The 72,089-nt window shown below is 44.2% G+C and overlaps 2 long non-coding RNA genes across 2 annotated transcripts; one reads left to right on the forward strand and one right to left on the reverse strand.

The window, feature by feature from the left end:
* Positions 1 to 1,360: 1,360 nt before the first annotated feature.
* LOC145863008 (uncharacterized) lies at positions 1,361 to 29,067 on the reverse strand. Its single transcript, XR_014382328.1, has 2 exons — positions 28,805 to 29,067; positions 1,361 to 2,852 (listed from the first exon to the last, which is right to left on the reverse strand). It is a non-coding gene; the product is annotated as an uncharacterized LOC145863008 (long non-coding RNA).
* A 1,974-nt stretch (positions 29,068 to 31,041) lies between these two features.
* Positions 31,042 to 46,673, forward strand: LOC145863074 (uncharacterized). Its single transcript, XR_014382404.1, has 3 exons — positions 31,042 to 31,487; positions 32,842 to 33,017; positions 46,107 to 46,673. It is a non-coding gene; the product is annotated as an uncharacterized LOC145863074 (long non-coding RNA).
* The last annotated feature ends 25,416 nt before the right edge of the window (positions 46,674 to 72,089 follow it).

Raw genomic sequence — 72,089 nt, forward strand, 5'->3', positions numbered from 1 at the left:
AGACGTAGTCTACAACCCACACAAGTGGCTCAGGTAGTGCAGCTCATCCAGGATGGCACATCAATGCGAGCTGTGGCAAGAAGGTTTGCTGTGTCTGTCAGCGTAGTGTCCAGAGCATTTGAGGCGCTACCAGGAGACAGGCCAGTACATCAGGAGACGTGGCGGAGGCCGTAGGAGGGCAACAACCCAGCAGCAGGACCGCTACCTCCGCCTTTGTGCAAGGAGGAGCAGGAGAAGCACTGCCAGAGCCCTGCAAAATGACCTCCAGCAGGCTCAAACGGTCAGAAACAGACTCCATGAGGGTGGTATGAGGGCCCGACATCCACATGTGGGGGTTGTGCTTACAGCCCAACACCGTGCAGGACGTTTGGCATTTGCCAGAGAACACCAAGATTGGCAAATTCGCCACTGGCGCCCTGTGCTCTTCACAGATGAAAGCAGGTTCACACTGAGCACGTGACAGACGTGACAGACTCTGGAGATGCCGTGGAGAATGTTCTGCTGCCTGCAACATCCTCCAGCATGACCAGTTTGGCGGTGGGTCAGTCATGGTGTGGGGGGGCATTTCTTTGGGGGGCCGCACAGCCCTCCATGTGCTCGCCAGAGGTAGCCTGACTGCCATTAGGTAGCGAGATGAGATCCTCAGACCCCTTGTGAGACCATATGCTGGTGCAGTTGGCCCTGGGTTCCTCCTAATGCAAGACAATGCTAGACCTCACGTGGCTGGAGTGTGTCAGCAGTTCCTGCAAGAGGAAGGCATTGATGCTATGGACTGGCCCGCCCGTTCCCCAGACCTTAATCCAATTGAGCACATCTGGGACATCATGTCTCGCTCCATCCACCAACGCCACGTTGCACCACAGACTGTCCAGGAGTTGGCGGATGCTTTAGTCCAGGTCTGGGAGGAGATCCCTCCAGGAGACCACCTCATCAGGAGCATGCCCAGGCGTTGTAGGGAGGTCATACAGGCACGTGGAGGCCACACACACTACTGAGCCTCATTTTGACTTGTTTTAAGGACATTACATCAAAGTTGGATCAGCCTGTAGTGTGGTTTTCCACTTTAATTTTGAGTGTGACTCCAAATCCAGACCTCCATGGGTTGATAAATTGGATTTCCATTGATTCTTTTTGTGTGATTTTGTTGTCAGCACATTCAACTATGTAAAGAAAAAAGTATTTAATAAGATTATTTCTTTCATTCAGATCTAGGATGTGTTGTTTAAGTGTTCCCTTTATTTTTTTGAGCAGTATATATATATACACTACCGTTCAAAAGTTTGGGGTCACTTAGAAATGTCCTTGTTTTCCATGAAAACATGAGTTGCAAAATAAATAGGAAATATAGTCAAAACGTTGAAAAGGTTATAAATAATGATTTTTAATTTAAATAATAATTGTGTCCTTCAAACTTTGCTTTCGTCAAATAATCCTTCATTTACAGCAATTACAGCCTTGCAGACCTTTGGCATTCTAGTTGTCAATTTGTTGAGGTAATCTGAAGAGATTTCACCCCATGCTTCCGGATGCACCTCCCACAAGTTGGATTGGCTTGATGGGCGCTTTTTATTTTTATCTCCCACAACAGCCAAATAGGCTTGAGATCCAGTGACTGTGCTGGCCACTCCATTATAGACAGAATTTCCAGGTGACTGCTTCTTCCCTAAATAGTTCTTGCATAGTTTGGAGCTGTGCTTTGGGTCATTGTGCTGTTGTAGGAGGAAATTAGCTCCAATTAAGCGCCGTCCACAGGGTATGGCATGGCGTTGCAAAATGGAGTGATAGCGTTCCTTCTTCAAGATCTCTTTTACGCTGTACAGATCTCCCACTTTACCACCACCAAAGCACCACCAGACCATCACATTGCCTCCACCATGCTTGACAGATGGCATCAAGCACTCCTCCAGCATCTTTTCATTTTTTCTGCGTCTCACGAATATTCTTCTTTGTGATCCGAACACCTCAAACTTAGATTCGTCTGTTCATAGCACTTTTTTCCAATCTTACTCTGTCCAGTGTCTGTGTTCTTTTGCCCATCTTAATCTTTTCTTTTTATTGGCCAAACTGAGATATGGCTTTTTCTTTGCAACTCTGCCTAGAAGGCCAGCATCCCAGAGTTGCCTCTTCACTGTTGCTTGTTGAGACTGGTGTTTTGCAGGTACTATTTAATGAAGATGCCACTTGAGGACTTGTGAGGCGTCTGTTTCTCCAACTAGACACTCTAATGTACTTGTCCTCTTGCTCAGTTGTGCACCGGGGCCTCCCACTCAATCAATCAATCAATCAATCAATCAAATTTATTTATGAAGCTCTTTTTACATCAGCCAATGTCACAAAGTGCTATACAGAAGCCCAGCCTAAATCCCCAAACAGCAAGCAATGCAGATGTAGAAGCATGGTGGCTTGGAAAAATACCCTAGAAATGCAGGAACCTAGGAAGAAACCTAGAGAGGAACCAGGCTCTGAGGGGTGGCCAGTCCTCTTCTGGCTGTGCTGGGTGGAGATTATAACAGTACATGGCCAAGATGTTCAAACGTTCATAGATGACCAGCAGGGTCAAATAATAATAATCACAGTGGTTGTAGAGGGTGCAACAGGTCAGCACCTCAGGAGTAAATGTCAGTTGGCTTTTCATAGCCGATCATTCAGAGTTAGAGACAGCAGGTGCGGTAGAGATAGAGAGTCGAAAACAGCAGGTCCGGGGCAAGGTAGCACGTCCGGTGAACAGGTCAGGTTTCCATAGCCGCAGGCAGAACAGTTGAAACTGGAGCAGCAGCACGACCAGGTGGACTGGGGACAGCAAGGAGTCATCAGACCAGGTAGTCCTGAGGCATGGTCCCAGGGCTCAGGTTCTCCAAGAGAAGAGAGAAAGAGAGAGAGAGAGAGAGAGAGAGAGAGAGAGAGAGAGAGTATAAGACAGGAGAAATACTCCCAATATAACAGACTGACCCTAGCCCCCCGACACAAAGTATTGCAGCATAATTACTGGAGGCTGAGACAGGAGGGGTCGGGAGACACTGTGGCCCAGTCCGACGATACCCCCGGACAGGGCCAACCAGGCAGGATATAACAACACCCACTTTGCCAAAGCACAGCACCCCACACTACTAGAGGGATATCTTCAAACCACCAACTTACTACGACAAGGCCAAGTATAGCCCACGAAGATCTCCCCTATGGATCTCCCCTTCAGTTTCTTGGCAATTTCTCACATGGAATAGCCTTCATTTCTCAGAACAAGGATAGACTGCCGAGTTTCAGAAGAAAGTTCTTTGTGTCTGGCCATTTTGAGCCTGTAATCGAACCCACAAATGCTAATGCTCCAGATACTCAACTAGTCTAAAGAATGACAGTTTTATTGCTTCTTTAATCAGAAAAACCGTTTTCAGCTGTGCTAACATAATTGCAAAAGGGTTTTCTAATGATCAATTAGCCTTTTAAAATGATAAAGTTGGATTAGCTAACACATCGTGCCATTGGAACACAGGAGTGATGGTTGCTGATAATGGGCCTCTGTACGCCTATGTAGATATTCCATAAAAAATATGATGTTTCCAGCTACAATAGTCATTTACAACATTAATAATGTCTACACTGTATTCTGATCAATTTTATGTTATTTTATGGGACAAAAAAATAGCTTTTCTTTAAAAAACAAGGACATTTCTAAGTGACCCCAAACTTTTGAACGGTAGTATATATATATTTACATATATATATGTGAGTTACCTCAACTGCCTCATACTCCTGCACATTGACTACCAGTCCTCCTTGTATATAGCCTAATTGTTATTTTGTTGTGTTTCTATTCCCTTTTTTTATTTGCAAATTGTTCTTACTTTTTAACTCAGCATTGTTGGGGAAGGGCTCGTAAATGAGCATTTCACGTTAAAGTCAACACCTGTTGTATTCGGTGCATGTGACAAATACATTTGATGAGCTGTTTTACTGTGTAAACACACTCAATCAACCCTGATTGAGTTGTAAGTATAAAAGCAAATCTTGCTTTAATATAATAAAACATTTTGAAAGGGTAGTGGAATGGGGTAATGTCTTAGTGTGGGGTGGGAAGAATGCAATACATTATCTTGTATGCAGTACAAATCCCAATGCTGTGGGAGCACCTACTCTAAGAGTATGAATTAGGCTGTGATAAGGTTGGAATCCAAAGAAACTTGCTTACACATCGTTGGAAGTACAATAGACCAACATAGCGACTGTATTAGGTCAAAGCTGTGTGCTGGAAAACCTTGGTAGTGCATTGGTGAAGTACACATTGTGGTGCTCATGAATTTCCTTTTAGTCTTAAGACCAATACTTACTTGGCACTTAAAACTTCGCTTTTGTTTTTAATATAGAGGAGGTTTGTGTCATCTCACCATTTAACTCTTATCCTGGGTGACGGGACAACTGATCCACTATACTACAAGGTTCTCCTGCCATCAATACTTTTAGGATAACAGAGACATCGTTCTGATTCACAGCCGTTGTCTGTTTCAGCCCGTTGGCGGTGTACCATATGAAAGTAAATATGAGTGGACTTGTCTATCTCTATCTTCAGAGGATTGATGGCTAACTCCTTCTGTCAGCAGAGCACACCACACTGATGGCAACATCAGAGAGACCGGTCGGCCTGTGCTTGTATATTTTGGTCTCCATCTGTGTCACAGGGTTGGAGCTGGCTGGAGTACATGCCTTTGAATATGTAGGGCTTTGGACATGAACGTCATGTGGTTTTGTAGAAGTGAAAGGGTGGTTGGGTTTTAATCCAACACTCCTCCACCTCCTCCTCCTCCTCTTCCTCCTCCTCCTCCTCCTCCCAGTTTTCCGCTCTTGTTTATGCTGGTTCTAGTCTCCCCCAGCCCAACCTCACCAACCGGTCCCCTTCTAGCCACAATCCGGAACCCTAATGCCTGATGGATGCACAGAGGTCGCACTGATGATCTAGCAGAGCCTATTGGTCCATCACTGGGCCTTTGATCTCAGGGTTTAACCCCCCCCCCCCCCCCCCCCCCTCCACAGCTCTCTCTTTCTCTGCCACAGTAGACACTGCTCTGCCAAGCTCCACTGTGATCCTACCAGCCCCACCTGGTTGCTACAGAGGGGAGGGGGGGTGGGGGTCAATGAAACATAACGAAACAGATAATTTGAATGAAACTCAAGTGCACAGATATCATGAACTGAGCAGTAGCCTATATTATACAGTATGTGAACCCTTGCCCAATCAAGAGTCATTCAATAGGGGAGTGAGCCACTCCATGTTTCTGTGTATTGCTCTGGCAGGTTAAGACCATCTGGGCCACCCAGTGATGGGTGAATTCACCATCAACTATTTCACATCCCCCACAATAATTATTTCCTTAAATCTTGTACCACAAAACATCAAGTAATCATGTGCCTCGGTCTCTATTTGAAGTTAAATTAACTGGTGGTGCTCTGACAGCTTAACAATAGACTCTGTTCGATCAAAGAGGTACACCAAAGGTTGAGTCAGGGAAAGCCTGCAAATTAGTCAAGTTTGACTGGAATCTCAAATGACTTATTTGTTTAGTCTATTAAGTTCTGTGGGTGAGAGATTGTAACACATCAATACAATTGTGTTGTAAATGTAAATCAAGGAGAAACAAGTGGCTGCATCATTATGGGGTGTTAATGGACTCCTTTGTTATGAGTCCTCACGACACAACACAGCAAGTCAAATGAATGCTTCAAGCTATTTGTGAAAATAAAAATCATAAACTCTCTGAGTTGACAGACTAATTGACTTTCAAGTTCATACTGGTAGTTGCGTCGTCTTTCAATGTGTGTGGTCAGTTGCCGGAATTATGGTTGATCAATTAGCGTCTTGAGGCTGAAAGCAAGGAAAACTTAATGTGTTTCTAATTTTAACGTCTTCTGGTTTCTACATGTATGTATCATCTTTCCAAAAAAACTTCTGCCCTTACGTTTCTCTGTTTTATTGAGCTGAATTGCAATAAATCCACAAATACATAAATGCATTAGACCTCATTGGGAAGTGCCATTAGGTCTCTGGAGCAGCAGTAAAATCCATTTTTAACTCCCAGACAGTTCATTCACTGCTCCCTGCCTGGCTGGTCTGCTCTGCGACCCACAGCTACACCTCTCATCACACCGGCCATAATAGCCTGCTTCCTGGGCCATGTAGATGACCATTTTAACAGGGTGATGGGGCTCAAGGGCAGGCCTAGTCAGACACCACCAGCCAGGAAGCCCAGGCCCTCTGTCCCCTGGTCAGCCTCTGTCTGGCTGGCTCTAGCCAGGCTTTTCCAATGAGTCCAGGTTGGTTTGAGAGTGGAGCTGTCAGACAGTGGTTGTAGGCAGGGAGTGGTGCCTGACCAGTGGGCCGACCGGTCGACCATACAACGCGTGCTAGCTGAGACGTGACCTGGGAAGCATCTGTCTACTGGGCAGTGGGTGAGCCAGCGGTGAGGTTCTCATCTCCAGATGAATGACAGCATGGATAGAACTCCTCAGCCTGGACGGACGGAGGTCTGTCTGTGGCCATGTTTCCTAGTGTGCTGCCTTCAACAGAGGAGGCTAAGGGAGTGAGGACTCTGTGTCTCCTCTTGTGACCATAGTTTGAACCATAGTCTGGTGTATAAATGCAACTACAGTATTGAGTGTGTGCTGTAGATATACAGTCTTCCTGTCAACAAACTGACACGTCTTTGTTCTGTGACAGATTGAAATGTCAATATATTTTAGCATCCCTCGGTTTAAACCTCTCATTTTTAAATCATCTTTCTACTCGTAACTTTACTGTGAATGATAAATGTAAGACTTCCCTTTTGACTTCCTCCAAGAAACGTGCCCTGATCTGGCCAGAGGACAAAAACACTGGCCCGAAATGGAGATGGTTAGAGACGGTTAGAGTAGAGTGTGAGTGATGACTGTCACTATGGCAACCTCCTTGTGTTTCCAGTTTGATGCTGACATCCCAATAGCTGCTGTTGTCCTGATATGTGGGGAAGTTAAATGTTCTATATATATATATATATATATATATATATATATATATATATATATATATATATATATATATATATATATATTAGGGTGAAGTATTAGGAAGCATTTTAATTACAGAGGTAGAACAGGATATAAATCTCTCCGATTATAGGCTGGATGCTGAAGTAAAACAAACCGTGATCCCAGACACTTCTTACACTTAGACCAAGCGATGGCGGAGGGATCTAGCCTCAATATCATGTTTGGAATGGAGAACTTAACCCGTCAATTCACAACTGAACACAGATTTAGCAAGACTGCAAACCCCATCTGCAGGGTATTCATGTTCACAGCTATGAAAAAAAAAACTCTTCATGTCTTGAATTGAAGCTTAGAAAGTAAACTTAAAGTTAAGAGATGTGTATGGACAAATAAGGTCAACGGACAACGAAAGGGGTTAAATCCAATGACAAACGAGTCAGCACAACTGCATACCATCCATTGCACTTGTCAACAATAACACATACAAGACAGCCGTGTATGGGGGGATGGGTTGTAATGAAAGAGAAAGAGAGAGAGCAAGCGTGGGGCTGGGGTAATGAGAGAGAGAGCGCAGGCGTGGGGCTGGGGTAATGAAAGAGAGAGAGAGAGAGAGAGAGAGAGAGAGAGAGAGAGAGAGAGAGAGAGCGCAGGCGTGGGGCTGGGGTAATGAAAGAGAGAGAGAGAGAGAGAGCGCGAGAGAGCGCAGGCGTGGGGCTGGGGTAATGAGAGAGAGAGAGAGAGAGAGAGAGAGAGAGAGAGAGAGAGAGAGAGAGAGAGAGAGAGAGCAGGCGTGCTGCTTTGGTAATGAGAGAGAGAGGGTTAGGAAGAGGCTGAAAGCCTGTGCCTTGGAGAGGAGATAGAGAGACAGACAGGTCTAAGAGCTGCAGCATTCACATACAATGGGCCCTGAGAGGCTCCTTTCTCCCAGTTGCAGGCTCTTTCATAGGTCCCCCCTCGCCCCTGACTGGCCCCTGAAAGGGAGCGAATGCCACACCGGGAAGGGCAGCGTCCCAGTGACAAGTCAGCCTATTTTCCTTTCCCATCCTTCTCTCCCCAGTCCACCAGCTGTTACATGGCTGTGGCGTCTTATCTTTATTTGGTTACTTTTACAGTATAGGGCTAACGAAGGGACATAGTCATTATATCGTTGTTCAAATGTAAGGAATGCCACTACAGTCAATCTTTTCAGAAACATTACATGAACATCCCAGCAATGTTTTCAGGACAATGAACTAAGCCATGAGGATGTCATTTCACATCTGTAACAAAATTATTGGCAAAAAAAAAACACCATGATAGAGTCAATCTGTGGTCAGACACAATTCGACACCATCACTTTGGCTGGTTTTTAAGTGCAAGTATGAGCTCAGTGACTAATTATGTTCAATCTAGGACAGCAATGTGATAGGCTACATGAACCCACTGACACCCTCAATCTCTACGAAGAAGACATGCCATCATCGGCCACAGTGTTTTGGTCTAAACAGGTGCACCACCACCACCCTGATGGATTGGAAACAGTCTTATGTCTCTAACGAACTCCATATCACTCAGGATTCACATAAAGACCTGGTCTATTGTGCAGAAGGATAGTGGTAATTAAATTGCTATGAAAACAAATATAGCATACTGTTAGTTGGCCTGTGCCAGAAGATAAATGCTATAGGATTCCCATGTGTGGTGGTGGTGAGCTGGGGAACACTCAGAATGTTGGCAGAGAGGTCCCACATCCTGACTGCACATGTGCAGAAATCAGGGGGATTCTATTCCCACTCGTTTGATTTTACTTCACACAAACGTCATTGTCTATCTGGTATACATCTCAAAAGATATGGCCATGGCTTTGCATTTCCGCACATATAGTTTGCGCCTGGTTTACACCAAGTTCTACATCATCATCAAATAGTACAGACAAGATTTCCCTTTGTCACCATTACTATTCACACATAGAAACTGTATGTCTCATTCCTACTTTACAGGTGCATTGAGATAATAATCTGTGGCCTACAAATGAATCTGATGAAGTGTTCCCTGCCAGGGTATTTAACTGAAGGTTATCCAGTCCAACCAGTGACACTTGGACACTCAGCTTAATGCATGTGGAATGATTTCAGTCTGTGAGTGGTCAAGGCAATTAGACAGTTAAAAAACACTTGTAATTGTGTACGGGGGTGAATTACCTGATCAAAGCAGCCTTTTCTAAGACCGTTGTCACATTTGGCCTAAGTCAGTTGTTGATGATTTTGTTGCTAGCTCTGCTTTGTTTGTGAGATTTGAGAGACTCCACGTCATGAGAGTACAACTCCTGTATGTCTGATGTGATGCTCTGTGTGCATGTTTCTGTCTGACTCTGGGTTGTCCATCATTGCCACAAGAAATTAGACATGACATTGGGGACAAAAAGGGATCGAACACTGATTGTGACATGAAAAGTGTGGATGAGGGATATTTAGATATTTAGATCTCACATCACAGTTACTGAGTTGGCACCAAACTCATGTTTATATTCCTAAAGAGTGATCATGCATTGACTGGTGTGGAGTCAAAAGAGGACAACATACCAGAGGAGGGTAGGTAAGGTAAGTAGTTGCTATTTGAGGAATTTGGGCACCAGCTGATGCAACCATATAATCTTCTCAAATAAATATGTGTTCTAACCTGAATTGAGTTATAAACTGGAGCAATTTTGTATCGAAACAACAACTCCATACTACAGATATTTTTTATATTCTCGTCCTTTTGGTAACTTTTTGATACTCAATAAGAGAAAAGTTGTCTAGGTAAACCCTCACATTGCTATTCTTCCTTGGTTCCACCATGGCTAAACAATGAGAGGTCATTTCTAATGGTCAGGCAGCTCTGAATGGGATTCCCTGACCACCCGCCCATTCCCATAAGTAGCTGTGCCAGTCATAAGGCCCAGGCAGGTCAAGACGTCCGATCTCCTGCACTACGGTCACCATGGTCCAGTTGCTAATCATTGAGTATGTGCCTTGTGCCGACACTAAGCAGTGAGTCAGGTCAGTGGCCATTCAATGGAATTCCATCCTGGGCATTCCAATGGGCATTCCAATAGTAACATTCAGTCAGGTTAAGTCCAGAAGGGAGGGTAAGTGAGGAATGGGGACAACGGTTGAAAAATGTGATCTGCGGCGGTCCTCCTGTGTGGGGTGGAGGTGGTTCAAGGCTCTCTCCTAACTGCCTGCGATTTGAGTTAAACGTGAAATTTTAAGCTGTCAATGTGTGGTCATGGTCCTTTTTTAACCGGCTGTGATTTGAATCATGAAGCCGTGCTTGCCGTGGCTCTCTCCCTCCCTCCCTACTTCAGCAAGTCCGTCCCCTGGTCCCTACCCATCAACTGTGATTAGAAGTAACCCGCTCTGACACACTGATGGCCGTGAGAGGCATCCCTTGCTGGGCCAACAAAGCCACATGTCACCCACTGACGGGCGGCCATCTTGTTTTCTCCCACCAGGCCTGTGGAATGTAGTTCATCCCTTCACCCTCCTCAATAATCCATTCTAGAAAATTCAGAGTGAGAGGCCATTGTTTCTCCTTCTCTTTAGGGGATGCAAAATACCCCTTGCCATGTGAAACTATGTAGAACGAATGCATTTCAGCGCCTGCATTATCTGGTGTTGAATAGACTGTCTTCTCACTTAAACCAGAGTGATCCGAGACCACATCTTAGTAAACGTCTTGTCAGAAACAAAACAGTGAAACAGACAACTGCATAGGCTGATAAACTTCCCAAAGGAGAAGTATTCATTGTGCTCCCTTTTACATGAACATCAATGTCAGAGTTTTGAAATTGTTTAAACATTGCCAACATTACTCAAGTGTGTTTGAATAAAATGAGTCTTGGGAACCAAACTCAAGCACAAGAGTCACAACCTCTTTCGTTTCTTGTATTAAGGAAGTGAAAAATGTTTTTTTTTTACTCCCAATATGCTTGGATAAATCTATGCCACGTTGGAAAAACATTTGTACCACTGCTCTGGTTTGTAGCGGACTATGGTACCCGAAGTGATTCCGTTACAGCTGTCCCCCAAAACCTCCTGCAAGCACTCACTTACTCACACACACATACACACACTAGAAAAAAAACGGGTTATTTTAGAAATTACTCAATATTATGCCAAGTTGCACATCTGCAGAGCAGGACTGCCAGGCCCTGTCATGTGAAACAGGATCTAATGCCGGCATGCTTGGTTTCCAATGAATGACTTCCTCACGCTTCTATCTGTTGAATAATCCATTTCACTTAAGCCCTTAGATAGTTGGGGATCTCTAGCTGGGAAACAAATCTTGAAAGTATTATTGTATTGACTTATTTGGCTGGACTCAGAATTGATATGGGAGGTAGTTGTGGCTTTTGTGGCCTTATGTTTAAATTTTATGCTTGTATTCTTTTTTAATTAATGCTGTGTTGACAACCACTGTCACAGACACCACCAAACAATGATTGAGTCTCACGCAATGTGCAGCCGATTTCCCTCCCTGTCTCAAGGCCGCGGCGTGGCGCAGAGCGTTTCCTCCCGCCCGTGTCTCTCTCTCTCTGTCTCTGAGCTCACCTCGCAGCGGAAGACAGATGCAATAGAAAAACACACACACCAAACCAAACTGTCAGTCTGCGTCCGCCTCATCTTCAAACGCACTATGGACTCGTTCTCCGTTTTTTCAGCATGCTGCACTTCAGAGTCGAGGAAGTTCGACAACATGTTTTTGTACATTATAAATAATTTAGAAGGCTTATCCAACTGCCTGGGGGGAAAGCACACGCAGGGTCCACCCAAGAGGTTACAGTCAGGTCTCAATGACCCCTATTACATACACACTGGTTTTCAGGACAACCAGCACAACCAGTCTGTTTCTCTACAATTATTGTGTTCAGATGATGTGTTCACTGACGGATGATGTGCATGATGGGAAGTGATGATATGTGACGGTTGTCCAAATAGTTATTGAACTCTGAATGAACATGGTTGTCCAATATGGAATCCGATCCCACTGGGCACGGACATCAATTCAACCTCTATTCCATGTTGGTTCAACGTAATTTCATTGAAATTACGTGGAAACAACATTGATTCAACCAGTGAGTGCCCAGTGGGATGCTACACTGCAGCAGCATCAACAGCGATCAACAGCCAAGTTCAAACATTTTCTATACACTTTTCAATGCTAAACTGGCGTGATTGATTGCTATGGTTCTAGGCAATTTCTATCACATCCCCAGACTTTTTAACATAAATATGACTCTTGATTACTTTCAATGTGGTGTACTAGTGGCAATGTTTTCTCTGTTGAATGTTCTGGAATAAGATCTTCTCTCCTTCTTACACAATAAAGAAGTTAAAGACCCTTGTGGCTTTTCCAGTCAAGCATGGTGGACTGACTCTTTGCTGGAGATGTTGACTCACACTAAATACATACCCCCTATTTTAGTAGTCGAAGGGCTTTGCATGTCAAGCCTTCATACTACCCTATAGAGTAAAACAGAACACTGCTAGGGTTGGGTTCTATCTGGGGTCAGAGTCTCCCCAATGGAGAGCGAGGGTTTTCTCTCCACCCGCTTACTGTACCACAGAGGCCACCCCAGCATGTATAATCTGTGATGCACAGCTAACCTTTACTGCATACTACATACCCGGGCCCAGCAGTTTTAGGGATGCTTGACTTGAAATGAGAAGGTAGTAATTTTATCAAATGGCAATTATCTGACATAAGTCTACTTACTGTTAAATAATCCTATGTCACTACATTTGATTAAATCAAAGACCTAATGAATTCTTTAACCTATAGGAAATCTATGGACCGATGTTTGTAGTCCTGAGGCTAAGAGGCTCTCGCCCTGCACCCTGTACCCTCTGTCCTGAAAAGGTTATTTGGCTGTCACCAGGGTTCTAAATGAAACCCAAAAGGGTTCTACCTGGAAGCAAAATGGGTTATCCTATGGGGTCAGCAGAAGAACCCTTTTGAAACCCTTTTTTCTAAGAGTGTACCCTACAACCTCTGTCCTGCACCCGGCCCTGATGACATTTGGGAAAGGGAGCAGCCTGGCAGGGGAAGGGGGGAAACCAGCATGGCCCAGGCTGGTGGCTGGGCAGAGAGAGAGAGAGGCTGCCTTGCCTCAGTCCCAGGCCCCATCCCATGCCCAGCAGGGGCTCGCTGACTGAGCTTCCTCCGCAGTACCAACTGCAGTCCAGCACCCGCTGTTCCATCTCCGTCTCCCTCTGTGGTGTGGCCAGCACCCAGCCAGCTACAGGAAGTGTCTCCCACCGCTCCCTCACTCTTTTCCTCCTCTTCTGCTCTGCTCTCCTTTCCTCTCCCTCCTGGCATGGAAACTATTAGCAGGGCAGGGTTCCATGGTGCTGTGTGGGGAAGTTATCCAGCCTCCTACTGACCCCTCTCTCTCTCTCTCTCTCTCTCTCTCTCTCTCTCTCTCTCTCTCTCTCTCTCTCTCTCTCTATCTCTCTCCTCTCTCTCTCTCTTTCTCTCTCCCTCTCAGTGACCAGTAAAGTAAACCCCACCACACAGCCCAATATAGAGGGGAGACTCACTTCACTTTGGCTTTGCCCTCTTTTTTTAACCTCCACGCGACAGGGTAACGATTTTTCCTGATATGCACGTGGTAAAAATGAGTAAGACCTGAGCTTTTTATTTGGTCCCTTGTGTGTCACAGGCAGGGGTGACATGGGAGGAAGGAAAATGTTATTGGCAGCAAACTGCAAAACAGTTTTTTAAAGTGTTAACAGGTGTCAAAAGAAGACAGATTCTCTGAATGTAATTAGAAAGTAACAAGTGAATTCACTTACACAACACCTTGAGAGCTGACTATCAGTTGGCATGTAATGTACATTCTCTTGGGGCACTGAGTCCAGTCCAGTATGTTTCGCTCTTCTCTTACACCCAAATCTTCCTCCATTTATCCTCCTCCTCCTCCTGTTCCCCAGGCTGCTGAAAATATGTAATTGATGAAACCGCTGTGAGGGGTTGAGACTGAGGCACCCAGGGTCCAGCAGGCCAGAGGCTTGTGTTGCATTGGGTCGCCTCACTGAAAGACCTCCATTTAAACACCTGCTAACAAACAGCAACAATGGCCTGCATGGCTGCCAGTTCAGTGAGCTTCTTACGCTGACCCCTCTCCCACCCCTTGTCCCCCTGCCGGATATTAAAGGGCCTCCATTTACCCAGACTGGCACACAGCTCAGCTCGCAACACAGCAATGCAGCACAGTGAAGGCTCTAGCCCCACAGATATTTGCCAGCGGTGTCCTCAATCGACCATTGTCCAGAGACTGGGAGGCGTATGTTCAGAACGCTGATGTAAAACTGAGATTTTGTAGTTGTTTCTGAATCATAAGCTCAGCTTGTGATATTGAGGAACTCTCCTCCCTCTCTTTCCTATTGATAATAGAGACACATATTTTTCTCACCCTGCATCAAACATAATATCTGAGTTTAGTACGTTATAGGCTGTATAATGTGAAATGAAATGATTGCTTGTATTAAAGATACACTCTCAAACGTTTGTATAATTTTAGCCATTCGTTTTTGAAAGTGATGCTCATGAGCCAAAACAGGTCCCCGTTTTCTGTGTACTACTTCATTCAATTCATGTTACATGTTACTATTTATTGTGCTTGTCACGCCCTGACCATATAGAGCCCTTGTTTCTCTATGGTGTAGTAGGTCAGGGCATGACTGGGGGGTATTCTAGTTCATTATTTCTATGTGGGGTTCTAGTTTATTATTTCTATGTTGGTGATTTGTATGATTCCCAATTAGAGGCAGCTGGGAATCGTTGTCTCTAATTGGGGATCATATTTAGGTAGCATTTTCCCCACCTGTGTTTGTGGGATATTATTTTGTATTTTGTGTTTTGTGCATGTGCACCACTTTGTCATGTTTCGTTTATTCTTTATTGTTTTGTGCATTTCACTTAAATAAAATATGTGGAACCTAGATCACGCTGCACGTTGGTCCGAGTATGCTTCCAGTTCGTACGACGAGCGTGACAGTGCTTAAGATTCCAGAGTGCATCCTCCTTGGTGGAGGTACAGGAAGAAAGCCATGCATCAAGCTGCTAGTTGGTTATACTGTTGGCTAGCATTCTTCAGATGGGGCCATTCTCCAGCACAGCTCAGCCCTGGCCACTCCTTTTGTGTGCTCTGAGGGGGGTGACCCATTCAGACCTATCTGAGGGATAATAGCTCACTGGCCCACTCGCTCAGCAGCCCCATTTTTCCATCAAATTCCCCTCTTTAATTGCATTCCATGGAAGCCAGGAGGAGAAGAAGAGGAAAAATAAGAAAACTCTATAGTGGGGAGGCTTTATTCATTCAAGCCTACACATTGTTTTGAAACAACAAACTGTGAACCCAGTTTTCTATGAAGAAAGACACAACAGTCAAAAGCATGTGGAGGACTGGCCCACCGGTTTCCAATTCAGCCGGTTCTGGCTTCTTTAATGACTGATCGGGTTGAGAATTAATCCCCCCTGGCTGGTAATAGAAGTCTCTTTAGAGGCTCAATTGCCATTGGTGGGAGACAGGGGGACTGTTGTGTCCTGGGGATTAGAGCCGGCGGAGGAATCAAAAGGCCCTGTACAATACAGTAATCAGCATGTTTTCTGTCTGAAAAGCCCTCCCGGTCCCCCATTTAGAAAACACAGAGCATTACCCCCTTTCTGCTCTCCACAAAATCCATTCCTGTTGTATTATATGGATTACTCCTATGTGTTTTGTGGACCCCACTGCTTGGCAGGCCGGTGCGGAGGTGAAGAAGTGTACCACTCCAGATGGGTGAGTGAGTGAACACGAGTGAAGGGGACACCCACTGCCATGTTCCCCAGGCTGAGCCAGGCCTCTCCTCTTCTCTCATCCATGGCCACTGAGGAATTCTCATCTCCAGCTGCCCTCCCGGAGTTAACCCTTCACTGTCTAGAATCAGTTCAACCAGACCTTCTCACTGCATGGATCCACAACATGCAAGTGGTGGACATTGGTCATCAGATGCTAGGTATCCAGTCCAAGCCCTGAAAATGTTCACTGAGTGTTATAATTTAAAGGTATTTTCTTCCGGTCAACTTTACTATCATTAGTGAAAGGAATAGGGAAACTTCCCAAAGCCATACAAGACAATTCAGCTTTGGTTAGATTTTTTTATCTTGTTAATAATAAGATAACAACAATACTCATTGGAAAATTAATAGCACAATACAGAGCTGCATATTTTAAAGAACAAGTACTTGAGAACAAAAAGTTATTTTATGGGTAGAAATGTTTACTGATGAACAAACTGCATGCGACTGAAAACAAGAACCACCTGGGAAGAGAGGAGGAATGGAAGAAAAGAGGAATGGAAGAGAGATGGAATGGAAGAGAATAGGAATGGAAGAGAAGAGGAATAGCAGAGAAGAGGAATGGAAGAGAAGAGGAATGGAAGAGGAATGGAAGATGAATGGAAGAGAAGAGGAATGGATGCCATTTATCTTATTAATGATATCAAAGCTGTAATTATGTTGTCAATCTTTTCATAAGGCTCAGAAGACATCCTGGTCTGGTATCATGAAAACTGAGTCCCTTGTATTGGGGATGAGGAGAGGAAGTATTTGATTTCTCTGTTCTTCAACTTTTTGATGAAAACCACGATGGTTCATCTGCCTTCATTTACAGTGCATTATCAACCACAGTCTCATTGATCTCTGTAACAAAACAAGCACTGTGTATGTCTGACTGAGACTTAGCTTTAGGCTAAACACAAACTCCTTCCTTTGACTTTCTGACACTCCTTTACCAATCAGAGACCAAAAAAACAACATGTCAAACATCAGGAAAATTGTATTTCGTAACCGAATGACCGTCAACAGACCTGACATCTGTAACAGTAAGTGTAACATTGACCTGTTGTTAGCTCAACCCTTTGCTCTATGAGCTGTCGCTTGTGGACTAACAAACCATTAACAGACCAGAGCCAACCAACGCAGAGGGAAAGTAGAATGTTTGCTTACCCTACAGCCAGCCTATTAGGTGGTGTTGTGAACAATACGGCTCAGATGAGTCATGGGGTTTAAAGACATTGCTAGAGAGGAGGAGGAAGAGGAGGAGGTGGGCAGTGATGCAAAGACCAGGCAGAGACCAGGTTCAAAGAAGGGCAGAGATGCTGGGAAAACCGACCACTGAAACGAAAAATTGCTCAATGGTCAGAGGTCAGAGATCCTCAGTCTAGACTCCAGACTTCTTCTGTGGGATCTCACTCTATAGGTCAGACCAGAGCCTTTAATAGAGAATATCATAATATACTGTAGGCTAAGGCTATGGATCAGACAGGTGGACAGAGGCAGCAGGCAAAGTCTGTTTAAAAGTTAATTGACTAGAACAGGGCACTCCAACCCTGTTTCTGGAGAGCTAACCCCCTGTAGGTTTTCACTCCAACTCCAGTTGTAACTAACACGATTCATCTTATCAACCAGCTAATTATTCGAATCAGGTTCTAATAATAATATAGATTAGGGTTGGAGTGAAAACCTACAGGGTGGTCAAATCAAATCGAAGTTTATTTGTAACGTGCGCTGAATACCACAGGTGTAGACCTTACAGTGAAATGCTTACTTACAGGCTCTAACCATGCTTACTTACAGGCTCTAAGTAAAGAAATAAAACAACAGTAAAAAGACAGGCTATATACAGTAGCGAGGCTATAAAAGTAGGGAGGCTACATACAGACACCGGTTAGTCAGGCTGATTTGAGGTAGTATGTACATGTAGATATGGTTAAAGTGACTATGCATATATGATGAACAGAGAGTAGCAGTAGCGTAAAAGAGGGGTTGGCGGGTGGTGGGTGGCGGGACACAATGCAGATAGCCCGGTTAGCCAATGTGCAGGAGCACTGGTTGGTCAGGCCAATTGAGGTAGTATGTACATGAAAGTATAGTTAAAGTGACTATGCGTATATGATCAACAGAGAGTAGCAGCAGCGTAAAAAGAGGGGTTGGGGTGCACACAATGCAAATAGTCCAGGTAGCCATTTGATTACCTGTTCAGGAGTCTTATGGCTTGGGGGTAAAAACTGTTGAGAATCCTTTTTGTCCTAGACTTGGCACTCTGGTACCGCTTGCCATGCGGTAGTAGAGAGAACAGTCTATGACTGGGGTGGCTGAGGTCTTTGACAATTTTTAGTGCCTTCCTCTGACACCGCCTGGTGTAGAGGTCCTGGATGGCAGGCAGCTTAGCCCCAGTGGTGTACTGGGCCATACGCACTACCCTCTGTAGTGCCTTGCGGTCAGAGGCTGAGCAATTGCCGTACCAGGCAGTGATGCAACCAGTCAGGATGCTCTCGATGTTGCAGCTGTGGAACCTTTTGAGGATCTCAGGACCCATGCCAAATCTTTTCAGTCTCCCGAGGGGGAATAGGCTATGTCGTGCCCTCTTCACGACTGTCTTGGTGTGTTTGGACCATTCTAGTTTGTTGTTGATGTGGACACCAAGGAACTTGAAGCTCTCAACCTGTTCCACTACAGCCCCGTCGATGAGAATGGGGGCGTGCTCGGTCCTCCTTTTCCTGTAGTCCACAATCATCTCCTTAGTCTTGGTTACGTTGAGGGATAAGTTGTTATTCTGGTACCACCCGGCCAGGTCTCTGACCTCCTCCCTATAGGCTGTCTCGTCGTTGTCGGTGATCAGGTCTACGGTACCTCTCCAGGAACAGGGTAGGAGGGCCCTGAACAAGAAGAAGATGGCTACCAGAAGGAAAAACACTTGGCTGCAATTTCAAGCATACATAATGGTGACAAGAGACTGACAGTGCAGTAGAATACAGTTCATAATCATCCAACACCAAGACTGGATAGTCTAAGTAAAGACAAACTTTTATCAATTTCTAAAAGCTCCCACTCATTCCTGACTAACTCCCCTCACTGTCTTCTTCTTCTGTGAACATGTTGCAATAACCTCAGTGGTGACCCTTTAGCTTAAATCAGAGATGAAGAAATGCAGAATAACAAAATGGTGGTCCTGTACAAGTGTTCTGAACAAGGAGGAGGAGGAGGAGGAGAACGAGAACGATATCCCGAAGCGATTGCTGTGTGTGGCACACGGTGTCATGACAGATGAGTAACTTTACTTCAGTACTCTAAGGGCATCTCCTGTCTCTCTTCCCTCAGTGAATTGTGTAACCTTTTAAGGAAAGGAGGAAGGAGGAATGCTCACTTTTAGTCTGATAAGAAAGTAGCTTCCCCAATGAGAGATAGAGAGAACGAAGGAAAGTAAGAGAGGAGAAAGGGTCTGAGGTGAGTTTGGCATCTTTCCATGGAAACCATTAAAGGTCCAGAGTGTGTGGAGGACGTGGTGCACTCCTCTTCTCCCTTTCCCAGGTTACCACTCTAGCTGCCTCCCAAATAGCACCCTATCCCCTATAGAGTGCACTACTGGTCAAAACTAGTGCACTCTATAGGGAATAGGGAGCAATTTGGGACACATACTCTGTCTGCTCTGCTCTGTCTACTGGGGCTGTTCTGTTGTAAATACTGGCCACTGGTTAAAGTGACGGCCGGACTACATAACTCTTTCCTTGGAGGGATTAACTGCCAGACCAGACTTGGGGAGACCTGTGCCATCGCTGCCATCCACTTGAGCTTTTAACACAGTTCACATGGATCCCAGGTCCCCTCCCGCAGGATGAGATTCTTGGTCCACTGCAGGGCTCCACTTACGGAGCAGGACATTCCATTAGCACTAAGAGGCAATCTGAACCCATTTACTGGGTTATCATCAAACTGGACGTTGACATGTTAATGTGATAATAAGGGTGGAAGAAGGACCAGGTTTTTCAGACGCACACAGACGGTGATGACAACTTGCAGGGTATTAAATCATTCTCATGTGGCTGAAAGCAAAGATGAAAGAAAACATTGAAGGCAACGATACACTGGCTGAAGAGGAAACCACAGGAAAGTACACAATGGTACCATAGACCTTAAGAGAAAGGTTTTAGGAGACTAGGGAGGAGTGAGTAGGCCACTGGGGAATTATCAGCGGTGATGGTTAGCGTGCTCATGATGGAGAAGGTGATGAATATTCTATGAGTAGTGTTCTTGTTCGCATGTATCGTCAGGCTAGATGGGCCGCCTGAGAGGCTCACGGTTCTCAACTCCTTCCATAGACTTACACAGTACAGATGTATGATATTAATTTGAGACAGTTTGCTACAGCAGGAAAATGATCCTGCACCAACTGGAAATGTGAATTATTATGTGGATATAATTAAACAACATTTTTTATGGTTTGATATATTTTTCGTAAGGGAAAATCAAGACTGAGATTTCTAAGTGGAAATTACAAACTTAAAAACCCTTTTAAACCTCAAATACATTACACATTTTACATTTCCTGCATTGTTGGAAACTTCTCCTATAACAGGGTGATCAAATTAAGATCTACATCTGTAATTGTGACTCCCTCCATCCTATCAGAGCTCTTGCTATATGAACTGACATGTTGTCTATCCAATCAAAGTATCAGATAATGAATCTAGTACTGAAAGCATAAGCTACAGCTGTAGATAAAACTGCAATGCATACACTGTGGTGATTAGTTGACTCAAAGAAAGAAAGACAATAGTTGAACAGTTTTGAACAGATTCATTTATATATAGAGAGAGAGCTAGCTATATTTCGTTGTATTTTTTCTCTTCTTAGTTTACCTTTCACATACTTAGCTAATGCAGCTAATGTAGCTTACTCAACAACGTGACTCAAACAGAGAGGAATCCTATTTATGTGAGCTAGCTGGCTAAGGCTATCAAACACGACAACTTTTCCAAGTCAAGGTAAGCCTTCGGTTTTATAAATGTATTCCCACAGGGGCCCACCGGTGTAACTGCTAAACTGCGTGTTTGTACACATGGATTGGATTGTGGGTTTAATAAGTTGTAGGTAGTTGTAGTTGCAGTTTTTTGACTATAACGTTAATATGGTGACAACGATATAGGCTGTGTAGCGGTTAGCGGTTATGGTATGAAGGTTTGTCTTGGAAAGGGTTTTGCGCCTGGTCACAGATAGCTGTTGTTCACTAAAGTCCACAAGTGAAGGGAAAAGGTGAGAGAAGGAGAGCACGTAGATGAGAGAAGGAATTATGCAAGGAGCGATACTATATGTGAACTGCGTGTGCTAGTGATAAGGGGTGTATTCATTCTATTACAAAACGTTTCTTAAACGTAAGCAAACGGAACGAAAAGGGGAGGGACCAACCTGATTTTGTCCAATAGAAACTCTTATTTTAGTTGCAAAGCGGAATGTTTTGCAAGTGTTTGGACTAATGTTTATACTCCAGAACAGCTGGATGCAGGCGAGAGTGTGCATTTGTGTTAAATGTGTCACTGTCTGTCATCTTGATTACTCTAATTTGTCTCTCAACCTGTGCACCTACGTTATAAACTTTAAAAACGAATTTGTAGGCTAGGTTGTAGGAACCTCATGACGGGTATAGGGCAAACTCAAGTATCAGGTATTAGCCTAAACCTATCAATGTTACATTGAGCTGGGTGAATGGAATATGAATGACAGTCATCCACTATGCTGTAATAGAAGGCCATGCTAATGAATAAATAAATTGTCCACCCTAATCTTGAACGGCACCAAATGCCACTGCCACCCACCCAGCCACCCACCTTCCCAGCCAGCCGTTGGGCCGGCCATTTGTTCGGTCGCTGTGGGCTGAAGTACTACAAGGAGATTAGCTGCAGTGGGACTGCCAATACTCCCATCACTCTGTTGTTTTGCAGCCCAGACGTGAAATGAAACATGGCCCAGAGTCCCTAACCCTAGAAACACTCAATGCTCTTAGACTGTAGATTCACTCATATTCACAGTGGCGTCCGATGTTGCCATGGTGACTGTAGTAATACCACTGGTGTATTGGTTGTAAATCAACAAAAGAGGGTTTCAAATAATTGGGCAATGAAACTAACATAACTGCGAGAGACCTATTTTTGTAACTTCTGCAACTACAAATGTATTCTAAAGGGCCAAGCCAAGCTTTTGTGTGTTATGTTTTACTACATTATCCATCCACTTCAAACTCTGAATTTGTGCGTAACGTGAATTAGCACAATAGAAGCTCCTAAGATATGAGATCAGATGAGTGCCGTAGAAACCAGGCTCACTGCCAAGAAATGATCACTAATCCCTCTAGGCTCACAGAGTAGGAAGGAAAGTGTGTGTGAGTGAGTGTGTGTGTGTATATGTGTGTGTGTGTGTGTGTGGTGTGTGTGTGTGTGTGTGTGTGTGTGTGTGTGTGTGTGTGTGTGTGTGTGTGTGTGTGTGTGTGTGTGTGTGTGTGTGTGTGTGTGTGTGTGTGTGTGTGTGTGTGTGTGTGTGTGTTTTGCCAGTTCAACATAACCCCCCTTCCCCTTTGACTAGCCTTACATCTAAAACAGTCACAATGGCTAGTTAAACATTACAAGAGAGCGCTGAAGGAGCTTGAACCACCTGGCACAACGAAACAACATAGCCAGTGTTTCTCAATACCAACAACAGTAATAAATGAAACCTGCATCAATCGACACCGACACAAATACAACCAAGCAAATGTTGAGAGGTGTGTTAACTGGTTCCGAGCGTCTTTAAGTATTCATTCTTTGTTGATTAAGTTTCAAATCTGATTCCATTTTAGCTCTGACAACTTTTATTCACTTACTAACTCAGTTGTTTATGCATCGCGGATATATTTATTGCTTACTTTACAGCTGTTAGTACTTTTATAGCGGTTGCAAATACTGTATGCTTTGACCTCAAATTGGGTATTATGCATACATCTTTCCTGTTTTTCTGTGCGCTCCCAGTGACAACTGAGAAAAGTTTCTCAAAACAAAGCAGTTTTTTTTTGTAATTATTGGCTGAAGGTGAAATCCTCACTGAACCGACCTCCCTGTCCTCCAACTCTCATCCACCCTGTCCGCCCCGAGAATGAACTACCAAAATAAAAATTACTTCTCTTCTCTCCCTCCCCTGCCATGAGCAAACACATACAGTCAGGCTGCGACAAAGCCTTCCCATGCATGTCTGCATAACAGCCTCCAATATCCCCACGGAAACCACAGAGAGATTAATTAACCCACACACATCTCACAGCGGAGAGAGAGGAAAGAGAGGGAGGACCGAGCCCAGGACGGTGTGTTACGAAGGGCATGCCACGCAGAGTTCACAGGTCACGACTGAACTAGGCTGTGGCTCAACAGATTCTTCAGTCACTATTTCTACTGGAAGACGTATTATTCTAGTCAACAGGTTTAGCAGTAGTAATTTACATAAGATATTAACAGGCCTGTAAGGATTTATAAGCGGCCCTGTATTACATATTTTTTTTAAGAGAGAGTAGTGCTAATCAAACTATTAGTCTGTTTGTCTAAATATTAGAACGTTTGATAGAACTTTGGTAAAACTCTGTTTCTTTCTGAGTTTGTCAGGATGTGAATGTGAGAAAAGCTGTTGTTATTCAGATGAGAATAGCTGTTAGACATGCAGGTCCATCACTTCTTTCACTGTCTTTTGTTCTCTATTGACTTTCTCTATTTATTCAACTCTACCATTTTGTTCCTGAAATGAACTGGCAGTCACAGAAAGAGCTTGATGGATCTTTTTGGAGGAAACCACTAACACCTCAACTGTTTGCCAAGAGCAAAGCATTCACTTATTTGCTAATCATACATCCAAAACAAAATACAAAGAACATGTTAAGCTCATGAAATCAACCACAAGCATGACCCAAACCTTATTTCCCCAAACATCGTAAAAATGAGCAACGGCAAACACAAATAAAGTGTTGTGCCAGTCGTTTCTTTCCCATGCTGATGGAAGCTAGCGAGGCAGAATGAAGCAAACAGAAAAACATCCTGAGAGCCTGCCAAGGGAAACACCAGGTGACAGCTCACTATCACATCTGTCTGGCTGGACCAACCCACACCTACAGATCAACACACTCTCATTCTCTGCTTCCTTTGGTTGCAGACACCTGTACCAATACTTTTGATCTACCTGTTTGTAGCCCTGGTTGAATATTCCCTGTCCTCTGCATGATAACTAAGTAGCCGCGCTCACTCACTCACACACTCACACACACCCTCACACACATGCACACACACACATGCGCATGCGCACGCGTACACACGCACGCCCGCACACACCATGTATCTCATTAACCATGCCACTTAGTATACACTTAACTGCCCAAAACCTTTTAGATATGTCCATTTATCACAGTCTCCTAGTCTCCCAGTCAGATGGCCAATGATTCATCTGTGTAGGTAGACATAGGACGCAGTCTCGTCCGGCCCTGCTGGTGCCCCCACCCCATCGCTCTAACGCCTGACACCTCAAATGGAGCCTTTGTTCACACACACACACACGCGAGCACACACACACACAGCCAGTCGGTCCGACCAAGCAGCACCCTGCCTCCCTCCCACCCTAGGGCCCCAGAGCCCCTCCAAAACAACAACCCCTCAGAGAGAGAGAGCTCAAACAGTTCCCCTGCCAGCCAGGTTATGCTACAGTGACAAGGAAGGACAATAGATTTTTTATACATTTATTTAACCAGGTAGGCCAGTTGAGAACAAGTTCTCATTTACAACTGCGACCTGGCCAAGATAAAGCAAAGCAGTGCGACACAAACAACACAGAGTTACACATGGGATAAACAAACGTACAGTCAATAACACAATCGAAAAATCTATATACAGTGTGTGCAAATGTAGTACGATTAGGGATGTAATCAATAAATAGGCCATAGTGTCGAAATAATTACAATTTAGCATTAACACTGGAGTGATCATAGATGATCAGACAACAGAAGGAGAGGGGCCCATCGATCCCTACTGTAGTAGACAGAGATTCCTCAGGGTTGTTGAGTGACTTTCCCTCCCTGAGTCTGCTGTCTGACCTGACAGGCTGAGGTACATGGGGGAGGTGGGGGAGGTTGTGGGGAGGAGGTGCTCAGGGGACGTCATGAGAGAGAAAGCAAGCAGGACTGCAGGTGGACCTCCCACCCACGGAGAGTCAACATACTTCCTTGCCAACGGTTATACCAGACCAGTAACTCACAGGGGCACCACACCCATTCACAGATACTGTACGTCACGATGATGGATACATACAGTGTAGTGCTCATGTAAAGGGGAAGTGGATGGTTGAGATGACTAACAGTATCTGAGACCTGAAGACTTCTGTTAGCTCCCAGATATAATCCCTAGGCTTTACCTCAGAGGGATAATGCAGTATTGAGCTGCGCAATCGACCCCAGTTCGGTCACACTCACGCCATTCTCTCATTAGAATAACAAATATCTAGTTTCCGTTGGACTTCATTAGAAAGTATTATGAAAGACACTCCTGATCACTTTGGGTGCCTTAGCTGGTAGCCCTTTTCCATGGTTTCATCATCCATCTTGTCACATTAACTGAGACTCAGAGCAAGAGCACTCAAGCAGTAGAACAGGCCAATGCCAAAACGGATTATAGAACTTAGAGGTTAAGCATGGCCCAACTCAACACAGTTATCTCCTGGGGTTACGTACTGTTTCAATAGACTCCCCAACAGTCCAAATCTCTTTACTCCTCAGCACTCCCTATAACCAAAGGTTGCATAACGGCCCCCTAAAGTGCACTTTGTACGGAATAGGGCGCCATTTTGGATGCAGCCAATAATATTGTACCTTACCTCACCCCCTGATTCCTCCTCCTCTCCTAACCACACAGCCCCTCTGTCTCTCGCTGTGTGTCAGGCAGGCAGGCTGGCCTGCATGTGCACCGTTCATCTCACAGTGAGCCTGGAGCCAAGATTTGAGTTGTGCAGTGAGTCATGGTTTCACCCAGAGCAGAGCAGAGAGGGGAGGAGCAGGGCAGAGAGGGGAAGAGAGGGGAAGAGCAGGGCAGGGCAGAGAGGGGCAGAGCAGGGCAGAGAGGGGCAGGGCAAGGCAGAGCAGGGGCAGAGCAGGGCGGCAGACAGAGAGGGGTAGAGCAGGGTAGAGAGGGGCAGAGCAGGGCAGAGAGGGGAAGAGCAAGGCAGGGCAGAGAGGGGCACAGCAGGGCAGAGAGGGGAAAAACAGGGCAGGGCAGAGAGGGGCATGGCAGAGAGAGCAAGAGCAGTGCAGGGCATAGAGGGGCAGAGCAGGGCAGGGCATAGAGGGGCAAAGCAGGGCAGGGTAGAGAGGGGAAGAGCAGGGCAGGGCAGAGAGGGGCAGGGCAGAGAGGGGCAGAGCAGGGCAGAGGGGGCAGTGCAGAGAGGGGCAGGGCATGGCAGAGAGTGGCAGAGCAGTGCAGGGCATAGAGGGGCAGAGCAGGGCAGATAGGGCAGGGCAGAGAGGGGCAGAGCAGGGCAGGGCAGAGAGGGGAAGAGCAGGGCAGAGCAGGGCAGAGAGGGGAAAGCAGGGCAGGGCAGAGAGGGGCAGAGCAGGGCAGAGAGGGGCAGGGCAGAGAGGAGCAGAGCAGTGCAGGGACTAGAGGGGCAGGGCAGAGAGGGGCAGAGCAGGACAGAGAGGGGCAGAGCAGGGCAGGGCAGAGAGGGGCAGAGCAGTGCAGGGCATAGAGGGGCAGAGCAGGGCAGGGCAGAGAGGGGAAGATCAGGGCAGGGCAGAGAAAGGAAGAGCAGCGCATAGAGGGGCAGAGCAGGGCAAGGCAGAGAAGTGAAGAGCAGGGCAGGGCATAGAGGGGCAGAGCAGGGCAGGGCAGAGAGGGGAAGAGCAGGGCAGGGCATAGAGGGGCAGAGCAGGGCAGGGCAGAGAGGGGAAGAGCAGGGCAGGGCATAGAGGGGCAGAGCAGGGCAGGGCAGAGAGGGGAAGAGCAGGGCAGGGCATATAGGGGCAGAGCAGGGCAGAGCAGGGCAGGGCAGAGAGGAAGAGCAGGGCAGAGAGAGGAAGAGCAGGGCAGGGCAGAGAGGGGAAGAGCAGGGCAGGGCATATAGGGGCAGAGCAGGGCAGAGCAGGGCAGGGCAGAGAGGAAGAGCAGGGCAGAGAGGGGAAGAGCAGGGCAGAGCAGAGCATGGAGGGGCAGAGCAGGGCAGAGAGGGGCATGCTGCTACAGCTGGATGTAAAACAGACCAGTTGCTTCCTGCTGAGTCAAACCCACAACTCTCATAAAGTCATTATGCAGTAATTAGCCTGTGTGTTATATAGTGGATAGGTAGAGGAGGAAAGTGGTACTTCAGCACACTCAGGTCACAGATTGCTACTGCATGGGTCTAGCCCGTTAACAAGTTGTGTGTTATTTGATAACATTTAATGTCAACACTTACTTAACTTCCGTGTAGCTGCTACGGATACAGTTTTGGCCACTGTTAGATTGTATTACTCTTGTTTGTTTTAAAAGTAGACAGTGAAATACAGGCGTATTTTATAGTGCCTGGGTGAGCTTGTGGCTGGCTTGTGGTCCAAGCCAGATTCTGAGAGTACATCCTGGTCACTGGCTTTGACGAGGACCTGCTGGGCGCATCCGTAACTTAGCAACGGAGGGCCCGTAAATTTGAGTGAGAGGGAAACAGGAAAGCAAACCTGAGAGAGAGAGAGAGAGAGAGAGAGAGAGAGACAGGGCCCTGAGAGCGTGATGGCTCTTCAAACAAAACGCTCCTCTTCTCCTCTCCACTCCACAGGGCAAACACTACAGCAATTCTCTCCCTGAAGAACAAACAGCAATCAAACATGGCCAGGCCCACAGATCGTGGAGAGGAGCAGCCCGCAGTGCTGAGAGAGACACGCGAAGAGAGGGGCTTTCTTGTACCCCTGCTCTGGCCGGTCCCACAGCCAGGGGCTGACCTATCCTACCACTGGGCTTCTGTCTGGACTGGAGCGCTGAGGTTTCTACTATGGCCAGAGGGTGATGTTGGGGCTGGGGCTAGGGTTAGGACTGCTGCTGGGGCTGGGGCTAGGGTAGGGGTTATGGCTAGGTTTGGGGGTAAGGATTAGGATATGGCTAGGGATAGGGTTGAGCAGGGGTGTGGACATGAAGCTAGGGTTATGGTTATGGTTAGGGTTAGGGCTGGAGCTAGGTCTAAGGGCTCGGTTGGAGTACAGCAAAGGTCTGGCTGGAATGAGGATTTGTGGCCTGGAGGGCTGTTTGTCACCAGTCTGCTACTGTGGCTCCTAGTGAGTGGTGATGGTAGAGGTCCACGGGGCATGGAGCAGAACCAGCACACCCAGCTGGGTTGCCAGCTGCACCCAACACATGAGGAGCTGATGGCAGGTACAACAGGTGCTCTGCCCGGAAACCACAACCATGGCTTTTATCAGCCGTTCAATTAATGACACAGAGATCATCATGGGCTGGTTGATGAACAACTTCAGTTTAATGAATGATTTAATTGAAACGTCAATCCTGATGTGTGAGGAGAGCCAAGGGGCAAGGTGACGAAAAAAAGAGAGAAAGACAGAAAGACAGAAGGAGAGAGAGAAAGCAACTTTGATTAAGTAAAGCTCAGCTATTGATCTCAGATCAAATGTGGAACATTAATTTAAAGCAGGGGGATTTTTAACCCCAAGGCTACTGTGCCTCTGAAGACCTTCAAAGGACATCACTGGGTACGGGACAGTGGTGTCAGATGAAATTGCTCAATGTCCCAGTCTTTCTGAAATGAGTACGCAGACAAAATGCCTTAAAGGGTATGATGTGACTGTGAATCATGTATGTATCCTCAGTCTTTTGATGAGTGATAATCATTCTGTCTTCATTCTAAAGGAGACAACAGAGATATATGTGCAACAATGCCCCTCCCCTGGATTCCACACAATCACAGTAATACTCACAAACATCATGGAACGACCACAGGCCACTTCTCTGGTAATGACGATTGCCCAAAACCAGGGCAAAACAAGCGATTTCCTCTATGACACGTTACCATTCCAAATGCATCGGGTTCTGCGTGGAATCCAGGTCCCCCCTCCCCTTTTTTTGTTAAATGTCTTTATATATACCTTTCTTAAAGTTGAACACGTACTTGTGATTCTTAAGATAAGAGATTACCCATTACCTTGTGTGCTGCCGGCAGAATAAACAGTGTTTATGTGTGTTCGTATCCTGTTGCCATGGTAACACAGCACCAAGCCAGGAACACAACAGAACACAGGCTGAACCAGCTGACCTCACACTGAAAGATACGCCATGCAGTCAGTGGCTCAGGAAACATGAGGAATGATACTCCATGCTCAACATAGCATACTTTGAGAGTACCTAATTCACACAAGGGCTACACAAATCCAGTTGATATTCATGGGCTCAAAGTAGATTTTGACAAACCTTTCTTTTTTCTTTTTCTCGCTCTTCTACACTTTTTTTTTTAATCTTCCTCCACACACACACACATACACCTGCACCACAGCACTAAGAAAAACCACAGCAAGAAGCCCTTTTGGAGGTCACAAAAACTGTGTGAAAGCCTTAAGACCTCTTAAAGGGGCAATCTGCAGTTGCTATATGGATTTTTGGAATTCATGAGATGATTCTTGAAGAATATAACTTTGCCTCGGGAGCTTAGTTCAACTGTCGTACCCCATCAGAACCCAAAATATACGTTTGTTTTACTCCAATGTTTGCAGTGGTGACCCGTCATTCTGTAACGGCCGTCGTATGAAGTGGACCAAGGCGCAGCGGGTTGAGTGCTCATTTTAACTTTTATTTGAACACTGAAAAGACAAAACAAGAACACGAACAACCGCACAGTAATGCAGGCTACACACAGCTATGCAAAAACAACTTCCCACCAACCACAGGTGAAAAAGGGCTACATAAGTATGACTCCCAATCAGCAACAACGATGTACAGCTGTTCCTGATTGAGAGCCATACCAGGCCAACAAAGAAATACACAACCTAGAAAATCATAGAAATACAAAACCAGAACAATACCCAAAAACCCCTACAACACAAAACAAACACACCCCTCTTATATAATAACATACCCAATAAACCCCGAAACACTCTAAACAAATGCCCCCTGCCACGTCCTGACCAAACTATAATAACAAATAACCCCTTTACTGGTCAGGACGTGACACATTCAGACAGAGCCCCGCCTGTTTTGCATGTTATTTTGGCGTTAATAGGTGTCACATATCAGTTTGCAAACAATCAAAAAATAATAATAATTCAGTTAATAAAGCCGCAAACAAACTATTTTTTGCTTTCTTGAGTAAGGCAGCTCCAAAATTCAGGTGTTTAAGCCTAGCTCAGGGCTTTCTGTAGAGGTGGGGCAGCCAGCAGAAAATACAGAGCATTGGGGTTGGTAATGTTCTCTAGTTGTGCCGTGATTGGCTCAGTGTTCTGTCAGTCATGGGGACACTACGTCACTGCAAAATCTACGGGGAGAGCTCGAAAATTCAAGCCCCTTGGGTGCTGCCATATATATTTACATACATTAGAAGTGCCCATCCAAGAAGGCTCAAGGTCATTGTCCACAGATAAAATTACGTCAAATCACGTCATAACTACCGTAGCTTTGATTGGACTGATCATGACAACATCATACTTTCAAAATCTTAGCTAGCAAGCTAGACAAGCAGTCATCATCATGAATCAAGTCGACAATCTACTGGGAAGTTCTTTTCAATCTTTGTCATATTTTTTTTTCTTTATTTAGCCTTTATTTAACTAGGCAAGCCACTTAAGAACAAATTCTTATTTTACAATGACGACCTACCCTGGCCAAACCCTCCCCTAACCCGGACGACGCTGGGCCAATTGTGCGCCACCCTATGGGACTCCCGATCACGGCCGGTTGTGATACAGCCCGAGATCGAACTAGGATCTGTAGTGATGCTTCTACCACTGAGATGCAGTGCCTTAGACCGCTGCGCCACTCAGGAGCCCCAAATGAAGAGAAATTATAGATAAAACGTATCGCTGCTCATCGGCCATTGGACATAAACATTACACAAGTTGGAAATCGCAAATTCAACAATGAGTGGTTTGGAAGGAATCAGTGGCTAACTGCAAGCGTTGCAAAGCAATCACTAGCCTGCTATTCAGTGGAGAGGGTGTGTGGTCAAAGTCTGGGATTAAGGGTCTCTTTTCCAAGCTTAAAAGGCTAAACATTCACATGCAACACCATGGCATGGATCAGAAAAGCTTGAATACATTGGCCATGCTGTTAATCCAGCATGACGTCTGTTGTTCAAAACAACTGGAAACTCGGAACTGGGAAATCTCAAACTTCACTCAGTTCAAGACAACTGGGAACACAGAAGAAAACGAGCTTCGACTGGGAAAATACATTTTGAACCGTCATCCAACTCGGAATTCCAAGTTGGGAACTCAGGCCTCTTTCTAGAGCTCCGACCTGAAGATCACAGACATTATGATTCAACCTTGTTTTTTTCAGAGTTCCCAGTTGTCTTGGAAGCACCATAAATCCAGAGAATGTCAGACTTTGATGTTGAAATTTGATGTCAAAATTTGCCCACAAGAAGGACCGCTACGCCACCTTCCTGTTCAAGTGAGTCCAAAAATGTCTTGTATGCTGCTGCATAAATGATGTAATATAACAGGGAGATATGTATACTGTAGCCAGTGGTGGAAAAAGTACCCAATTGTCATACTTGAGTAAAAGTAAAGATACCTTAATAGAAAATTACTCAAGTAAAAGTTAAAGTCACCCAGTAAAATATTACTTGAGTAAAAGTTTAAAAGTGTTTGGTTTGAAATATACTTAAGTATCAAAAGTACGTTTAATTGTAAAAAATATACTTAAGTATCAAAAGTACATGTACAAGTATAAATCATTTCAAATTATTAATATTAAGCAAACTAGATGGCACAATTTTCTTTTTTTATTTATTACGGATAGCCAGACTACAACATGATTTACAAATTAAGCATTCGTGTTTAGTGAGTCCTCCAGATCAGAGGCAGTAGGGATGACAAAGGATGTTCTCTTGATAAGTGCATGAATTGGACCATTTTCCTGTCCTGCTAAGCATTCAAAATGTAACGAGTACTTTTGGGTGTCAGGGAAAATGTATGGAGTAAAAAGTACACCATTTTCTTTAGGAATGTAGTGAAGTAAAAGTAAAAGTTGTCAAAAATATAAATAATAACTTAAAGTACTGATACCCCCAAAAAATATTTAAGTAGTAGTTGAAAGTATTTTTACTGAAGTACTTTACACCACTGACTGTAGCTAAGAAAGTAATAAAGTGAATGTTGTGTAGTAAGCTGTTAGTAGCCCATGTGCCTCCCCACAAATATCCATCTTAGCTCGTTCATTAATGTCTTAATCAAAATTACGGATTGCCTCTTATTCGCTCATCATTCCCTTATGCCGTAGTTTGTACATCTCAATTGTCAGTAGAAACCACATTTGTTTAAACAAGTCTGCCATATCAGCTAAGTTTTTAAAAAATGTAGTAAATGAGGCTGAATTAATTGTTTTGCTGCCAAACAAGGCTCGACTGATAGCCAGGTGTAGTGGTGGTAAGGATTCACTCCATGGTGCTGAAAAGAAAGCTCTGCTGTTGGGACAGCTTTGCGTAGGCCCTAACAGTTTGTGAGCACCTTTTGTCACTGTTAGAATGCAACTAATGTATTGTTTAGTGTTGTGTACTGGCTTTGCTGGCATGTATTAAACATTTTTTTTTGCACAACCAAGTCAGAACAGTAGGCTAAGTTATGAGGAGGAAAGGGACCAAAACATCATGTAGTAACCAAAAAAGGGTTAAACAAATCTAAATATATTTTATATTTGAGATTCTTGAAAGCACCCAACCTTTGCCTTTATGACAGCTTTGCAAACTATTGCCATTCTCTCAACCAGCTTCATGAGATAGTCACGTGGAATGCTTTTCCAACAGTTTTGAAGGAGTTCCCACATATGCTGAGCACTTATCGGCTGATTTTCCTTCACTCTGCGGTCCTACTCATCTCAAACCATCTCAATTGGGTTGAGGTCGGGTGATTGTGGAGGCCAGGTCATCTGATGCAGCACTCCATTTCCTTCTGCGTCAAATAGCCCTTACACAGCCTGGAGGTGAGTTTTGGGTCATTGTCCTGTTGAAAAACAAATGATAGTCCCATTAAGTGCAAAACAGAAGGGATGGCATATCGCTGCTGAATGCTGTGGTAGCCATGCCTTCAATTCTAAATAAATCACAGACAGTGTCACCAGGAAAGCACCCCCAAAAACTACCAAAAATTTCAAATTTGGACTCATCAGACCAAGGACTGATTTCCATCTGTCTAATGTCCATTGCTTGTGTTTCTTGGCCCAAGCAGGTCTCTTCTTATTGTTGGTGTCGTTTAGTAGTGGTTTCTTTGCAGCAATTTGACCATGAAGGCCTGATTCACCCATGCTCCTCTGAACAGTTGATTTTGAGATGTGTCTGTTACTTGAACTCTGAGAAGCATTTATTTGGGCTGCAATCTGAAGTGCAGTTAATTGCAGATTTCTGATTCTGGTAACTCTAATGAACTTATCCTCTGCAACAGAGGTAACTCTGGGGTTTCATTTCCTGTGGTGGTCCCATGAGAGCCAGTTTCATCATAGCGCTTGATTGTTTTTGCGGCTGCACTTAAAGAAACTTTCAAAGTTATTGAAATTTTCCGCATTGACTGACCATCATGTCTTAAAGTAATGATGGACTGTCGTTTCTCTTTGCTTATTTGAGCTGTTCTTGCCATAATATGGACTTTGTATTTTACCAAATAGGGCTATATTTTGTATACCACCCCCACCTTGTAACAACACAACTGATTGGCTCAAATGCATTAAGATGGAAAGAAATTCCACAAATTTACTTTTAACAAAGTACACCTGTTAATTGAAATATTTTCCAGGTAATTACCTCATGAAGAAGGTTGAGCGAATGCCAAAAGTGTGCAAAGCTGTCATCAAGGCAAAGGGTGGTTACTTTTGATTTGTTTAACACTTTTTTGGTTACGACATGATTCCATATGTGTTATTTCATAGTTTTGATGTCTTCACTACTATTCTACAATGTAGAAATTAGTAAAAATTAAGAGAAACCCTGGAATGAATAAGTGTGTCCAAACTTTTGACTGGTAGTGTACATGCTAAAATCGCCACTGAATGTTTGTAAACAAAGTAAATTTAAACAATCACTGTATAGCCTAAAAACATAACATAATTTAATTTAATAATATAATTTGGATATCATGGATGGGCAGTCTTTGCATCTGTAGCTCTGTCTATGAATTTGAGAATGGTTACATTTCTCCAGCCCCAGCTTTTTTACAGGAACATGGATGGGGAGGACGCTTTGTTATTATTTAAATTCCTGATTGCTGCTTTACATATGCAAATGCTATGCAGCACATAATTGCAGCGAGATAACGGTAGCCGGGATGCCCAGAGGAATGTTGTGTCAGGAAAACTCACAAGTAAACCCCTTTCCTCCTCCAACAGAAGAAAATACCTTCCAAAGCACACAATCTGGCCCTGGCCAGAATGAACTAGCCAGCCAGGTCTGTTTGAGTGAGTGAGCGCGATAAAGGATGGAGAGCGGGCCACTCTGGACAGACGTGGGAGGTCAGACGTACACTACATATACAAAAGTATGTGGACAGTCCTTCAAATTAGTGGATTCGGCAATTTCAGTAACACTGTTGCTGACAGGTATATAAAATCGAGCACACAGCGATCTAATCTGCATAGGCAAACATTGGCAATACAATGGTCTTACTGAAGAGCTCAGTGACTTTCAACGTGGCACCGTCATAGGATGCCACCTTTCCAACAAGTCAGTTTGTCAAATGTCTGCCCTGCTAGAGCTGCCCCGGTCAACTGTAAGTGCTGTTATTGTGAAGTGGAAAGGTCTAGGAGCAACAATGGCTCAGCCGCGAAGTGGTAGGCCACACAAGCTCACAGAACGGGACCGCCGAGTGCTGAAGCGCATAGCGTGTAAAAATTGTCTGTCCTCGGTTGCAACACTCACTACCGAGTTCCAAACTGCCTCTGGAAGCAACGTCAGTACAAGAACTGTTCGTTGGGAGCTTCATGAAATGGGTTTCCATGGCCGAGCAGCCACACACAAGCCTAAGATCACCATGCGCAATGCCAAGCGTCGAATGGATTAGTGTAAAGCTTGCAACATTTGGACTCTGGAGCAGTGGAAACGCGTTCTCTGGAGTGATGAATTACACTTCACCATCTGGCAGTGCGACTTTCTAATCTGGGTTTGGAAGATGCCAGGAGAACGCTACCTGCCCCAATGCATAGTGCCAACTGTAAAGTTTGGTGGAGGAGGAATAATGGTCTGGGGCTGTTTCTCATGGTTCGGGCTAGGCCCCTTAGTTCCAGTGAAGGGAAATCTTAACGCTACAGCATACAATGACATTCTAGACAATTCTGTACTTTCAACTTTGCGGCAACAGTTTGGGGAAGGCCCTTTCCTGTTTCAGCATGACAATGCCCCAGTGCACAAAGCGAGATCCATACAAAAATGTTTTGTCAAGATCGGTGCAGAAGAACTTGACTGGCCTGCACAGAGCCCTGACCTCAACCCCATCGAAGACCTTAAGGATAAATTGGAACGCTGACTGCGAGCCATGCCTAATCTCCGAACATCAGTGCCCGACCTCATTAATGCTCTTGTGGCTGAATGGAAACAAGTCCCTCCTGCAATTCTCCAACATCTAGTGAAAGCCTTCCCAGAAGTGGAGGCTATTATAGCAGCAAAGGGGGGACCAACTCCATATTAATGCCCATGATTTTGGAATGAGATGTTCAACGAGCAGGTGTCCACGTAATTTTGGTCATGTAGCGTATATTCTCCCCTCCCAGTCTGGGTGAAGAGGAAGAAAGAAGGAAGAAAAATGTAAGAAAAACATTGTGTTAGAGATTATATTCCTGTCATTCTGCATGCCATGTTCTGCAGATCTCTCCTCCCTGTGATGAAGACATGACAGAGTGTTCCTCACACTCTGCAATAATCATCATCCGCCCCATCACTTTAACAGGGTCCAGCTAAGTGGTCTATCCCAGAGCCTGCTGAGGAAATAGCAGTGTGTTAACATTTCTGACCTTTAGCAGCTTGTGTATCAGGTCTATGTAGTGTATGACAGCACATAATATAATGATAATAATAATATATGTCATTTAGCAGATGCTTTTATCCATAACGACTGACAGTCATGCATGCATACATTTTACATATTGGGTGGCCCTGGGAATCTAACCCACAACCCTGGCCGTGCTCTACTCACTAAGCTACAGAGGACCACTAGGAGCATGCATTAGGAATTATCCCTGGATAGTACTGGTAGTGGGCCATTTCATATTTTTAGTAGGTGATGTGTTAAGACAGGAAGTACTAATCTAATCTGTTGTCCAAAGTGTACAGTGCAATACCAAATGGTATTGCTATGCTATGGACTCTTAGAGGGAAGATGTGTGTCCACTGTTTATATCAATCCATACATTAGATGTAATAGTAAGATGGGGTTTTCAGACGTGGGTCCACTGTTTACATCAATCTATAAATTAGATGTAATAGTACGATGGCGTTTAAGCTCTTTTATTGAATGTTCTATAAAATCAAAGCCAGAAAGGGTGCCGAAAGGCTTAATTGGTCAATTAATATGGTAACACGAAACTTCAAAAGTATCTAGGACCATGTTAATTTTATTGCGTGCTCTTGGATTTCACGAGTTACTTAGACTAAACTATATGTTAACACAAGCTATAATACTTTGTATAGGACTGCCGAACATGCATATGGAAATAGAAAGGCATTTGTAAGACCCCATCCAGTGTAAAGTTTGTAATAAGGTGAAGATGGATTGGCTGGCTGTGGCCACATATGAGCCAGACACGACACTGACATCTAGTGTTTCATTGCGCAACTTCAAAATCAGCTTATCAAGTCTTATCATTAGGAACTGAAGTGGGTGAAGAAAGCCAAGATAAATGCCCAGATTTACAATAGCAACCTTTATCAACAAAAAGGAAGATCTATGAAGGATCAGTAGTTAGACATCTTCTGTCACTGACAATAATTCCACCACTAGAATAATCAAAGCAAACAGAACAGATGGCCAAACATCATATTCAGGTGGTGTGGACTTGAGAGAGACGGTGTTAAAGTCATGTGAGCTGCCACTGCTCCCCAAACCACACACAGCACTCTCATCCCAGAGCCTCTTTAGGGCAGAAAAAAACACAGTGATAATTATGCGTGCAAATTCCTGCAATCCGCTCAGCAGTTCAACAGGCTGGTGTTGAGAGGTATGAGAGCAAGAGAGAGAGAGAGAGAGAGAGAGAGAGAGAAGGGGGAGAGAGAGAGAGAAAACAAGAGAGAGATAGAGAGCGAGAGAGAGAGAGAGTGGAGAGACAGAGAAAGAGAGAGAGAGAGAGAGAGAGAGAGAGAGAGAGAGAGAGAGAAGTGGGAGTGACAGAGGGAGTGAAGGGGGTGAGACAAAGAGAGAGGGGGGAGAGAGAGGGAGAGAAGAGGAGAGAGAGTGGGAGAGTGGGGGGAGACAGATAAAGAAAAAAGAGAGAGGGGGACAGAGTGAGTGCACGAGAGAGAGAGTGATTACTCTTTAACTGCATTGCCTGAGGGAGGGAGGGAGGGGGAGCAGGGGGAGATTTTGAGACACATCCTCAATAACCCCCCACCCTCCCCTAAAACTGTCTCTTCACCTCTGGCACGCCATGCTCCATCATGCCTGGGCATATCAAAGGTATGCAGTTAAACTCATATTTAAAAAAAGAACAGAAAAATCTGATTGCATAGGAGAAGATGATTAAGCCCACAGAGTCAATGGGTCCATCGCAGCAGTACCACATAAGTAGGCCTATACCTGCATTCAATCAAGTCATGGTAAATGTTGCTGATGTGGGCTCAAGCATTAATTACAGTTAAAAGTCAAGTGCAATGCGCTTGTCGACACCAAGTCTTTGATTGAATCTTGGCTCTAGTCGCACTTTCCACTGGGAATTCACTTCACCTGCTTTACTGGGAGGCGTCGTTCTGCCTGTGTCTTGTGCTGCCTGCCTGTTGTACTGCCTGCCTTCCTGACTGTGCATGTATTTGGTCTAGTACCTTAAACAATGGTGTTTGTTCTGTTACCTATAATTACGCGGTTTGGTCTGGTACCTATAGATATGGTGTTTGGTCTTTTAACTATAACTATGGTGTTTGGTCTGGTACCTATAACTATGGTGTTTGGTCTTTTACCTATAACTATGGTGTTTGGTCTGGTACCTATAACTATGGTGTTTGGTCTTGTACCTATAACTATGGTGTTTGGTCTGGTACCTAAAACTATAGTGTTTGGTATTTTACCTATAACTGTGGTGTTCAGTCTGGTACCTATAACTATGGTGTTTGGTCTGTTATCTATAACTATGGTGTTTGGTCTGGTACCTATAACTATGGTGTTTGGTCTGGTACCAATAACGGTGGTGTTTGGTCTGGTACCTATACCTATGGTGTTTGGTCTGGTATCCATAAGAAAGGTGTCTGGACTGGTAACTATAACAATGGTGTTTGGTCTGGTACCTATAACTATGGTGTTTGGTCTGGTACCTATAACTATGGTGTTTGGTCTGGTACCTATAACTATGGTGTTTGGTCTGGTACCTATAACTATGGTGTTTGGTCTGTTATCTATAACTATGGTGTTTGGTCTGTTATCTATAACTATGGTGTTTGGTCTGTTATCTATAACTATGGTGTTTGGTCTGTTATCTATAACTATGGTGTTTGGTCTGTTATCTATAACAATGGTGTTTGGTCTGGTACCTATGACTATGGTGTTTGGATTGGTACCTATAACTATGGTGTTTGGTCTAGTACCTATAACTATGGTGTTTGGTCTAGAACCAATAACTATGGTGTTTGGACAAGTACCTATAACTATGGTGGTTGTTCTGGTACCTATAACTATGGTGTTTGGACTGGTACCAATAACTATAGTGTTTGGTCTGGTACCTATAACTGTAGTGTTTGGTATTTTATCTATAACTATGGTGTTTGTTCTAGTTCCTATAACTATGGTGTTTGATCTTTACCTAAAGCTATGAAGTTTGGTCTGTTATCTATACCTATGGTGTTTGTTATTTTACCAATAACTGCTGTGTTTGGTATTTTACCTATAACTATGGTGTTTGGTTTGGTACCTATAACTATGGTGTTTGGTCTTTACCTAGAGCTATCTTGTTTGGTCTGTTATGTATAACTATGTTGTCTGGTCTGGTACCTATAACTATGGTGTTTGTTATTTTACTAATTTCTATGGTGTTTGGTCTGGTACTTATATCTATGGTGTTTGGTATGGTACCTATAACTATGGTGTTTGGACTGGTACCTATTTATGGTGTTTGGTCTGGTACCTATAACTATGGTGTTTGGTATTTTACCTATAACAGTGGTGTTCAGTCTAGTATCTATAACTATGATGTTTGGTATTTTACATATAACTATGGTGTTTGGTCTTTTACCTACAACTACGGTGTTTGGTATGGTACCTATAACTCTGGTGTTTGGTCTGGAACCCATAGGTATGGTGTTTGGTCTGGTAACTATAACTCTGGTGTTTGGTCTGGTACCTATAAAAATGGTGTTTGATCTGGTACCCATAAGTATGGTGTTTGGTCTGGTACCTGTAACTATGGTGTTTGTTCTGGAACCTATATGGAACCTGATTTAAACTGGTTACTACTCTTGCCCAGAAACGAGAATATGCATATAATTAGTAGATTTGGATAGAAAACACTCTGAAGTTTCTAAAACTGATTGAATGATGTCTGTGAGTATAACATAACTCATATGGCAGGCAAAAACCTGAGAAAAAGTCAACCAGGAAGTGGAGGATCTGAGAATTGTAGTTCTTCTTTCTAGTCCCTTTTGAAACTACAGTATCTGTGGGGTTACGATGCACTTTCTAAGGCTTCCAGAAATGTTGTTAGAATATGCATATAATTAGTAGATTTGGATAGAAAACACTCTAAAGTTTCTAAAACTCTTAAGGCAGGCTAAAACCTGAGAAGATTCCATGCAGGAAGTGGCCTGTCTGACAATTTGTAGTCCTTCTGTTGCATCTCTCTCGAAATTACAGCATCTGTGCTGTTACGTGACACTTTCTAAGGCTTCCATTGGCTCTCTAAAGCCTTCAGAAAGCGGAATGACGCGACTCCTGTCTCTGAGCAGATAACAGGAGCAGAGTTTGTAAGTGGTCTGCCTGGGGACAGTGAGACTGGAGATGCGCGTTCACGAGACCTCGCCATTTTTTTATTTTCCTCTTTGAATGAATACAACGTTGTCCGGTTGGAATATTATCGCTATTTTACGAGAAAAATTGCATAAAAATAGATTTTAAACAGCGTTTGACATGCTTCGAAGTACGGTAATGGAATATTTAGATTTTTTTTGTCACGAAATGCGCTCGTGCGTTACCCTTCGGATAGTGACCTGAACGCACGAACAAAACGGAGGTATTTGGACATAACTATGGATTATTTGGAACCAAAACAACATTTGTTGTTGAAGTAGAAGTCCTGGGAGTGCATTCTGATGAAGAACAGCAAAGGTAATCCAATTTTTCTAATAGTAATTCTGAGTTTAGTTTGCCCCGACGTTGGCGGGTGTCTGAATAGCTAGCCTGTGATGGCTGAGCTATGTACTCAGAATATTTAAAAATGTGCTTTCGCCGAAATGCTATTTTAAAATCTGACATAGCGTTTGCATAAAGGAGTTCTGTATCTATAATTCTTAAAATACTTGTTAGGTATTTTGTCAACGTTTATCATGAGTAATTTAGTAAATTCACCGGAAGTTTTCAGTGGGTATGCTAGTTCTGAACATCACATGCTAATGTAAAAAGCTGGTTTTTGATATAAATATGAACTTGATTGAACAAAACATGCATGTATTGTATAACATAATGTCCTAGGAGTGTCATCTGATGAAGATCATCAAAGGTTAGTGCTGCATTTAGCTGTGGTTTGGGTTTTTGTGACATATATGCTTGCTTTGAAAATGGCTGTGTGATTATTTTTGGCTGGGTACTCTCCTGACATAATCTAATGTTTTGCTTTCGCTGTAAAGCCTTTTTGAAATCGGACAACGTGGTTGGATTAACGAGAGTCTTATCTTTCAAATGGTGTAAAATAGTCATATGTTTGAGAAATTGAAGTTATAGCATTTTTGAGGTATTTGTATTTCGCGCCACACGATTCCACTGGCTGTTGAATAGAGTGGAACGCTAACGTCCCACCTAGCCCAGAGAGGTTAAGTTTGCTGACGACACAAGTGGTAGGCCTGATCACCGACAACGATGAGACAGCCTATAGGGAGGAGGTCAGAGACCTGGCCGGGTGGTGCCAGAATAACAACCTATCCCTCAACGTAACCAAGACTAAGGAGATGATTGTGGACTACAGGAAAAGGAGCACCGAGCACGTCCCCATTCTCATCGACGGGGCTGTAGAGGAGCAGGTTGAGAGCTTCAAATTCCTTGGTGGCCACATCAACAACAAATTAGAATGGTCCAAACACACCAAGACAGTCGTGAAGAGGGCACGACAAAGCCTATTCCCCCCACAGGAAACTAAAAAGATTTGGCATGGCTCCTGAGATCCTCAAAAGGTTCCACAGCTGCAACATCGAGAGCATCCTGACCGGTTGCATCATTTCCTGGTACGGCAATTGCTCGGCCTCGGTCCGCAAGGCACTACAGAGGGTAGTGCGTACGGCCCAGTACATCACTGGGGCAAAGCTGCCTGCCATCCAGGACCTCTACACCAGAGGAAGGCCCTGAAAATTGTCAAAGACCCCAGCCACCCCAGTCATAGACTGTTCTCTCTACTACCGCATGGCAAGCGGTACCAGAGTGCCAAGTCTAGGACAAAAAGGCTTCTCAACAGTTTTTACCCCCAAGCCATAAGACTCCTGAACAGGTAAACAAATGGTTACCCGGACTATTAGCATTGTGTGCCCTCCTCATGCCCTCCCTGCTACTCTCTGTTTATCTTATATGCATAGTCACTTTAACTATACATTCATGTACATATTACCTCAATTGGCCCGACCAACCAGTGCTCCCACACATTGGTTAACCTGGCTATCTGCATTGTGTCCCAGCACCCGCCAACCCCTCTTTACGCTACTGCTACTCTCTGTTCATCATATATGCATAGTCACTTTAACCATATCTACATGTACATACTACCTCAATAAGCCTGACTAACCGGTGTCTGTATATAGCCTTGCTACTCTTATTTTCAAATATATTTTTACTGTTGTTTATTTCTCTACTTACCTACACACACACACACCTTTTTTTTCACACTATTGGTTAGAGCCTGTAAGTGAGCATTTCACTGTAAAGTCTACACCTGTTGTATTCGGCGCACGTGACAAATAAACTTTGATTTGATTTGTTACCTATAACTATGGTTTTTGGTCTGGTACCTATAACTATGGTGTTTGGTCTGGTACCTACTGCTATGGTGTTTGGTCTGGTACTGAGCCTATAACTGTGGTGTTTGGTCTTTTACCTATAACTATGGTGTAAGGTTTGTTATCTTTAACTATGGTGTTTGGTCTGGTACCTATATCTGCGGTGTTTGGTCTAGTGCCTATAACTATGGTGTTTGGTCTGTTATCTATAACTATGGTGTGTGGTCTGGTGTCTATAACTGTGGTGTTTGGTCTGGTACTTATGATTAGAGTTTTTGGTCTGGTACCTGCAACTATGGTGTTTTGTCTGGTACCTACAACTATGGTGTTTGATTTGTTATCTATAGCTATGGTGTTTTGTCTGGTACCATAACTATGGTGTTTGGTCTGGTATCTATGTTTGGTTTTGATGTATAACTACGGTGTTTGGTATGTTATAAATAACTACGGTGTTTGGTATGTTATAAATAACTACGGTGTTTGGTCTGGTATCTAATACTATTGTGATTGGTATGGTACCTATAACTATGGTGTTTGGTCTGGTACCTACAACTATGGTGTTTGGTCTGTTATCTTTAACTGTCGTGTTTGGTCTGGTACTTACAGCCATGGTGTTTGGTCTGTTACAGTGCCTATAACTATGGTGTTTGGTCTTTTACCTATAACTATGGTGTTTTGTCTTTTATTATAGCTATGGTGTTTGGTCTGGTACCTATAACTATGGTATTTGGTCTGTTATCTATTAATATGGTGTATGGTATGATACCTATAGCTATGGTTTTTGGTCTGGTACCTATAACTCTGGTGTTTGGTCTGGTACCTACAGCTATGGTGTTTGGTCGGTGCCTATAATTATGTTTTTCCCCATAATCCTGGACTATCGGACCACCATTTTATTACGTTTGCAATCGCAACAAATAATCTACTCAGATCCCAACCAAGGAGCATTAAAAGTCGTGCTATATATTCTCAGACAACCCAAAGATTCCTTGATGCCCTTACAGACTCCCTCTGCCTACCCAAGGATGTCAGAGGACAAAAATCAGTTAACCACCTAACTGAGGAACTCAATTTAACCTTGTGCAATACCCTAGATGCAGTTGCACCCCTAAACTAAAAACATTTGTCACAAGAAACTAGCTCCCTGGGATACAGAAAATACATGAGCTCTGAAGCAAGCTTCCAGAAAATTGAAACGGAAATGGCGACACACCAAACTGAAAGTCTTCTGACTAGCTTGGAAAGTCGGTACCGTGCAGTATCGAAGAGCCCTCACTGCTGCTCAATCATCCTATTTTCCAACTTAATTGAGGAAAATAAGAACAATCTGAAATTTATTTTTGATACTGTCGCAAAGCTAACTAAAAAGCAGCATTCCCCAAGAGGATGGGTTTCACTTCAGAAGTAATAAATTCATGAACTTCTTTGAGGAAAAGATCATGATCATTAGAAAGCAAATTACGGACTCCTCTTTAAATCTGCGTATTCCTCCAAAGCTATGTTGTCCTGAGTCTGCACAACTCTGCCAGGACCTAGGATCAAGGGAGACACTAAAGTGTTTTAGTATATCTCTTGACACATTGATGAAAATAATCATGGCCTCTAAACCTTCAAGCTGCATACTGGACCCTATTCCAACTAAACTACTGAAAGAGCTGCTTCCTGTGCTTGGCCATCCTATGTTGAACATGATAAACGGCTCTCTATCCACCGGATGTGTACCAAACTCACTAAAAGTGGCAGTAATAAACCCTCTCTTGAAAAAGCCAAATCTTGACCAAGAAAATATAAAAAACCATCGGCCTATATCGAATCTTCCATTCCTCTCAAATTTTAGAAAAAGCTGTTGCGCAGCAACTCACTGCCTTCCTAAAGACAAACAAAGTATACGAAACGCTTCAGTCTGGTTTTAGACCCCATCATAGCACCGAGACTGCACTTGTGAAGGTGGTAAATGACCTTTTAATGGCATCAGACCGAGGCTCTGCATCTGTGCTCGTGCTCCTAGATCTTAGTGCTGCTTTTGATACCATCGATCACATTCTTTTGGAGAGATTGGAAACCCAAATTGGTCTACACGGACCAGTTCTGGCCTGGTTTAGATCTTATCTGTCAGAAAGATATCAGTTTGTCTCTGTGAATGGTTTGTCCTCTGACAAATCAACTGTAAATTTCGGTGTTCCTCAAGGTTCCGTTTTAGGACCACTATTGTTTTCACTATATACTTTACCTCTTGGGGATGTCATTCGAAAACATAATGTTAAATTTCACTGCTATGCAGATGACATACAGCTGTACATTTCAAAGAAACATGGTGAAGCCCCAAAATTGCCCTCGCTAGAAGCCTGTGTTTCACACATAACGATGTGGATGGCTGCAAACTTTCTACTTTTAAACTCAGACAAAACATGCTTGTTCTAGGTCCCAAGAAACAAAGAGATCTTCTGTTGAATTTGACAATTAATCTTGATGGTTGCACAGTCGTCTCAAATAAAACTGAAGGACCTCGGCGTTACACTGGACCCTGATCTCTCTTTTGAAGAACATATCAAGACTGTTTCAAGCACAGCTTTTTTCCATCTACGTAATATTGCAAAAATCTGAAACTTTCTGTCCAAAAATGATGCAGAAAAATTAATCCATGCTTTTGTTACTTCTAGGTTGGACTACTACAATGCTCTACTTTCCGGCTACCCGTATAAAGCACTAAATAAACTTCAGTTAGCGCTAAATACGGCTGCTAGAATCCTGACTAGAACCAAAAAAATGTATCATATTACTCCAGTGCTAGCCTCCCTACACTGGCTTCCTTTTAAGGCAAGGGCTGATTTCAAGGTTTTACTGCTAACCTACAAAGCATTACATGGGCTTGCTCCTACCTATCTTTCCGATTTGGTCCTGCCGTACATACCTACACATACGCTACGGTCACAAGACGCAGGCCTCCTAATTGTCCCTAGAATTTCTAAGCAAACAGCTGGAGGCAGGGCTTTCTCCTATAGAGCTCCATTTTTATGGAAGGGTCTGCCTACCCATGTGAGAGACGCAGACTCGGTCTCAACCTTTAAGTCTTTACTGAAGACTCATCTCTTCAGTAGGTCCTATGATTGAGTGTAGTCTGGCCCAGGAGTGTGAAGGTGAACGGAAAGGCTCTGGAGCAACGAACCACCCTTGCTGTCTCTGCCTGGCCGGTTCCCCTCTCTCCACTGGGATTCTCTGCCTCTAACCCTATTACAGGGGCTGAGTCACTGGCTTACTTGGTGTTCTTCCATGCCATCCCTAGGAGGGGTGCGTCACATGAGTGGGTTGAGTCACTGACGTGGTCTTCCTGTCTGGGTTGGCGCACCCCCTTGGGTTGTGCCGTGGCGGAGTTCTTTCTGGGCTATACTCGGCCTTGTCTCAGGATGGTAAGTTGGTGGTAGAAGATACCCCTCTAGTGGTGTGGGGGCTGTGCTTTGGCAAAGTGGGTGGGGTTATATTCTGCCTGTTTGGCCCTGTCTGGGGGTATCATCGGATGGGGCCACAGTGTCTCCTGACCCCTCCTGTCTCAGCCTCCAGTATTTATGCTGCAGTAGTTTATGTGTCGGGGGGCTAGGGTCAGTCTGTTATATCTGGAGTATTTCTCCTGTCTTATCCAGTGTCCTGTGTGAATTTAAGTATGCTCTCTCTAATTCTCTCTTTCTTTCTCTCTCTCGGAGGACCTGAGCCCTAGGACCATGCCTCAGGCCTACCTGACCTGATGACTCCTTGCTGTCCCCAGTCCACCTGGCCGTGCTGCTGCTCCAGTTTCAACTGTTCTGCCTGCGGCTATGGAACCCTGACCTGTTCACCGGACGTGCTACCTGTCCCAGACCTGCTGTTTTCAACTCTCTAGAGACAGCAGGAGCGGTAGAGATACTCTCAATGATCGTCTATGAAAAGCCAACTGACATTTACTCTTGAGGTGCTGACTTGTTGCACCCTCGACAACTACTGTGATTATTATTATTTGACCATGCTGGTCATTTATGAACATTTGAACATCTTGGCCATGTTCTGTTATTATCACCCGGCAAAGCCAGAAGAGGACTGGCCACCCCTCATAGCCTGGTTCCTCTCCAGGTTTCTTCCTAGGTTTTGGCCTTTCTAGGGAGTTTTTCCTAGCCACTGTGCTTCTACACCAGCATTACTTGCTGTTTGGGGTTTTAGGCTGGGTTTCTGTACAGCACTTTGAGATATCAGCTGATGTAAGAAGGGCTATATAAATAAATTTGATTTGAACTATGGTGTTTTGTCTGGTACCTACAACTAGGGTGTTTGGTATGTTATTATAACTATGGTGTATGGTCTGGCACCTATAACTGCGGTGTTTGGTCTGGTACCTATAACTATGGTGTTCTGTCTGGTACCTACAACTATGTTTGGTCTTGATGTATAACTATGGTGTATGGTCTGGCACCTATAACTGTGGTGTTTGGTCTGGTATCTATAACTACGGTGTTTGGTCTTTTATTGTAGCTATGGTGTTTGGTCTGGTACCTAGAACGGTGGCGTTTGGCCTGGTACCTAGAATGGTGGCGTTTGGCCTGGTGCCTAGAACGGTGGCGTTTGGCCTGGTACCTAGAACGGTGGCGTTTGGCCTGGTGCCTAGAACGGTGGCATTTGGCCCAGTGCCTAGAACGGTGGGGTCTGGTGCCTAGAATGGTGGTGTTTGGTCTGGTACCTATGGTGTTGTGAGATCTGGAGAGTTCTGAGTCAAGACTGGCCTGTACGGTGGCCACATTCATTTGTCTACCCTAATGATGAATGCAACCCATGTAGGTTATGTTGACTCCTGATGGACCCATAGGCATTGGGAGCAGCACACCTTTGGGGCAAGCTTTTTCCCAGTGGTGTAATGTAATTAACCTCTCTGGGCCAGTGGGACGTTTGCGTCCCACCCTAGTCAACAGCCAGTGGAATCGTGTGGCGCGAAATACAAATACCTCAAAAATGCTATAACTTCAATTTCTCAAACATATGACTATTTTACACCATTTGAAAGATAAGACTCTCGTTAATCTAACCACGTTGTCCGATTTCAAAAAGGCTTTACAGCGAAAGCAAAACATTAGATTATGTCAGGAGAATACCCTGCCAAAAATAATCACGCAGCCATTTTCAAAGCAAGCATATATATGTCACAAAAACCCAAACCACAGCTAAATGCAGCACTAACCTTTGATGATCTTCATCAGATGACACTCCTAGGACATTATGTTATACAATACATGCATGTTTTGTTCAATCAAGTTCATATTTATATAAAAAAAACAGCTTTTTACATTAGCATGTGATGTTCAGAACTAGCATACCCACTGAAAACTTCCGGTGAATTTACTAAATTACTCATGATAAACGTTGACAAAATACATAACAATTATTTTAAGAATTATAGATACAGAACTCCTTTATGCAAACGCTATGTCAGATTTTAAAATAGCATTTCGGCGAAAGCACATTTTTAAATATTCTGAGTACATAGCTCAGCCATCACAGGCTAGCTATTCAGACACCCGCCAACGTCGGGGCAACCTAAACTCAGAATTACTATTAGAAAAATTGGATTACCTTTGCTGTTCTTCATCAGAATGCACTCCCAGGACTTCTACTTCAACAACAAATGTTGTTTTGGTTCCAAATAATCCATAGTTATATCCAAATACCTCCGTTTTGTTCGTGCGTTCAGCTCACTATCCGAAGGGTAACGCGCGAGCGCATTTCGTGACAAAAAAATGCAAAATACTCCATTACTGTACTTCGAAGCATGTCAAACGCTGTTTAAAATCATTTTTTATGCTATTTTTCTCGTAAAATAGCGATAATATTCCAACCGGACAACGTTGTATTCATTCAAAGAGGAAAATAAAAAAATGGTGAGGTCTTGTGAACGCGCATCTCAGTCTCACTGTCCCCAGGCAGGCCACTTACAAACTCTGCTGCTGTACTTTGCCCAGAGACAGGAGACACGTCATTCTGCTTTCTGGCGGCTTTAGAGAGCCAATGGAAGCCTTAGAAAGTGTCACGTAACAGCACAGATGCTGTAATTTCGAGAGAGATGCAACAGAAGGACAACAATTTGTCAGACAGGGCCTTTCCTGCATGGAATCTTCTCAGGTTTTGGCCTGCCATATGAGTTCTGTTATACTCACAGACAGCATTCAAACAGTTTTAGAAACTTTAGAGTGTTTTCTATCCAAATCTACTAATTATATGCATATTCTCGTTTCTGGGCAAGAGTAGTAACCAGTTTAAATCGGGTACGTTTTTTGGCCGTGAAAATACTGCCTCCTAGCCCCAACAGGTTAAGTAAAAATACTTTAAAGCACTTCTTAAGTATTTTTTTTTTTTTGGGGGGGGGGGGGTATCTATACATCCCTATTTATATTTTTTACCACTTTTACTTTACTACATTCCTAAAGAAAATAATGTACTTTTTACTCCATACATTTTCCACGACACCCAAAAATACTCGTTACACTTTGAATGCTTAGCAGGACAGGAAAATGGTCAAATTCACACACTTATCAAGAGAACTTCCCTGGTCATCCCTACTGCCTCTGATCTGGTGGACTCACTAAACCGCTGTGAGGAACAGAGCAGATTGGAGTAACTGGGTAGCAGGGGAGAGGATCTGATTCCTGTTACATCATACTATCCTGACTGCCTGCCTGTGGCCCACACCAACAGACACTGACTGTCTGGCTGCACCACCAGACTTATCTGTCTGTGGTCTGGAGTGGCATTAGTCTGGACCCACAGTCATGAGTCACACTTTCTGTTTACCCTGACACAGCCCCTTCCCTGAGGCTGGAGGTTGGAGGCTCCTCCCTCCGCTCTGGCAGCTTCACATCCTGGGGCTGGGAGCTGGATGGTTGGACGAGGTCTGAGAGCGGGGTGGTTGAGAGCAGGGTGGGAGTAGGCTGGGGCAGGGAGTGGGGTGGCTGGGGATGAGTTGGTATGGGCTGGGAGTGGGGTGGCTTCCCACCTCTTCCCTTCCTTCCCCGTGGCTGGGTTGGGGTTGGCACACGAATGTGCTGTGCCAGGAATGTGCTGTGCCCGCACCTCAATGACGCGTGACACCTTTCCTGTGGTATGGGGCTGGATCCTCTCTCAACGGGCTGCCATGCAGGCTGGATCCCCTAAGAGTAAATATACCCATCCTACAGTACACACTCACTAGAGAGGAGGTTTACCCAAATGGTGTGGGTGGCCCAAAATCTGTTAGGGGAGTGGAGGAGACTGTAGCTGCCCTGCAACACTCAAACTACATACAAGCGTTTGCAAAATCACAACCTTTAGTGGTAGCGTAGATGTTAGAGTATAATGTAGGCATCAAATAACTTTAGATAACCTTTCCAGCAACTTTTTTCAAAGTATGTTTTGAAACAGAGACTTTAGGAGAATGGATTAATGAGGATGTAAAAAACTAAGAGCAATCTTGATTTCCCCCCCACCCTCATCACTGCCATCCCCTCGAACCCCCCACCCTCTCACTACACTCCACACCCCCACCCCTGCAGAGGCAGCTTGGCAAAATGCTCATGTGACCCCCATGAGGCAAGTTCAACATGAATCAATGATGAGAACATCCTCAACTGGTCAGGAAGCCCCATTAGAAGGACATAAAGACAGTATGGCGCCATGCCCCTGCTGTGATCCGTAATCTAAACCAACAATTAGCGATCTCTTTCTCTCTAGTGAGAATGGAAGTGCTCGGACCGCTTGCCCCGACCACTGCCGCTGTGTTAGTTAGACCCTCATCTTCATCTGCCAGGCAACCGTTTGCTCTTTTCTCAGTCCAGAGAAACACCTTATTAATAGCAGTTCCTCATCCTGAATCTCTGTTTACTGATCCAAACAGAGGAAATCAGAGAGGGACTTGCTAACTACAGTAACACCACAATGGCACCCTATTATATAGTGCACAACTTTTGATCAGGGCCCACCATATAGGGGGCCATTTGATATGCACCATAGCCAATCAAGACAACAAGACAGCATTGATTAGGGAAGTGGAACAAAGGAGTGAGAGTCATGTCAGGAGAGTCATGCAGTGAAGCAGGACTAATTATGGAGCAGGACTACAGTAGTTATGGAGCAGGACTAATTATGGAGCAGGACTACAGGACTACAGCGGTTATGGAGCAGGACTAATTATGGAGCAGGACTACAGCAGTTATGGAGCAGGACTAGTTATGGAGCAGGACTAGTTATGGAGCAGGACTACAGCAGTTATGGAGCAGGACTAGTTATGGAGCAGGACTACAGCAGTTATGGAGCAGGACAAGTTATGGAGCAGGACTACAGCAGTTATGGAGCATGACTAGTTATGAAGCAGGACTAATTATGAACGCAAATAAACAACACTATTAAAGCAAACAGGGGACCTGAGAGAGATTATGTTCAATTACTCTGCCCTTCTATAAACTCCTGAGAACTGGACTTGGCACCTCAGAGTGTGTTAAATGTACCGTTATGAGGAATATTGAAATATGTAAATGATTGCTCTGCCACAATAATGTGTTTGCCCACCAACTAACACATAAACGGCACTTTCACAGATATTAGTTAAAACTTCTTGGTGACAGGGGGCAGTATTCAGAAATTCAGATGAATACATGCCCAAATTAAACTGCCTGCTTCTCGGGCCCAGAAGGTAGGATATGCATATTATTAGTAGATGTGGATAGAAAACACTCTGAAGTTTCTAAAACTGTTTGAATGATGTCTGTGAGTATAACAGAACTCATATGGCAGGCAAAAACCGGAGAAAAAATCCAACCAGGAAGTGACTTGTAGTTCTATCTAATCAAACTACAGTGTCTGTGGGGTCATTTTGCACTAAAGGCTGTCAACAGCCTTTAGAAACTTGTTTCATCTGTCTACTGTTACTGGGCAGAGAATAGGAGCTCAGTCAATCAGTGGACTGCCTGGGACCAGTGAGTTGTTTACTGCTCGGGCACGTTGGTGCGCCTCTCCTTTTTCCTCTGTAATGAATACGCTATTGTCCGGTTGGAATATTATCGACATTTTATGTTAAAAAGACCCTAAGGATTGATTGTAAACATCGTTTGACATGTTTCTATGAACGGTAATGGAACTATTTCACTTTTCGTCTCTGGTTCTGCGCTCTCACGTTATGCCTTTGGATTAGTGACCTGAACGCGCGAACAAAAGAAGGTATTTGGACATAAATATGGAGTATTTAGAACAAAACAAACATTTCTTGTGGGAGTCCTGGGAGTGCATTCTGACGAAGATCAGCAAAGGTAAGGGAAGATTTATAATACTAATTCTGAGTTTAGTTGACTCCAGAACTTGGCGGGTAACTGTATAGCTTGCTTTGATGGTTGAGCTCTGTACTCAGAATATTGAAAAATGTGCTTTCGCCAAAAAGCTATTTTAAAATCTGACACAGCGGTTGCAATAAGGAGTAGTATATCTATAATTCTTTCAATAACTATTGTAAAGTTTATCAACGTTTATGATGAGTATTTTTGTAAATTGATGTGCTCATTCACCGGATGTTTTGGTGGGAATACATTTTCTGAACATCACGCGCCAATGTAAAATGGGGTTTATTGATATAAATATGAACTTTATCGAACAAAACATACATGTATTTTGTAACATTGAGTCCTGGGAGTGTCATCTGATGAAGATCATCAAAGGTTAGTGATTCATTTTAGCTGTATTTCTGTTTTTTGTGACGCCTCTCCTTGATTGGAAACGGGCTGTGTGGTTTTTCTTGTCAAGGTGATGTCCTAACATAATTTAATGTATTGCTTTCGCCGTAAAGCTTTTTTGAAATCGGACACTGTGGTTAGATTAAGGAGAATCTTATCTTTAAAATGGTGTATAATACTTGTATGTTTGAGAAATTTGAATTATGAGATTTTTGTTGTTTTGAATTTGCCGCCCTGCTATTTCACTGGCTGTACCGCGGGTACATAGCCCATACTAGTTAAACCATGATTATAATATACAAACAGTACAACACGATGATTGCCTATCAGATTGTTGTAAAATGCACAGCAATGCATGCCACTCACTGTATGGGCAACCAACTGTTTTTAGTATTTTTAGCCTTAGTTTACCAGAGGTGTATTCATTATGTGGATTCCGTTGCGAAACATTTAGCAATGGAAACTGTTCACTCCAAATGTAAAATGTTTTTCAATGAAAACTCAAGTATCTATTGGACAAGTTAATACACTGTAGGTCTCTCCCTGTTTGGTTCCTTTTTCTCTGTTTGCTTCCCTTTGCTTCCTAGAGTAAACAGTAAACGGGTTCTGTTGCAAAACATTTTGCAACAGTCTAAACGTTTTGTAACGGAATCCACAAAATGAATACCCCCCAGGTAGATTGACTGAGAACATATTCTCGTTTACAGCAACGACCTGGGGAATAGTTGCAGGGGAGGGGGGATGAGGATGAGGATCAGATTGGTGCCATGGGATCTTTAGTGACAGAGAGTCAGAACACCAGTTTAACGCACCCTACATGTGACAGGTTTATTGGGATTTATTATGTTTGAGTTGTGTGGTGAAACATCCAGAAGGGTATCACTGACTGCAGTATGTCAGCGAAACACAGATTGCTTCATCTCAACTTGAACTCCGAGCTGGGCTCGCCTCATTGTCATCAGAGTACAGTATCACATCTACCACAGACATAGTGAGAAGTGACATACTGTAGACACAACAGCAGACATACAGGAGTCACACAGACACAACACAAATACATTGAGTTCTACAGACACAACACAAAAACATTGAGAGTTCCACAGACACAACACAAATACATTGAGAGTTCATTGAAAGTTTATTGAGGTACATTGAGAGTTCCACAGACACAATGAGATGCACACAGACACAACGCAAGATCCACAGACATATTGAGAGAGTTGTGGACACATCAAGGGGCACACAGACAAAATAAAATGTCAAAATCCATTAATTATAGTGCCCTGATTGATAAGCTCCAAGAAAGTTTTAAAAGGGCAAATGCCAGACTGTGGAATATATATTTTTTTACATTTTACATACATAAAATGCATGGAAAATCATGTTTTTATAAGAGGAATTAAGACAGTGTTGTGGAATGTGGTAGAAAGGAAATTATTATTTAATTTATTTTACTTCCTGGTTACAGTAATCAGATTGGTAGCTAAAGGCCTAATGTGTGCACAGTTGAGTTGATTAAAATCTTGATAAAAAAAACAATAAATCAGTAGGTAGAGATATCATTGAAGTAGTCTCAACACATTGAGACAGGCCAGAGCTCAGAGCCATTCACTGAGGACGGAGTGGAGACAAGGAAAGGAAAGGAGGATACCTAGTCAGTTGTACAACTGAAATGTGTCTTCCGCATTTAACCCAACCCCTCTGAAGGCTATCTGGAAAGAGCTGCAGAGTGCCAGTTTACACTGTAACATAAGTAAATACTCAATGAATGTGAGGCCAGCTTCCAGGAAAAGCCTCAGCGAACAGAGCCCAGTGGAGATAGCTGCTAATCTGAGCGTAGAGCAGAAACCCAAACAGTGGAGGACCGCAGGCAGGGCAGGCCACCCGGCGTGACGGCCAAACGCATCAGACACCTTTGGGTGACACCAAACCACAGGAGTTAAAGGAACCTGCGATCCATGGAGGGCGCAACAGAGGTTGCAGCTGTAACCCGCCGTTGAAATAAACCTGACCACACTGAGGGACAGGCTTCAAATAACCCTGACCACACCGAGGGACAGGCTTGAAATAACCCTGGCCACACTGAGGGACAGGCTTGAAATAACCCTGGCCACGCTGAGGGGCAGGCTTGAAATAACCCTGGCCACACTGAGGGACAGGCTTGAAATAACCCTGGCCACACTGAGGGACAGGCTTCAAATAACCCTGACCACACCAAGGGGCAGGCTTCAAATAACCCTCACCACACCAAGGGACAGGCTTGAAATAACCCTGACCACACTGAGAGACAGGCTGCAAATAACCCTGACCACACCGAGGGGCAGGCTTGAAATAACCCTGGCCACACTGAGGGACAGGCTTGAAATAACCCTGGCCACGCTGAGGGGCAGGCTTGAAATAACCCTGGCCACACTGAGGGACAGGCTTGAAATAACCCTGACCACACTGAGGGACAGGCATGAAATAACCCTGACCACACTGAGGGACAGGCTTCAAATAACCCTGACCACACTGAGGGGCAGGCTTCAAATAACCCTGACCACACTGAGGGACAGGCTTCAAATAACCCTGACCACACCGAGGGACAGGCTTGAAATAACCCTGGCCACACTGAGGGACAGGCTTGAAATAACCCTGGCAACGCTGAGGGGCAGGCTTGAAATAACCCTGGCCACACTGAGGGTCAGGCTTGAAATAACCCTGGCCACACTGAGGGGCAGGCTTGAAATAACCCTGGCTACACTGAGGGGCAGGCTTGAAATAACCCTGGCCACACTGAAGGACAGGTCTGAAATAACCCTGGCCACGCTGAGGGACAGGCTTGAAATAACCCTGGCCACACTGAGGGACAGGCTTGAAATAACCCTGGCCACACTGAGGGGCAGGCTTGAAATAACCCTGGCCACACTGAGGGACAGGCTTGAAATTACCCTGGCCACACTGCGGGACAGGCTTGAAATAACCCTGGCCACACTGAGGGACAGGCTTGAAATAACCCTGGCCACACTGAGGGACAGGCTTTAAATAACCCTGGCCACGCTGAGGGGCAGGCTTGAAATAACCCTGGCCACACTGCGGGACAGGCTTGAAATAACCCTGGCCACACTGAGGGACAGGCTTGAAATAACCCTGGCCACACTGAGGGACAGGCTTTAAATAACCCTGGCCACGCTGAGGGGCAGGCTTGAAATAACCCTGGCCACACTGATGGACAGGCTTGAAATAACTCTGGCCACACTGAGGGACAGGCTTGAAATAACCCTGGCCACACTGAGGGACAGGCTTGAAATAACCCTGGCCACGCTGAGGGGCAGGCTTGAAATAACCCTGGCCCCACTGAAGGACAGGCTTGCATCCCAAATGGCACCCTACAGTGCCTTCAGAAAGTATTCACAATTCTTGACTTTTACAACATTTTGATGTGTTACAGCCTGAATGTAAAATTGATTACATTTAGATTTTTTGTCACTGGCCTACACACAATACCTTATCATGTCAAAGAGGAATTATGTTTTTTGTTTTATTTTTATTTTTACAAATTAATAAAAAATGAAAAGCTGAAATGTTTTGAGAAAGTAAGTATTCAGCACCTTTGTTATGGCAAACCTAAATAAGACCAGAAGTAAGAATGTGCTTAACAAGTCACATAATAAGATGCATGGATTCTGTGTGCAACAATAGTGTTCAACAGTGTTTTACTGACTACCTCATCTCTGTATCCCACACGTACAATTAAATGTAAGGTCCCTCGGTCGAGCAGTGAATTTCAACCACAGATTCAACCACAAAGACAACGGAGCTTTTCCAACGCCTTGAGAAGAAGTGCACCTATTGGTAGATGGATACTAAAAAAACGCAGACATTAAATATCCCTTTGAACATGGTGAAGTTATTAATTACACGTTAGATGGTGTACCATTAAACCCAGTCACTACAAAGACACAGGCGTCCTTCTTAACCCAGTTGCCGGAAAGGAAAGAAACCACTCAGGTATTTCATCATGAGGCAAATGGTGACTTTAAAACAGTTACAGAGTTTAATGGCTGTGGATGGATCAACAATGTTATAGTTACTCCACAATACTAACCTAACTGACAGAGTGAAAAGAAGGAAGCCTGTACAGAATACAACTGTTCCAAAACAATGCATCTTGTTGTGGCAAAGCAATGTGGCAAAGCAATTCACTTTTTGTCCTAAATACAAAGTTTTATGTTTGTGACAAATCAAATACTGTGTACCACTCTCCATATTTTCAAGCATTATGGTGGCTGCATCATGTTATGGGTATGCTTGTAATAGTAGATGGGTATGCTTGTAATAGTAGATGGGTGAGAAAAAAAATCTATTTTGAATTTTGAATAAAACAACAAAATATCAAGGGGTATGAATCAAGGGGTATACCCTTAACTCTGCACACACCATCTCTATCTCCCCACGGCCTGCAGGGAGCTACACGACTATACATCACACTTTAAATACACAACCTAAAAGAGTCTCAGAGCTCCATAGCTGCTGAGAGTTTCACAATGGATCCACATCCAGACCATATTTCAATATCAACAGGGTCTTAACTGGCATTAAAATACCCATATTCCCGCACAGGGAGAGGGGAAACAGACATTATTAATGGTTACTCTGCCAAATAAGATGGGGTGTTCAAAGAAATGGAACCCACATAGTATTGTGTAAAGATTTCTTTTAACGTCAGTTTGCCACGCCATTCTCTTGGAAATAACTAAACTGAACTATATGAAGAAACTGCCACTTGCAATCGGTTAATAATTATAGGCTCTCACTTTTAAGCCCGATTTTACAGCGTTTTGCAAGACCGCTTTTTTACTTACAGTATTTCATCATCAAAACCATAACACCAACAATATTTCTTTAACCTATAAAACACGTATGAATCCGTTCCATCAAATATATATTTTTTAAACGTAAGACCATATTATCAATATACAAAAGCCATGTGTAGCAGGTAATAGAAGACTTGATGGGATAAGTGAAAAGCCTGAGGACTCATAGCGAGGATTCTATTTTAGGCTCCAACCTCTCCAAGTTCAAATCAGTATTTTGCCCAAAACCATCGGTAACTGAATTTGGATGCCTGAGTCTTCATCTATTTAAATGATCATATCCTGGAGCTCAAAACACAAGGTTTAACATGGGTCTCTGGTCTCTTGGAATTGTCACTTGTTTCTCTCTTTGTCCTTCTGGTCCAAATGTTCAGCCTTTTTCCAAGCTGAACAGAGACAATTCAAAATGCCCTTCAAGTGACAAAGTCTGCCAACTGAGAATATCCTTTTTTTCCCCAGAAGTATGCTTCTTGTTTTGATGCAGAGACTAGAAATGAATAATTGTAAAGTTATGCAGTACTGTGGTTAGTGGAAACGAATGTCCTGCTGATATCACATGTTTTTTTATTTTTTATTTCACCTTTGTTTAACCAGGTAGGCCAGTTGAGAACAAGTTCTCATTTACAACTGCGACCTGGCCAAGATAAAGCAAAGCAGTGCGACAAAAACAACAACACAAAGTTACACATAAACAAACGTAATGTCAATAGCACAATAGAAAAATGTACAGTGTGTGCAAATGTAGAAGCTAAGATGAATCATTAAGACATATCACCCATTGGTCCTCAACTAGTGGTACTGCCCACAGCTGTTCATTTAGAACCAGAGCTCTGAAACGGTCCTCATGAAGCTACACTACATAATGATGTATTATACAAAATTGAAATAAAAGCTCAATGACCATTTCCAAACAAGGTGATTGTGGACGTTAAAAGCTCTCGGTCAGCTGCCCCATCACCCAGACATGGGTTAAAAAAGTATTTATATTCCTGCATATTCTACAGCCATGCTGAATTGAGCATGTTTCGAGCAGTGGAACCAATGCAAAAGTTCCAAGAGTGAAAACCACTCTCCACATGGCACCAGACAGGCTGAACCAAACCAAATTTAAAAGATTTCAAATACTATATGAACCCAGGTCTGTCCTCAACACGCATACACAAACTCTCAAGGGATGTCCAAGGATTCATTTTTCAGAATAAAAAGATGGGCAATTATAGAGAAGGCAAAAAGCTTTCTCTCACACTACCGTCACTCATACTGACAGAAAAACCATAACAGTATGGCTGCGTCATAAACAAGTGGAAATCACGAATCTGTTTGTTTGTGGAAAAGCCATTTTTTCCACAATCTCAATATGTCACATCTTTACCGTCAGCGGCACTATACACCACATTTCCTTGACCTGCTGCTGTGGTGTTGCCAGTAGGAATGTCTATGTACAGTTTACATGGAGAAACTACTGTATATAAGTCTCAGCTCATCATTTCCTATAAAAACGAATAATCCATTGTGTATCAGTATTACTTCCTATACTATCAACCATTGGGAGCATGCTACAGTGACACACACACACACACACACACACACACACACACACACACACACACACACACACACACACACACACACACACACACACACACACACACACACACACACACACACACACACACACACCCTAAACATAACCCTAATTGTAACCCTAATTGTAACCCTAATTGTAACCCTAACCCTAACCCTAAACCTAACCACATAGCCTAAAATAGCCTTTGTCCTCATGGGGACCTGGGAAATGTCCCCACGAGGGAGAATTGTCTTTGTTTTACTATCCTCGTGGAGACTTTTGGGGATTTCCTGTACCTACGAGGATAGCAATATACACCAAATGAGAAAATGATACAGTAAACAGGAAACATGGGCGTAAGAACTCCAAATACATTCTGCCATTTCAGCTCTAGTCTGGCGTATGTCTGGGAGAATTGTCCTCTGTGCAATGGCATCTATTTCTGGGAAAGAATGAGAAGCAAGCCAGAACTATATCGCAGCAGCAACATCAGTGTAAGATGAGTGACTGAGAAGCAAGCCAGAACTCTATCGCAGCAGCAAGTGGAAGATTTGAAGAATAAAAAACACTCCATAAAATGTGGTAAATAGGATGATAAAGGATAAGGTAAGCACACAGCCTGTACAGGATGGTTTCACACTCCATTGTCATGTGCTGCCTAGTCTGTTGGAAGGAGGTAGCCTAATGTTAGGGACAGAGAAATATAATGAATAGAAAGTCTCAACCAGAACGTTCTATTCATTCTATTTCTATGGGTTGGGAGGCTTTCGCAGCTTGCGAAAGCGGTCCGCCTGCCAGCTTTTTGTCCCCTTTATTATCCGTGCTTTGTGTCTTAGTGATGGCTTTTGCAAGTCTTGAATAGGCAACTATTTTCCGTTAAAATAATACCCTCATCAAGAGGGCTCATGCCCACACAGCCCTCTATGTGCCAGGCCAAGTTATTTGCATCAAGACAGCCTGCGGGGTGCTCGCCAACGAGCAGAATTGTAATTGTTTCTTGGGAATCAACCAGTTAGCCATTCAAATAGGCTGGCTAAAGACAGTTTTCCAATGAAAGATGAGGCGAGAATAGAGGAGTGAGGGGATTCAAGAAAGTTCATTATACAGTTTTTTACAATCACGTTAGCACTAATTTCGGAACCTTGATGTCATTTTTCAAAACTCTAGACACAAAACTCACAACCAATGATCAAAATGCAAATGTTTCAAAACTCTAACACTTTTTCCAAATGCTTGGATACAATACAGATAAAGCTAAGATCATTTGTTCATTGAACTAAAATCACCTGTTCAAAATGACACAACTTAACATCAAAGTATTACCATTTCAAAATGTAATTCACACATTACATCTGAGATGATTATTTTTACTTTGATTCAAAGAAACCTATATTGTGATTTTATTGTATTTCATCAATAAATAGCATATTTTGTTCAATGATTCCACTGGGTCTGTAGTATTCTCTCTACTAGTCCTTTTACAGTGATGTATTTACGTGTAGTACTATAATGAAACATGTGTCACATATTTTGTACTACAATATTTAATGATTGTACGAACAACTACACAGTGAAACTATCGGTATCTTGTGCGTGGGTGATCTAAATGAATGTTCCTATGGTATTTCATGATAAATGAGTTATTTGAACCAATGATTCTGCAAGTGCAAGGATTCTTTAAAGATATGAACGCACATTGAACATTGGTCCGCCTGTGTTACAAGTGATGACCATTTTGAGTTTTGTGTCTAGAGTTTTGAAAAATGACCACGATGTTCTGAAAATAGTGCCAAAGTGATTGTAAAAAACTGTAAATGAATCCTCTCCAAACTAAAGCTTTGAAAAATTAAGCCTTCTTGACAGATGTAAGAGGAGAGGAAAGAACCAAGAGACATAAGCCTACTCCTTGAGGAGGGGGAACCTTGTGACGTGAACAAAGGGAGAGATGGATCCTTTCGAGTCTCAGGGAGATTACACATTTTTACTGTCACAATACCTTATTAGCCTCTCCATGACCTTTGGGGATTGGCCTTTGACTTTTAGCCTGACACCGCTGGACTTTACCCCCTTTGTGGGACACTGTGGTGAGTCTTTTCAGAACTAGGCTACTAATGGTCTGACCGGGAAGCCTCTCTTTCTGTGTGTGTGTGTGTGTGTGTTCACACCTTTGGGGGCATGATGGAGGGATCGGGGATGAGAAAGATAAAGATAGAGAAGGGTTTAATTAGAGACACAGGCACCTCCGGTAAGCCACTCTCTGCCCATTTATAAAGAGAACAGGGGGAGGGGTGTCAGGGAGAGATGCAAAGTTTTATAACAAGAGGTCAGAAAAACTTTGTCCAGGAACACTGGGCTTTATCAAATCCAGTGGTAAATCGGCAGATTAGTCCATTCCATTGTTTTCAGGAAGTCCGCTCCCATCGGCCCAAAAGGCAGGAGATGGATTTAGGAACAGAGTGAGGGATCCAAGCCACTGGGCTAGAGCGAGACTGAGTTGGAGGGCTGTGTGTGTGTGTGTGTGTGTGTGTGTGTGTGTGTGTGTGTGTGTGTGTGTGTGTGTGTGTGTGTGTGTGTGTGTGTGTGTGTGTGTGTGTGTGTGTGTGTGTGTGTGTGTGTGTGTGTGTGTGTGTGTGTTTTCCTACCTTATGTGTCTGTGTGTGTGTGTGTGTGTGTGTGTGTGTGTGTGTGTGTGTGTGTGTGTGTGTGTGTGTGTGTGTGTGTTTTCCTACCTTATGTGTCTGTCTGCATGTGTCTGCGTGTCTGTGTCTGTGTCTGTGTCGTGTGTGTGTGTGTGTGTGTGTGTGTGTGTGTGTGTGTGTGTGGTGTGTGTGTGTGTGTGTGTGTGTGTGTGTGTGTGTGTGTGTGTGTGTGTGTGTGTGTGTGTGTGTGTGTGTGTGCTCGTGTGTGTGTTTCAGGGGGATGACATGCTGAGGAAGAAGGTTTACGCTCATACACAGAGCTCCAACCAGAACATTCCAATGGTCACTTCTGACTTCCTGGCCACCAGGCTCAGCGTGGACAGATAGAGGGCCAGCTTCCCACTGCGACCCCTCCATGGATAATATGGATCTTGGACACTGTCATCCCTCATGGTTTCATTAATACTTTTTGATATTTATATGCCCTGCCAATTTTGGTAAAAATATGAAATTCCCCCTTACGTAAACATCACACTATTCTTCCCAGAATGTAACACAACCAAAGTCATCATCCTTGGCGTATGATTTACATGCAATGGCCAAAAGAAGTTGTGGACATTAACTTAAAATCAACATTTGCTTCTCAATTTGTTCTACAGCATGTTCTAGCAACCTAAACACTGCTTGCCTCCTAGGAGAAAAGCCAAGGATCCATAAAGCCTCTGTTTAGCCCTGGGCAGAACCCTGTTAGCTGGCTGTACCTTCTCCCTGTGTCGCCAGTACTCTGCTTTCCATTCAGATGAGGGAAATGGGGCATTGGGGCGATGACAGGGTGTGAGAATTACTAAGCAGTGCTGAAACTGGCCTGGTCCACTCCTTCTCCTCTAAAAGTAGACTTCTGTCAACTCCAGAACGAGCTCGGAGGAGAGACAACACATTAGCAACAGGGACACAAAAGCCCAATGATTTATTATAGCTTTCAGCAGAAATACCTGTCTTCAGGTGTTTCTCCGTCTGAGGAGTAGGATGAGAATGTTGGTGCTGAGAGACATGGTGGTATGAGACGACTCAGCCTGCTGTTGTTTTAGAAGAGCGTGGCTGGGTGCCTGTGGCAGTAGTGCATGCACAGGTGGGGAGGTAGGAGGGGGATGGAAGCGAGAGAGGAGGAAGGAGAGAAGGAGAGAGAGAGAGAGAGAGAGGAGATATGGAGAAGTAGAGAGAGCGAGAGCTGCTGGAAGGGGGATGACATGTCTCTCTCTCTCTCTTGTTTTCATAAACATCTCACATTTACAGCTCACCTCACATGCTGGTGGGTCTTGCCCCTGTCTGTTCTTCTTGATGTCTATCTTAACCTAAGCATGGAGCCTTCAAATTCTCTGAATCAGAGGTGAAAAACATGGAAATAAATATTGTTTTCATGTTAGGCAGTGAAATAATTGTGGTCACATTGTCTGACAAAATGTACACAAAGCCAAAGATGAATTCTGCACGGTAGTTTGTTCAGGCAGAGGATTGGAATGGGCACTCACTTAGACAATGGAGTGAGAACAATAATCATTTCCTGCATTTACGGATTAACATTCCTGCATTTAGCATCCCTGCTTCTTTCACCATAGAGACACCTTCACTGGTCTGCTCCTAAATGTGGGACTCTCTACTCAGTTGTGTAGCCTACTATACGGTGTATGAAAGTTCCCATACACACCTCTTTCTACCATTACACTATCCATTTCATAAAGGAACTTAAACCATCAATTATGAATTGGCCTCCGTTGGGCCTTAACGTGCCATTGTCTTCCCGCCATGCTATGTGCCGAAGAAATTCCTAACCATGTGACGGCGCCAAGCCCGGTTCTGCAACCTCTAACAGAAATAACTCTTGGTTGCGGGCAACTCGCTGTGTTCTGTTTACCAACTAGTCTCAAGCCATTACAGTCAGGGAAGCATACATTTGAACTTCTGTTGCCACATGGAGAAACCACAATTTGTTTCATTTCCTCCTGTATGTAAACGAGGCAGGAAGCTTCAGGTCAGGACAACAGGGAAGCAGACAAAAACCATACTGCATTGTGGGATTGACCTCTGTTGATTGGTCAACCCTGCATGCTGTGTGGTGCATGACTTCCTTAATGAGTGTGGACAACCAGAGACAGCAGAACCTTGTGTGAGTATGAAACCCAGCAACACAGAACACAGAACAAATAGCAGCAAACAATGAATTGGCATTCAGGTTTATTAAACAGATCTGAGATTTGTTTGGGTTTGGCTCTGACACCATGTGATTCATTTGTTTCGTCTGTGTGTTTGTCAGGGGGGATTTCACCTAGTTCTGGAGAGGGGGGATTTAAATTCTTATTTACCAAAAATAGATTTTTAGGTTTTGAGCTCAATTAAGTGCTTCTGCAAGAACAAGAACAGGTTCAATATAAAACAAACAATAAAATAAAATCAAATGTTTTAGGCTCCCGCTATGCCAAAGCGAGATTGTGTATTGTTTGTGAAAAAAAATATTCAATTTTTTAAATTCAAATTCTTTCAAATAAGATTATATAATGACTACTCTTACTTAAGCAATAAGTCACAAGAGGCAGTGCTATTTCATGAATATAGTCACAGGTAAATGGCGTTGTTGGGCACGACGTGATAGGGGACGGCCAGTCAACCCATTTACCTGTGACTGCATAGCCGCAGGAAGAGGGGTGCTGAGGGTGCACTTGGCCTTTACTTGTTCTGTATTAGCGGACCAACATAGCCATCTGTAGCGCGGGCAAAAAATACATTTCTGAACCTGGAATGCCAGTTCACTAGATGCATTTTAATTTGTTTGAGGTTTTTTTCTATTGCCATTTGCTTGGATATGTCCATGATAATGCCGTTGATGTGTGATTTCAACTGACTTAGAAAAAGTGGTCTTGTATTTTCTGGGCACCATTCACTCTATGTGTGGTACTGCAGAGATCGAAATTCAAAAGTGAAACATTGTTTCCGAGGTCAGACAAGCAGACAGCGAGGCTTATATTAAACCCTGCTGTAACAACTAAATGCTAGGCTGGAAGCAAGGAGAAATAATGTGCGAGTTGAGATAAATACAAGAGATGATTGGGACAGCAACATGAACATGATATTCTGATGGAGATGCAGTGATCATTTTGAGATGGAACTGTTAGCAGGCATACAGTAGGTATGTCTGGGATGGCCAATACAGCATGGCTTGGGACGCTGCTCATCCAATCAGCATCCAGAATCCAAACAACCAGTTGTATAATGCTAATGCTGGAACTCTACTCCCTCACCTGGTCCTGAAGTGGGATAGGTTTGTCTCGTGGCATAATATTACACATGTTAATCCACTCTTGGTTTTAATTTCACACAATTCCCACCAGTGTCATGACAGGTTTAAACCTTTCTTACTAAAAATGTCATTGGCAACCCAAAGGAAAAGCAAATATTGAACTAAAACCCTAAAATATAAATCATTTTCCACTCTACTAACAGGACCACACACTCACACTCTCTCTCACTCTGTCTCTCACACACCCATGAATGCACACACACACACACACACACACACACACACACCACACACACACACACACACACACACACACACACACACACACACACACACACACACACACACACACACACACACACACACACACACACACACACACACACACACACACACACACTGTATGTACACACACACACACTTCAGATTGACCTTCATAGCCACATTCTGAATCTCCTACCTTAGGAGTGTAGGTTTAATCTCTCTGTGGTCCTGGTAGGTGAAGCATGAGGGCACTTGTGCTGTACTGTATTTACCCCCGTCTCCCCATTGCATTGTGCTCTCCTCACCACTCTGCACCATCCTTACCTTAGTCAAATATTACTGATTTCAAAGGCAAGTTGCTTTATGAAAATAAGTTTTTTCACATCATATAATATCATACTGCACAAATATACAGTTCACTGTAGTTTGGCCTAAGGAATGTCTGAGTCTGCCTTACCCGGAGGTTAAGAGAGCATCTCCATTCCCTTCACAGAGGCACAGAGAGACATAGGCTAACAACCGCAACAGAGAGGGAACGTAGATTAGCACAAGGTCCATTTCTGTACATTTTCTTGGCCGGGCTCCATGGGGGCTGAAGTGGAGGGTGGAGGTTAGGGTCAGTAGGGGTGCTTCACAAGGCCAGCCCAAGGCCAGGGTAACCCCAGAGCTGGCATGGGATCCAGGTAAATTATACTCTCCCTCTCCGTCATTATGAATGAAATCAGTTGAGCCAGCAGAAACGTGCTGCTGTAAACTAAGGGAGTGTTTAGCGAGAGAGTCATCTCTGAAGTTAGAATGGCGCACTGGACCTCTCCATGTCTTCGATTCATTTTCAAAGCAAAGAAAATCCATCTGTATTAATGGATGGTAAGTGGCCACTTAAACGGTTTAGAGATACATTGTGCATCCAGTTACAGGAGGCCTCTATGGGGAGGGGGGATTGCTATAAACTAAAAATAAAGACGTGCAAAGAGGCCTGAAATGCAAGTTGTGAAATACTGCGTTAGAACATTTGACTATTTCCCTTTCAATATAATTGGAGGGCCCCACCTCTCCCAATAGCCACCAAACTGTACTATAATAACTACTAAAACCCTCAAACTTAACTCTGGACCTCAAAGCCTGTTCCACCTCGTTTTTCCATTGTTCCCCTCTAATCAGGGACTGATTTAGACCTGCGACACCAAGTGGGTGCAGTTAATTATCAGGTAGAAGAGAGAACCAGCAGGCTCCGGACCTCGTAGGGTAAGAATACCCCTGGTCTAGCTCCTTGCATGCAGCCAGCACTGAATCAGCTTGACCATCTTCAGCACGCATTCCTGAAGCCCTGCCCAGTGCAAAGGTCTGTTTACACTGCCATAATAACACAATTGTTACAATGGCCCGTATGAAATATGAAACGAAATATGAGAGGTACGGAATCCACTCTGATATGCTTGGTTTCATAGTGGAAGGAATCGGCTGTCTTGCTTTGTTTACCATAGGCATACAAAGAAAATCATAAATCGGACAAATGTACATTTTTCCTCCAATCTATGGGCATATAATGACCCGATGTGGTTTCTTGCCACATAATGAACTGGTGTGGTTTCTTGCCATATAATGACCCGGTGTGGTTTCTTGCCATATGTGACCCAATTCAGGAAACTAGGCTTATGTTGCAAGTCACGACTTCACAGGAGAGCCATTTGAACATAAAAAAATATATTTTTTAATCAAAATGTGTTTTGGGGCAGAAATACCTTCTCGAACATGTAAACTTTCATGTGCCTTAATAACAAATGTGCATGCCATCTGTAAATATGAATACAATTGTTAAATTATGAGCCTTGTTGGTTAAGCCACAGAAAAGTGAAAAAAGTCAGCAACCTTCCCACTAGCCATGATTGGCTGAGATAATGAGTGGGCTGGACAAGCCGAGAGATGAGTTCGGATTGGTCTGCCATATAGAAGGCTTCTGTCTATTTGAGCTTGTCAGTCTGTGTTGGTAATCCTGTCGAACGTGGCTTTTTTATGTATTGTGTAGTGGAGCTGCGTAAGTGTTGCTCTCTACTTTCTGGAGGATCAAGTTGTGAAGTCTCTGGATTACATCTTCAAACTAAGGGCAATTGTGGTATGGCATTCCTGACAGGGAGACGCATCCATCATGCATGATGATGTATAAAGGTAAGATAGTCTAGCGTTAGCTAGCTACATTTTCAGATATTACACGTTTCTAATTTTGACAGAAAGTGGTTTAATTTCAAGCTAAAGTGTACTGTTAGCTAGCTAACTAACATTAGCTGGCTGGCTTGTTAGCTAACGTTATGTGACATGTGTGATCTTACACTTTATTTACCTAGTTAGGTTGATTGTTTACCTAGCTAGCTAGCTACATGTATTAAGCTAAAGTGTACTGTTAGCTCCCTAGCTGACGTTATTATTCGTGTGTACAACACCCATTGAATATGGCCGGTGTCAGTAAACGTCTGCAAAAAAGCGTAATGAAATTGTTGCCAGCAGAGCTGATTAGGCTGTTTTCATGTTATCCAAAGGTAAACAAATCATCGGCCAGAGCGTCAAGTGTGCGCTGCGAGAGCGAAACGAGATGGTTGGGGCTCAAGCGTAAGAGGGTGTGAATGATGCTGAATGGCTGTAGACAAAGAAGAGCTCTTTCACTAGATACCAAAACATTCAAAGGCCATTTTCTCAAAAGTGAGTTTACAAGTTGATCAACTTTCAAAAAATAATTACTTTCCAATTGTTCCTCAAATACAGTGTATGATATACAATTTTGTAGCTCTTAGTCTCTACTTTTATCCAATGTAAAAAACACAATTTCAAATTTTGCTACATAAGACCGAATCCAGGTGGTGAGTCACACATACGGTGTGGTTTCTTGCCACAGTCTTTCAGATGCAGTTACGTACAACAAACCTTATTCTTTGAAATAAGCACAATACTGGTAACAGTGCACTTTAGTGCCAAATTGGTGCCCTTTGGATAACTTTGAATATTGCTATCTGAGATATGCTAAATTTGGTATGTGTAGGTTACAATAATATTTCCTATGGATTCTGAGGATTTAAGACCTTGGAAGACCTTGAAGTATCATATAGAACCTCCTATCGCTCTATAGAAGAGACAGCACACGCATGCTTACATCTCTCTTCAACCAACTGGTACATAACTAACGAAAACCCACACAACTGGAGCACAGTGTGTATAAGACATGGGAAAAACGTAAATAGTAAATAAATATGCAATAAAAATAAGTATGTCCATTAAGAAGTACAGGGTGTATTTCTGTCTCCTTCTCATAGGAGACCTGTCACGTTCTGACCAGTATAAGGGGTTGTTTGTTATTATAGTTTGGTCAGGGCGTGGCAGGGGGTGTTTGTTTAGTGTGTTTCGGGGTTTTTTGGGCAATGTTCTATGTTAGTCTATTTCTATGTCTGTGTCTATTTATTCTATTTCTATGCTTAGTTTATTGGGTTCACCTTCAATTGGAGGCAGCTGTTCCTCGTTGCCTCTAATTGAAGGTCCTATTTAATAGGGGTGTTTGTTCATTGGGATTTGTGGGTAGTTGTTTCTCCGTATAGTCATTTTGTCCTTACGGGACTGTTTTTTCGTCGTTGTTTTGTTCAAGTGTTTTGTTTTGTTTTGTTTCTTTAATAAATAAGAAGATGAGCATACACATTCCCGCTGCGTTTTAGTCTACTCCATACGACGAACATGACAAGACCTCTGTTGAAGAACCTCCTAGTGTAGTCCTGTGCAGCTGGATTCCACTCAGTGAATACTTCAGTAAAGGTTTTAATAAAACATGACGAGAATAGACTTGAAAGGGGTCTTAAACATAAACACTTACAACAGGGAGATGTGGAAAACTAGGATTCCAGGTGTCATCTGTAGCGAAGGTTTCCAACAGCAAGGTTTCCAGCGAATAGGATCTCACAGTGCAGGGTTGGAAGAAGCGGCGAAAACAAAAATAAATAATGGGGGATTGGTGACTTATTGAGTCACCCATCCAGTACTTCAGTTATAACAACAACAACCAAAACAACCGCCTATTCTACAAAATGTAGCTATGGCTGCGTTTACACAGGCAGCCCAATTCTGATCTTTTTTCCACTAATTTGTATATTGACTAATTACATCAGATCTTTTCACATCAGATCTTTTTCAGAGCTAATCTGATTGGTCCAAAAACCAACTAGTGAAAAAAGATCAGAATTGGGCTGCCTGTGTAAACGCAGCCTATGCTAGACCTATACCGTAGTCATCAACAGCTAAACCAAGCCCATGCATGTGAGACACACAAAAGACCAGAGCGTTCCAATAAGCAGTCATCATGTTATAGGAAACCATTGATTAGACTGTTTGCTCACAGTGGAATGAGTCGAATGACACTCCAGGAGCCAGTGGTTTCTGGGCTGTGGCTGGTGGCTGGGGATAAACTGCAGTCAGGCCCTGTGACTGGGGACACTCTGCAGTCAGTCTGGCCCATGGACATGTCACACATCTCTCCAGCTGGTTCCCTGGTAGAAGAGGGACAGTGTGTCCAGAACCTGGCCTCCTAGGGGCTGATAAGGGAAATGTCCTGGGGTCAGGGACTATGACCCACTGACTGGCTTTGTCCTCCAGAAAGAAGGATCTACGTTTGTTTTCCCTGAGGAAACTGTGGCTTTGGGTTCTGTTTAGCTCACTAACCCACCACCCACTCCTCTCATTTTTATTACAATGGAAGTCCGACTGTGGTGTGTGTACGCAGTGCATGATGTCATTTTGCATTCAACAACATGTGGTGAACAGCAGAAAACCTGTTTCACCCTGTCACGTCCTGACCAGTAAAGGGGTTATTTGTTATATTAGTTTGGTCAGGACGTGGCAGGGGGTATTTGTTTAGAGTGTTTCGGGGTTTGTTGGGCTATGTGTTTTGTAGAGGGGTGTTTGATTAAAGTGTTCCGGGGTTTTGGTTTATGTTCTATGTTAGTATATTTCTATGTTCTGGTCTAGTCTTTCTAGTTCTATGTTTAGTTTATTGATTTGGCCTTCAATTGGAGGCAGCTGTTCCTCGTTGCCTCTGATTGAAGGTCCTATGTATAGGGGTGTTTTGGTAATGGGAATTGTGGGTAGTTATTTCCTGTTTAGTGTAGGTAGCACCTGACGGGACTGTTTAGGGTCGGTTGTTCGTTTTTGTATACGTGTTTCTTTTGGTTTTTCCTTCTTTTATAATAAATAAGAAGATGAGTATACATTTTCCCGCTACACCTTGGTCTACTCAATACGACACCCGTTACAGAACTACCCACCACAAACGGACCAAGCAGCGGGGTAAGGAGCTGGAGAGGAATTATGTGGACTACAGAGAATCGTGGACATGGGAGGAGATTCTGGACGGGGCTGGACCATGGCACCAGGCTGGTGAATACCATCGCCCACCGGAGGAGATAGAGGCAGCCAAGGCGGAGCGGCGCCGGTATGAAGCTTTATTCGCGCCGATTGGGAAGCACGAAAGGCACCCCTAAGACATTTTGGGGGGGGGGCACACGGGTAGTTTGGCTGGGCCAAGGGTGAGCCCTAAGCCAACTCCCTGTGCTTATTATGGGGAGCGTATGGAGTGGAGAGCACCGGAGTATGTACGTCCAGTCTAGTACGTCCTGTTCCCGCTCCTCACACTAGCCTTGGGGAGCGTGTCACCAGTCTGGTACCTCCACTACCAGCCCCACGCACCAGGCCTCCAGTGCGTCAGCCCAGTCCAGCTCGTCTTGCTCCTGCTCCTCGCACTAGCCCTGTGGTGCGTGTCCTTAGTCTGGCGCGTCCTAAGCCAGCCCCACGCATCAGGCCTTCAGTGCGCAGTCCCCGTCCAGAGCTTCCGACGACAGTGCCCCATCCAGAGCTTCCGACGACAGTGCCCCGTCCAGAGCTTCCGACGACAGTGCCCCGTCCAGAGCTTCCGACGACAGTGCCCCGTCCAGAGCTTCCGGCGACAGTGCCCCGTCCAGAGCTTCCGGCGACAGTGCCCCGTCCAGAGCTTCCGGCGACAGTGCCCCGTCCAGAGCTTCCGGCGACAGTGCCCCGTCCAGAGTGTCCGACGACAGTGCCCCGTCCAGAGCGTCCGACGACAGTGCCCCGTCCAGAGCGTCCGACGACAGTGCCCCGTCCAGAGCGTCCGGCGACAGTGCCCCGTCCAGAGCGTCCGGCGACAGTGCCCCGTCCAGAGCAGGGAGAGACGGCCCCACAGTCCGGAGCCGGGAGAGACGGCCCACAGTCCGGAGCCGGGAGAGACGGCCCACAGTCCGGAGCCGGGACGCCCCACCGACCGCGCCCACAGTCCGGAGCCGGGAGAGACGGCCCACAGTCCGGAGCCGGGAGAGACGGCCCACAGTCCGGAGCCGGGAGAGACGGCCCACAGTCCGGAGCCGGGAGAGACGGCCCACAGTCCGGAGCCGAGAGAGACGGCCCACAGTCCGGAGCCGAGAGAGACGGCCCACAGTCCGGAGCCGAGAGAGACGGCCCACAGTCCGGAGCCGAGAGAGACGGCCCACAGTCCGGAGCCGAGAGAGACGGCCCACAGTCCGGAGCCGAGAGAGACGGCCCACAGTCCGGAGCCGAGAGAGACGGCCCACAGTCCGGAGCCGAGAGAGACGGCCCACAGTCCGGAGCCGAGAGAGACGGCCCACAGTCCGGAGCCGAGAGAGATGGCCCACAGTCCGGAGCCGAGAGAGACGGCCCAGAGTCTGGAGCAGCGAGAGTCGCCCTACAGTCCGGAATAGGCGCAGCCAGAGTTGCCCTTCAGCCTGAGGTCTCCAGCGACGCGCATCAGCCTGAGGTCTCCAGCAATGCACATCAGCCCTAGGTCTTCAGCGATGCGCCATAGCCCAGAGACTTCGGGAAGGGTAACAATTAATAAATATTTAGCGGGGGTGGACAGGTTAGGTTGGGAATTAAGGCCTGAGCCACCTCCATAGTAGGTGGGTTGGGGGGGGGGGGGTGTAGCAAAAGAACCGTCGTTGACGGTGGCCACCCTCCCTTCCCTCCCTTTAGTTGGGATTCTTTTTTTGGGGGGGGGTTATTTGTGTTTTTTGTGTGAGGTGCATCTGGGGTCTGCACCTTTGGGGTGGGGTACTGTCACGTCCTGACCAGTAAAGGGGTTATTTGTTATATTAGTTTGGTCAGGACGTGGCAAGGGGTATTTGTTTAGAGTTTTTCGGGGTTTGTTGGGCTATGTGTTTTGTAGAGGGGTGTTTGATTAAAGTGTTCCGGGGTTTTGGTTTATGTTCCATGTTAGAATATTTCTATGTTCTGGTCTAGTCTTTCTAGTTCTATGTTTAGTTTATTGATTTGGCCTTCAATTGGAGGCAGCTGTTCCTC

The sequence above is a fragment of the Salmo salar genome, chromosome 23 (assembly GCF_965601325.2).
Source record: "Salmo salar chromosome 23, fSalSal1, whole genome shotgun sequence".
Classification (NCBI taxonomy): Eukaryota; Metazoa; Chordata; class Actinopteri; order Salmoniformes; family Salmonidae; genus Salmo; species Salmo salar.